Raw genomic sequence first — 72,089 nt, forward strand, 5'->3', positions numbered from 1 at the left:
TTCTAAGTTAGATCCCTGATACCCCCCAAAAAATTGATGCAGAAATAAATACACAGAAGCTCTTAAAAATTGTATCTCCAAAGCCAGCACCCAAAAAATTCTCAATATACAGTAAAGTGTAAATATAACCAATAATGCCAAAGAGTTTCATGTAATTAATACACCAGGCAGATTGAGCAGGAAAAAATAAAGTAATCAAAAACAGTAAATTAATACAATGACACAAATGAGTCAATATCTTTCAGTAATAACTTAAGTGGCCTCAACTCCCCAGTCAAAAGACACAGATTGGGAGACTGGGTCAAAAAGCAAACCTCAAAGTTTTGCTCCATACAAGAGACACATTTAATCCAAAAGAATCATACACTAAAAACAAATGATGGAAAACAATATTCCATGAATCAGGACTATGAAAACAAAGAGTGGTAGCAATCTAATTCCAAGATGAAGTGAACTTCAAGCCAAAACTGATCAGAAGAGGCAAAGAAAGTCACTACATATTAATTCAGGAAAAAATTCAAAAGGAACAGATAATAATTGTAAATATATTCACCAAATTCTAATACACCTACCTTCATAAAACTACCACTACTGAACATAAAAGATCAAATAAACATGAAACAATAATAATGGGGAATCTCAATACCACACTTTCACAAATAGATGCACTAGGCAAAAAATTGATGCAGAAATATCAGAGCTGAACCACACTTTCAATAAAATAGATTTAATAGATATGTTCAGAGTGTTCTGTCCTACTACAACAGAATAGACATTGTTCAGCACATAGAACATTCTTCACACTAGACCACACACTAGCACATAAAGCTTGCTTAAATAAATATAAAAGATTCAAAAGTATCCCAGGTATTCTACCATATCATAGCACACTAAAACTAGAAATCAATGGCAAAAGAAACCACAGAAATTTGAGAAACACCTGGAGATCAAACAACACACTCAACAATACTCAATGAGTCACAGAAGAAATTAATGAAAGTTCCTAGAATCAAAGTTAGTAAAACATACCACAACCTATGAGATGCAGCAAAGGCAGTCCTAAGATGTGTTTATACTGTGAATGCTCACATCAGAAAAACAGAGTGAGCCCAAACAAGTAATCATGCACCCCAAAGTCCTAGAAAAACAAGGGAATATAAACTTGTACAACCACTATGGAAATTAGTGTGGAATTTCCTTTTAAAACTAATAGAAATTCCATTTGACCTAGCTATTCCCTTCATAGGTATATTCCCCAAAGGGGTGAAAACGTTTTACTATAATGATACAAGAATACTCATATTTCTAGCAGCACAACTCCTGATAGGTAATCTTGAAAGCAGAATGTATGGCCATCAGTAGTTGAATGAAGAAACTGTAGTATTTCTAAACAGTGGAGTACTATGTTGCCCTAAAAAGGGAAATGAGAGTCTTCTTTTTGAAAAATTGATATACCTCGAGATAAAGTTAAGTGAAATAAACCAGAGAAGCAAGAGTAAATATCACAAGATTTGTCTTATATGAGAATCCAAAAGAATAAATAACTTTAAGAGAAAAACAGATAACAGGGAATGAAAAAAAAGGAATTAGATATTTTATAATAGAGAATGGGACTGAAAGATAGAGGGAGAGCGGGAGGAGAAGGGGTTATAAAAACAGTCAAAATCTGTTTTGTAAATGCACCAACTCCCCACAAAGAATGTAATCATTGGGTACCACAAACATGTAGTGATAAAAATTAAATTATACAAAGTCAAAATGGATATACTTACATACAAATATTTTAACTGTTGTGATAAAATTGTGCTGTGACAAGAAAATAAATATCTAACCAGCTAAAGAGCTTCTCACCTTTCTACAGGAGTGTTTCTGTTTAAAGTGTGCTGCTTCACGTGTAATTAACTGTGAAAGTTATTTTTGAATCCCGTGTGCATAAGATGAGTCTGCTCCTGTGCACCATCTTTGACAGAAGCCCCAGAGCATTTCAGTCTTTCTGTGCAATAATTTTATTGTTTCATGGTCTTATCTTCAACTCACCCAGGCAAATTCCTCAGGGCAAAGATGACCCAACAGACAAATAAATTGGAAGAAGGGAAATTCCCTATGGAAAGTTCATCTCTACAAGTTTCATCACAGCATTAATTATCCACATGCAGTTGCTCCAGTGTCACAGGATCTAAGGGAATAAACCTCAAGAGGGTCCCCAAGGCAGAAGCGCAGCTGCTGCTTCTTCTTCTTCTCCTTCTACTTCTCCTCCTTATTCCTCTTCCTCTTCTTCTCCTCCCTCTCCCTCCACCCCTCTCCTTTCCCTCTCCCTCTCCCTCTCTCTCTCTCTCTCTCTCTCTCTCTCTCTCTCTCTCTCTCTCTCTCTCTCTCTCTCTCTCTCTCTCTCTCTCTCCCCTTTAGGATTCTTATTAACTCCCCATGGATTGTTATCAGTTGCAACTCTGCATTAAATCCCAGGCCCTCCGAAGACAGTCTGCGTTTCCTGACCTACATCTCCACACTCTCACTGCAGGATCCTCACCTCTCCACATCTGCTTCTCCTCCATCTCAGGTAAAATGAACTGGTGGGAGTCAGAATGTAGCTCTGTGGCAGATGTGCAGTTAGTGTGGGGGAGGCTCTGGGTTCAACACACAGCACCAAAACAACAACAAAGAATGTGTGAGAGGGTGAGGTTTGGCTTGAGCATGTGCTAAAATTCCTTTCTCTTCTAGCAGATCTCACAGACTGGTGAAATAGATTTCCTCACTTCCCTGGTGAAGCTGAGTTGTTATAGATATTGGGAGGTAAAACCATAGGACCCAAAATAAAAGCGTGGGTAGACAGATTTCTTAAAATAATGACTTCAATTCCCCCCTCAACAATGTAGTTTTCAAGAGCAAGAAATTATTGGTTCTGATAATATGTATACATTTCTAAATACTACTGGATAAATACTAGTGGAAAAGGCTGTAGCCACACACACACACACACACACACACACACACACACACAAACACAAGAGGAGAGACAGAGAACAATAATCCAAGGAAAACATGGAACGTATAGCAAGTATCAAGTGATAAACTAAAGGTCACATGAAGAGATATAAAACAAGAAAAAAGAACATAAAACCTCTGTTCTTCCATATCTTACATGGTGATGATGAGTAGTTTGATCAAAATTAATGTTTGAACCAATTTTTGAGTGTCTGATAGAGTCGTGGTGTACTGTATTTCTGTTATCTTGGTGTCCTCCATGTTGAAGGAAGATGAGACAAAGTAGGGAAAATCAGGGCTGGTAAACCTCGTGTTGCCAGCTGTTGTACAGATTCTCCCTAAGTGATTAATGTGCATGAGAGCCTAGCTGGCTCTGACTCACAGGGTAACAGCAGAGTCAGAGGTGACAGGGAGGCAGAGGCGGGAGCTCCTTCTGCCCTGAGCTGCCCTTGGGACACCTGCAGGCCCAGCCTCTGCATCCTGTCCCTCCTGCAGGAGGCTGAGGACAGAGGTGTTTTCATCCCTGGCCCAAGGTGTCTGGGTCCCGCGTCTGCAGAGCCTGGGCTCAGAGACACCGACTCAGTATAAACACTGTGCTGTAGCCCTAGACCAGACGCACACCGCAGCCACACCACCCCAGCAGCACCCACCCCTCTCCACACAGGGCCGCTTCTCATGTGTGCATCAAACTAACCCATATGCTGTGCCGCTGGCCACACTTTTTCCAAATGCTTGCAAACTATTTGTGTAGTACTCTCTTCTAGATTTCCCCAAGGTGATCACCAAATTTAATTAATATATAATCCTGGGATTTGCTTTCTCTTCTTTTGCTACTTTGCATAACATTCACCAGTCTGATCTGTGAAAGATTTTTCTGATCTGTAAGTATTTTCCTGGACTGCAATCATTAAAAATGTGTCATTGGGCCACAGATTTCACTCAGTGGAACCACTGCACTGTGGCAGGAGGCTCCTCTTCACACACTGAGACGGGAGCTGTGATCTGAAGATCACTGTGCCCAGGGACGCGAGAGCTAATGGGGAATGTGCACACACTGGTGAGGGGCACTTGTCCTCTGTGTGCTGCTCAGCACTGCATACCCTCTGCAGTCTCAGTGCTCTGGGTCCCATCTGGGGACCCTGATTCTTTCAGATGGGAAGAAGGTGACCCTGAGCAGGGTGGGGATGGAAGGGTCCCCTCACAATCAAAAGTCAGGACCTGGGGTGTCTGAGGCTGAGACACAGGCTGGACTTCGGAGTGAAGTCTCCATGTGTAACTGGAAGGGGCCTAAGGGGGAAGGGGATGAAAAAAGAATTGAGATGTGTTACTTACTTGCACCAACTCCCATGTTGCCTGTAGTCACTCACCATGCACTGCAGACGTGTACTTATAAAAGAAGTAGGACATCTGAAACAGAAATGGAATCATAGAGCTTAAACATTCATGGACTACAAAAATTACATGATACTGTTATTTTTTAAAATGCGGAAGGATACAAAAGTATGACAAGAGACTAGGATGTGATGAAAGGGAAGTGAAATCATCAGAGGACACAGAGGCACTGGAATCCTGACTTGATGAGGGACCTGTCAGTCCCCACTAACCCTAACCCTAACCCCGCCCCACCGCAACAATGTCTTCCGGCTCGCAGTGAGCAAGCGCAGCAGCCTGGATGGGAAGTTTCAGCATCGGGAAACAGAAGAAAAACTAATTGGGGAAGAAACAGCATGAAGAGTGGAAGAATGGTCCCAAAAGGAGTAGAAGAAGAAGGGGAGAAAAGGAAGGATGAAATTGAGCGAGAAGTTCTCCGAAGGGTGGAGGAAGCCGAAGGCATCATGGAAAAGCAGTTTCTGGAAGAACTCCAGCGACAGACAAGCTGAGCTCGCAGCACAGAAAGCTAGAGTGGAGGAAGAACGTGCAAAACGTGAGGAGCTAGGGAAAAGACTAGAGAAAGTAACAGAAAAATTGCAGAAACACAAGTCAAATGGGCTGTAGAACAGTTGAGAATTGTTTAAGAACAAAGAAAGACTCAGGAGGAAAGGATGAAACTACAGCAAGAACAGCAATGGCAGGATTAAACAGCAAGCTCTGAACTTTTTACAAAGAAAAGTGGAAGAACTTTGTATGGTAGCTTCATGTTGAAGTGTTTCTTTTGTTTTATTTATTTATTTATTTTCTATTTGGAAAATCTGGAAAGTTAGCTTGTTCTAACAGGGGCTATGCTCTGCAATCCCTTTTATCCCCCCCCCCACTTCCATTGTCAAATCCTTATCAGATCATTGCTATCTTCTAAAGAAAGTGATACATTTTTCATCTGTTTGGATTCTGTACTGTGGTCTGCAAAAGAGATCACTGGGAAACTATGGATGGTCTGTTAAGGTTTTTACTGATCCGCTCCACTGACTTCAGAGTTTTACTCTGTGTAACTTCACAATGCTGGTTCTGCTGCCTTTTTTATATATTTATAAAAAATTAAAAGTTGGTCATTGTACTGGAGAATTCCCGGGTTTTTACTGACCTGTGTGATGTGTTGTTAGCCAGTGTCCTTTGGCGCTGCTCTTGATGATCCCGATACCGGTAAGGTGATGCCCGGTCAGCTCAGATGACACTGCGTACACGGTTCAGTGTTGTCTCTGTTCAGCTTTTGTTTCATTGACGAAATCAAACCAGCAGTCTCTGTTGTGTAAATAAATGGTTTTGCTGAATAAATTAAAGTCTTAAATTTAAAAAAAGAATGAACCAGCAAACTTGAGAATAGGACAATGGAAATTGTCAAGTCTGAAGGATGAGAGAAAAAGGATTGGAGCACAGAGGACAGATACAAAGACCAATGGGATCCAATGAACCAGCCCAACACAGAGCTGTGGGAGACCAGAGAAAGCAATGGCGAGGTTGGGAAAAGGTAGAGGTTTCTAGCAACATTGGTAGGAAATTAAGGTGGTACTGCTACCAGAAAATGCATTCAGTAGTCAACAAATTAATTAAAATATCTAGTCCAGCATTCCGTTTCCAGGGTGCACTCAAGAGAACAGAGAGAAAATTCTCATAGAGGAATTTGCTCAAGTATATGCATAGAACATTATGAATAACAGCCAAAGCCAGAAGTACCCATGGTGAGCTACCAAAGAAGTGTAAGCCTAACCATAATGCAATGAAAATGGACATCAATGGCAAAGGAAACCACTAACATTCCATAAACACAAGGAAATTAAATAACATCCTCCTGAACAATCAATAGGTCACAGAAGAAATTAAATAGCATCTACAATTAAATGACAATGCCAGCACAACATACCACAACTTATGGAACAAAATGAAAGCAGTCCAAAGAGGGAAATTTATAGCAGTGAACTCTCACATCAGGAAAACAGAGCATCCTCAAATAAGCAACCTAATGTTGAACCTCAAACTTATAAAAAAAAAAACAAGAACAAGTCAACCCCAAAGCTCACATGAAATTATACAGATTAGAGCAGAAGTTAATGCAATTGGGACTAAGAAAACAATACAAAGAATCAATGAATCAAAGAGTTGGTTCTTTGAAAGATTAAGAAAAATTGATAACACTTATCCAACATTATCAAAATAAGGAAAGAAAAAACTCAAATCTATGCAATTAGGAATGAAAAGGGTAAAATCACAACAGATTCTGTGGAAATCCAGATCATCACCACCTGCTTTGAAAACTTGTACTCTAATAAAATGGAAAACACAGAAGTAGAGAGGCTCCTAAATACATATGAATTACCAAAGCTGAACCAAGAATATATAAACATTCTAAATGAACAGTATCAGTCAGCAAAATTGAAAATGTAATTAAAAATTACCAACAAAATCAGCCCAGATCCTAGTGGATGCACGGCTGAATTCTACAAGAAATTTAGAGAAGATCTAATGTCACTACTCTTCAAACTCGTTAATGAAATTGAAAGTGAAGGAATACTCCCAAAGTCATTCCTGGGAGCAACTATTACCCTGATACAAAAACCAGAGATGGATCCAGCCAAAAAAGAGAAGTACAAGCCAATCTCCCTAATGAACATAGGCACCTAAATCCTCAATCAGACACTGGCAAACAAATGCAACAAATCATCAAGAAGATCATACACTGTGACCAAGTAGGATTCAACCCAGGGATACCGGGATGATTCATCACATACAAATCAATAAATGTAATATATCAACAGAGCCAAGGACAAAAATCACATAACCATCTCAATGGATGTAGAAAAAGCATTTAACAAAGTTCAAAAACAATTTATGGTAAAAACCCTTCAGAAAATTGAAATAGATTTTTACCTCCATCTGATAAAAGTCATCTATGACTAGCCAATAACCAACAAAATACTAAATGGTCAAAAATTGAAAGCTTTCACTGTAAAATCAAGAACAAGACAAGGACATCCACTATGACTACTCGTATTCAACATAGTTTGGGAAACATTAGCCAGAGCACTTAGAGAAAAAAAAAAAAGAAAGCAATTAACTGGATAGAGATAGGAAAGGAAGCAGTTAAATTATCATTATTTGCAGATGACATGATTTTCTACATAGAAGACCCCAGAAAGCTCTACTAAAAAGCTTCTGGATTTAACAGCCAAATTCAATAGCATAGCTAGATACAAAGTCAGCACAAAAAAAATCAGTAACATTCCTGTACACAAATAATAAATTCACTGTGAAAAAAATTAAGGAAAGAACACCTTTCACAATGGCATTCCCCCAAAATAAAATACTTAGGAATCAATCTAACAAAGGAAATAATTGACCTATACCTTGAAGATTACAGTACTCTGAAAAAGGAGATCAAAGAGAATATCAGAAGATGGAAAGATATACCCTGCTCTTGGGTAGGAGGAACCAACATAGTGAAAATAGCTATACTCCCAAAATTGTTATACAGATTTAATGCAATCCCAATCAAAATACCATTAGCATACCTCATAGAACTAGAGAAAACATTCCTAAACTTCATTTGGAACCAGAGGAAACATAGAATAGCAAAAACAATTCTGGGCAACAAAGGTAAGGCAGGGAACCTCATAATTCCCGACTTAAAACATACTACAAAGTTACTGTGATAAATGATTGACATACTGGTCATGCCAGGAATGCAAATTAAAACAACCCTGAGATTACATCTCACTCCAAGCAGAATGGCTTCTATCAAGAATTCATCCAACAACAAATGTTAGTGGGGCTGTAGGGAGAAAGGAACTCTTCTCACTGTTGGTGGGAGTGCAGACTTGAGCAACCACTGTGGAAATCAGTGTGGACATTCTTCAAAAAATTAAAATTGCAGGTTCCATTTGACCCAGCTATTCCCCTGATGAGTATCTTCCTGAAATAATTAAAAGTATTGTACCACAACCATATATACGGACCTATGTTTATAGGAACACAGGTTATAATAGCTAAATCTTGAAAACAACCCAAGTCTCCATCAACCGATGCATGGATTCAAAATGATGTCTTTTTTCCTACAATGGAGTACTACTCAGCCATAAAGAAAGATAAACTGGAGACATTTATAATTAAATGTATGCAACTTGAGACTACACTCTTATGTGAAATAAATCAGATATTTGTCTAAATATCACATTGTCTCTCTGGTGTGAGAAATTGAAAGGGTAAATAAGAACCAAAATGTATGATAGATAATATAAATTAAGAAACTGTTCAAAAGAAAAGGGAAAAGTGAAGGAGGGAGGGAAGAAAAATGAAGAGAAAAGAAATAATGAACAAAGAATAAAATGGAAACAACATTTCTGTAATTAAAGAGGGGAGGGGGTTGAAGGGAGGGCAGGGCACTGGGAGAAAATGAGGAATCAAGATATATCATCTACAGGTACAAATTCCCTTTGATGAATGTGACTGCTACATATATTTAAATTGTACCAATATAATTAATGTTTAAGAAAAAAATGTTTAGACAAAATGTAGTATATACATGCAATGGGTTTACCTTTGAGAACAGGAAATTCTGACATGCTGCCACATGGTTGAATCCAGAAAAGATTGTAAAAGTGACATAAGTCAATTTCAATAGTACAAACAATGTCAGATTCTATTTCTCTGAGATATTTGAGTAGTTAAATATGTAGAGACAAGAAGTGGACTCGTGGTTGCCATGGTCTGTGTGCATGGAAAAATAGGTAGACATTGCTCAGAAGGTCCAGTCTGAGTTTGATAGACAAAAATATTCTAGGGATCAGTGGAGGTTATGTTGGATAAGAATATGAGTGCACATAATACCACTGAATGTTGGACTTCAATATGGATAAAATAGTGAATTTTATGCTGCATCTATCTTACCATGTAAAAAGTATGAGAAAATTGGAAGACATTGCCTAAAATAACTCCACATAATGATTTCTTCCTTTGAAAACACATCCAGAGCACTATGTAGCTGCACTAGCACTGCCAGCCTCTACCCCATCCTTCCCTAAGTGGACAGCCAGGAAGAAGAGCAAGAGGGGGCAGCACACTCCTGCAGAGCTGCCAAGTGCATAGCACTCCATGGCCTTTCTCTGGGGAGCTAGAGCAGTGTGGTTACTGAACCTGTTGGAAGACAGAAAGAATGGCAGGAGAGACTAGCTGGGGAGTGGGTCCATTCTTCAGCCATCACTCTGGGACTAAGTAACTGTGAAAATCAGCTGAAAGGAGGAAGGCTTACTGTGGCTCCCGGTACCACAGATTTCAGTCCACAGTCAGTTATTCCATTGCCATTGGGCCTGAGGTCAGAGGATCAAGTGGAAGGGTGAGGCAGAGGACAGCTGTGTTCCTCATGGTAGCACAGGGCTGACAGAGCCAGACAGGAAGGGCAGGGATGAGATACAGCACAGGGCATGCCCCACAGCCCACTACCTCTAACTGGGCCCTGGCTCCAACCCTCTTTCACCTCCTAGTGATGCCATCAGACTACCCTCAGGATTAACCCACTGGTGAAATGAGAATATTCGTGATCAAACTGCCTGGAACCCCACCTCTGAACACATGAGCCAGCTGCATTCATTCTAGGCCTGAGGCACAGCAAACTACTCCTGGCCCTCACATCCATATCTTTATGCAAAACACTCTTTGTCCAACTCCAGGAGTCCTCTGAATTTAACAGTTCCAGCACTGCTCCAACTCCAAGTCAGAGTATATTACTACATGTACAAACTTGCCAAAATGAAATCCATTTGCCAGTATAACCAGTATGTGCTGATTTTTAAAAAAGGTGAAAAAAATTTCAACTCCAGAGTCTTCCCTGGGGCTCAAGGCAATCCTTAGCTGGGAGCTCCTTTGAAAGCAAAAAAGCAGGTTCCATACCTCCAACATACAACAGTGCAACAGGCATAGGGTAAACCTTCCCATTCCAAAAGCAATGGGCAGGAAAATAGCGAGGAGGAACCCAAACCCAGCATGGCAAATATTAAATCCCAAAGCTGCAGGCCAGCACCCAGGAAAACCTGTGGCAGGATGTGCATGCCAATAGTCTGGGGCAGCCCCAACCCTTGACCTTGCCAGTTGCACCCTCATGGCCTCTCTCTCCTCTCCTCACAGCTTTCCTCCCAGGATGTTTGATGCTCCTGGCATCTGTAAATCCCTGGGACTCCCTCACTGCAGCTTTGGCTTCCCTCACAGTCTCATGCATCAGGCTCTCTGGGGGCCCCTTTGGGGAGTGGCACCCTGCCACACAGTGTCTGGCTCCCAGGCCTCCCATTTAAATGCTGCTAGAAGCCTCCCTGACCCACACCTTCAATTCTTGTACCTGCAAAGCAAGCACTGTGTTGATGAAACCAAGGTCTTACACCAGCATGAGCAGTAGCTAGGGCCCCTTGGACAATGGCTGCTGTGGCCTCTGAGTGCCTGGATGGCTGAGCATGGAGAAGTAAATCTGAGGGAACCAATGCTCTAGGCAGATCTGCTCAAGGACAGCACTCAGGGGTTCTCTTCCCAAATGAGAGATTTATGCTATACATACTTGACCTTATGCAGGTGGGGTCATGCTGAATCTCTGCAGCAACCATAGCTTACTTGAGCCCAAGCTTTTGAATTCCTTCTCTTCTCCTCTCTGCTCTTGATTCTCATTGTTAACCTGGCTGAAAGCATGGAGCAGTGCTCATGTCATAGCCTGCTATGACATGTGTGCTATTCTCCATGAAATTTCCTGTGTTGGACTAATTAGTCTGTGACCCTTAAATTCAGCCTTTCACAATGTCGCATAGCATGGACAAAATTCAGACAAGTGCTTTGTCAACCTGTAACATGAAAGGACTCTGGACCAATTGCCAAGACAATACACTTTTCTTTCTAAAACCTCATCAACACAGACTTTAGTGTCTGCATTCTAGGAGCCTATCAGCCTCCTGAGATCACACTAGAATCATTCTCTCTAGGACACCTCCATCCCTATTTCAAAGTCAAGGGATAGGTAATAATTATAGAGCAGCAGTGTGATATTTGAGGACATGTCCTAATACTCACGGGAATCATTCCAGCAACAAAAGGAAAGACATAATAATTAGGCATAGGATTACAGAAATAAGAAAGTAAAGTTCAACTTCATCTTCATCCTTATCTTTTCCTTCCAGCCATATATTAGAAACAGATGCCATGGAAATCAATGCAAGTTTTCCTAACACTTTTATCCTTCTGGGATTCTCTGAGTTTCCATGGTTGGAGAGGCCTCTCTTTGCAGTGGTCCTGGTCTGCTACCTCCTCACCCTGGTGGGGAACAGCTCCATCATCCTCCTCTCCCTGCTGGACCCCAGACTCCAGATGCCCATGTACTTCTTCCTGGACAACCTCTCTCTACTGGACCTCTGTATCACCTGCACCGTTCTGCCTCAGCTGCTGGTCAACCTTTGGGGACCAGATAAGGCAATTGCTGCCTGGGGATGTATCACACAGGTCTATCTTTTCAGCTGGACAGGGTGCACTGAATGTATCCTGCTGACCATGATGGCCGTTGATCGCTATGTGGCCATCTGCCGGCCCCTCCAGTACACTCTCATCATGCGTCCCTGGGTTTGTGCACAGATGGCAGCCGCCTCCTGGTTGAGTGCCCTGGCTACTTCTCTGCTCCATGCCACACTCACAATCCAGCTCCCCCTCTGTGGGCAGCACACCCTGGACCACTTCTTCTGTGAGATACCTGTGCTCATCAAGCTGGCCTGTGGGGACACCACAGCTAATGAGCTGGCCCTGGCTTTAGGAGCCATCCCATTTGTAATGGTGGCTCCCCTGCTGGTGCTCATCTCCTACATCTTCATTTCCAGGGCTGTACTGAAACTGCCTTCAGCTGAAGGAAGACACAAGGCACTCAGCACCTGCAGTTCCCACTTGCTGGTGGTCACCATGTTCTTTGGTCCTTCCATCTACATGTACCTCCAGCCCCCAGCCAAGAGCACACAGGCCAAGTTCATGTCCTTCTTCTACTGCATCATCACCCCAGTGCTCAACCCACTCATCTACACCCTGAGAAACAAGGATGTGGAAACAGCTTGGAAGAGGATCCTGCAATCCCTGGGCCAGGTGAAGTCTTGGAAAGTCAGAAGATCCCTGCCTGTATCCTGAGCAACTACATGCACACATCCATGAATACTGGCATATTCTGTCTGCTTTTCCAAACAAGTATCTATAACTTCAAAGAAAAGGATTCCCTTCTCCAAAAATTAATTAATCTAATAACTTGAGAAAAATTTTGGTAAGAAACTTGTCCTCTGAAATCATCAATAGAGTAATTGTGCTTTTTCTCAATCTGCCCTACATTTTGTATGAAATAGACACAGTAGGCAGCATGGTCCATTCATCTGTAGAGATACCTGCACATTATTGGTGATTTCCACACTATTCTCAAATAGCCAAGTTGTGGAATAAAACTAAGTACCTATCAATGAATGAAGCCAAATTAAAATGTAGTATGTGTATGAAAAGGAATATTATTTTGTCCCACAAAAACAAATTCTTCCATCTGATAGCATGTATAGGATTGAAGAATATTGTAGTAAATGAAATAAGTTAAACACAGAAAGATAAAAATTACCTGTTCTCATTTCTACATGGAGTATAAACAATTAACTCTTTAAAACTAGGTTGCTATTTGGGAAGATGAAGATATAATCATTAGAGAGTAATGTCCATGGCACACCATGTTTTTGGTTTAATACATTTTTATAAAAATCTGAACTTGAATGATAGGTAAATTGAATTTCATAAAAATTGTCCCAACTAACTACATGAGCAGCTCCAGTCCTCATTTGCAAATGAAGCAGGCTTATCAAATATATTTTTCATTTGAAAGAACCTCTGTACTTTTTAATCAAATGTCTTAACCATGCATTCCTATGACATCTCTCTCATGTTTGGATGGTAATAATAAGGCTGATATTAACAAAGAGGTGAGGAGCAAAGGGGAGGTGGTGGCTGCAGTTGATGGATGTGGAAGCATGAGAGGGACGCATCCTGGGTTTCAGCATGTTCATCTCTGCAGGGACCAGGCCATGCCCCCTACAGTATCTCACTCCTAAGCCCTCTGCACTTTCAGTGCTGTTTGCCACACATGATGCCTTTTCCTAGTCTCCTGCCTTTTTCTAGTCTCCTGCCTTTTCCAGGGGAGTTTTTGCCACACAGCAATGCTCTTTAGTATAGTTGCTGCTAAAGAAAGCACAGCAGTGCTCTTTAGTAATAGTCACAGTAGGAAAAGGCTTGTTTATTGTGAAGTGGAATTGAGTTTGTAAAACATGAGTAGAGCAGAGAAACTTGCTGGCAACTGATCCCCATGTTCTCAGGCAGATCTACTTCAAAAACACACTGGTTCATTTTACTGGCAGCAGAACTTCCAGTAGCAGCCACAGGAAACAGACTGCTGGCTCCAGCTAGGTCCCTGAGAAGGTGAGTTTGGCACCAATCCAAGCCATCAGACCCACTACAAGGACAGTGGGCAGAGCAGCAAGATGCTCCAGCACACTGACTACAGGATGTGATCCACTCTGCAAGGCCGGCTCTTCACTGGTAACTGCCAAGATGTCAACAAGCACGCAAATTTGTTCCTGTGTGACTTTGACAATTTCAGGAAGATCAAGCCAAAGGACTCTAAACAAGCAGAAAGGGAGGAGAAACCAGTCCTTAGTCTGTTGCTGCTGTGAGGGGAGAACCTGGTCTTGATGACAGTAGAAGGGCCTCTTCCCAAAGGTACTGGCATTGTCTGAGTACCCTTGCTGGAGCTACTGTGGCCCAGGAATCAGTAGAGCTGGTGGTAGAGGCATCCTGGCTAGGGTTCCCATACCACAGAATCCTTCAGGATTTGCTGGGCCAGTCCATGGGGGGGGTGGGCCATCCCAACAGGTGATGACCCCACAAAGAAGAGGCACTGTGCCTTTCACAAGGATGTAGTGACCGTCTTTGTCTCTCTTAATTAGTTTTGGTTTGAAATCTACTTTGTCTGCAAATAAGATTGCTACACCTGCGTTTTTCTGGGTTCCTGTCAAGTGGAGAACTGTTTTCCATCCTTTTACTTTCAGTCTATGAATTTCTTTTGAGTTAAGTGTGTTTCTTGTATACAGCATATTGCTGGATTTTGCTTCTTAATCCATTCTGTCAGTCTATTTCTTTTGATTGGTGAATTGAGGCCATAAACATTGATAGTTATATTTGAGAGATATTGACTCATCTTTGTCATGATGTTTTTCTGTCGTTGGCTCTTTTATTTCTTATTTTCCCCCTTTCACTTTAGTGTCTGACCTTGTGTGGTGCCTTCTCTCTGCTGGGCCTCATGGAGTTGTGACCTTCATTGTCTTTTTCTAGGATATTGCTTAAAATTGTTTGGAGTGCTGGTTTGGTGCTCACGAAGTTTCTCAGGTGTTCTTCATCATGAAAGTATCCAATTTCCCAATCGATTTTGAAAGATAATTTTGCCGGATATAGCAGTCTAGGTTGGAAGTTACTTTCTTTTAGGGCTTGAAATACTTCACTCCCGTCTATCCTTGATTTCAGTGTTTGTGTTGAGAAATCTGCCATGATTCTGATGGACTTTCCTTTGTAGGTGATTTGTTTCTTTTCTCTAACTGCCTGTAGAATCTTGTTCTTCTGTTGGGTTTCTGGGATCTTGATTTTACATGTCTAGGTATAGATTTTTTGGGTCATGGCTGGTTGGAGTTCTATATGCCTCACTTATCTGTATGTCCAATTCTCTACCTCTGTCTGGGAAGTTTTCTGCTATTACTTCTGTGAACAGTTTTTTTTATGTCAGTTGTACTTTCTCCTGTTTATTCATGGACTCTTATGTGTCTTATGTTATTCTTCTTTGCATCATCTAGCAGCTGTTGGATTGATTTCTCATGGTCCCTTGCTAACTTCAAAAAATGTCTGTTTTCATGGTCCTTCACCACAATCCTGTCTTCTATATCTGATATTCTGTCTTCAGATTCTCTTAGTCTGATATGGTTTTTCTATAAAATGGAGTACTACTCTGCCATAAAGAATGAGGAACTAGAGACCTTTATAGCTAAGTGGGTGCACATTGAGGCCATACTCTTAAGTGAAATAAATAGGACACACATGTGTAAATACCGAATAGTTTCTCTAGTGTGAGAAATTGAAAGTGTAAATAAGGATGAAAATGATTAAAATGAATAATTGATAATTTGAAATAAGAAAAGGTGCAAGCATTAGGGGATGGTGGGAGGGGAAGGGGAAAGGGAAGAAGGGAAAGGAAATGTTATGAGAGAGAAAAACAATGGAATCAAACTCTGTGTAAATATGGAAGGGTGGAGGGGGTAAAGGGTGCACAGATAATGGGAGAAAAAATAAAAATTAAGATACATCATGTTCTGGTACAAATACCCAATGATAAATGTATTTTATACCTAAAATGTAAATATGTATATATAAATTTTAAAAAAGAAGAGGCACTGTGGCAGCTGTGGCAGCTGCTGCCACAGCTAGAATTATAGGGGGTCAACCTAACACCCAACTGGTTATGGGTGTTCTCTTCCACCTATGGGCCAATGGGCACCCCCTCCAGCCATGAGGGGCCCTCCTTCTGGCATGCAGCCAACAATGGATCCTCCAATAAGGGTCCTTCCTGGACTAGGGGCTCCTATGGGCATGCCACCTCCAGGAATGCAGAACTTTTCTGCATGTAAGGCCTTTGTCCTTGGCCACAGAATTATGGAAGTAGCATCACAGGAGCATGGGCCCATATGCAAGACACATTCTGTCATATAAAGCAATGTGGATAGAACTTGTCCTAGTTACCTTATTGCTGAGGCAAAATACCTGAGACCCAAAGATAAAGGAGGAAAACTAGCTTGCAGTTTGTAGAGGTTTTAGTCCATAATCAGCTGGCTAAAGGCAGAGTGGTTTTGCAGAGGAGAAACAGTTCATGGTGGCCAGAAGGTAGCAAGCAAGCAAGAGGAAAAACAAGCCTCTTTCTCTCCCTTATGCTGTATCCAGGCTACCAGGATTAGGGCAGTGCCAAACCAATTATTATTCAGTAATCATACACCTTTAATCCTGGTGTCACATACTCTAGATCCAGCCACCTCTGGAAAAAGCCCCACTTATGACTGCATTAGGTTTTGAGGGGATGCATAGACCCAAACCATAACAGAACTGAAAATCCTACTAGAGGACATAAACCAGACATATAAAGGTACACAAGATTCAACACGTAATAGGAATCTAACAAAGCTGAGCTCAAAGTACTGGTGAGCAGAATAGTGGTTCCTGGAGGGGGAGACCAAGATGAAGAAGAGGAAAAATTGCTCAAAAGACACAAACTCACAGCCCACAGGAGAAAAAAATGCTGTGTCACACAACACAGATGTGGACTACAGTTAACACTATTGTATAATACATTCAAAATAGCTAAAGAGAAGGTGCAGAGGTTCTCTGCCTGTGAAAAGCCACCAGGCCTAGTTGTACACTCCTATAATCCCAAAAATTGGGTGGCTGAAGCAGGAGGATCATTGTGAATTGAAGGCCAGCCTGGGCAACACAGTGAGGCCAAGGCCAGCCCAAACTACACAGTGAGACTTTGTTTCAAAGAAGTTAAAACCAAAGAGTAAAGACTGTGGTAAATGTTCGCTCTGATCAAGGACCTAAGGATCCTATGTTAACCAACACCCAAGTTACAAATGTAATGTATAATATGGTATGTCATAAAGAAGTACAGCTACACTTGTTAATAAAAACATTTCAATAAGAATTGTGGTCTATATGATGTTTAAAATATGGGGCTGAGGTTTTTGTGTCTTAATTATAAGTAATATAAGTAATATACAACAGAGTAAAAACATAATTGCATTTGTAATACTTCTGGAGGCAGGCTTCCATTCCCTCCTAAAAATGATCAAGGGATTTTAATGTTTTAGGGATACAGTGTAATTGCAATATCATAAAAACTTAATCCTAAACGTAAGAAAGTCCAGACTCACCCCACCTCTGAGCAAGGAGTGACCAGACTGGTGAGGAACTCAGGGTGTGGAGCTGGGGCTGCAGCCCTGCCCCCACCCTGCCTCCAATCAATGAGTGGAGCCGTGCAGGTGCCTGCAGCACCACCCCAGCCCAGCTTCTGGGAGCCTGTGACATCCATGAGGAGGAATTCTGTGAAGACAGTGAGGTTGTCCATGTCTGCCCACCTGCCGTGGCCTCTATAGAGTCAGAGGTCAAAGTGAGCAGAGGATGCTACAAGAAGAATGCAGAGCACCAATTAGACCTACAGAGTGGATTCTAATCAGGAACTCAGGAGACAATAAATGGATAATATGAAGTGTCTTGAAATCTAGTGAATGTACATATTTCTGTTTAGATTTTCTATCCCCTAACTGTAGCTATTCTTTTAGTTTCTATATTCATAAGGTGAGAGAATTAAGCTATGCAGTATTTAAAATGAAATCAAGTTCCAGCAATCATTTATTTTTACAGTTCTTTCAAAATGACTTTTCTAATTTTACTTGGACACCACAAATATTTTTCCCATTTACTTCAGTTTTGTGTGGCGATTCCACACCTAGTCTATGAGAGCTTCTCTGTCAGTCCTTGGGTTTGGAAATCCCTCGTCTTCTCTTTATTCTGTAGGTCCTAGCTTGGAGAATGACTGTAGAGTGGCCCTTCTGTGGCTGATGCTCGCCTCAGTTTCCCTAACAGAGCTAATGCATGAACCTGTGCATCTAATCCATTCCTCTGAGAATGACTTTGATCCAAAGGACACCAGGCCGGCCACCCTGCCCCATTCTCTCACTTCAGATGCTCTCCCAGACCTGTGTGTGAGCCCCTTCTTTCTCTTTCTGCACTGTCATCTATGCAAGGAGTGATTTTATTCTGGATGTAAAAATTCTACTTTACTATAGGCAGTATATTTCCTATTTTATTCTGTTACCTCCTTGTCTGCATATTTTATCAAAAACCCTGTTTGAAATACTCCTCCTAGATGCAACCTTCTGCTACACATGAATTCTTATGTTTAATGAGGTGACAGCTTTCTTTGGAGACTGCCTCTCTGCTTGATTTCAGACCTTTTCTAAAATCTCTGTATTCTAAAATTATTTTAACCTTAATTTATTTCCCTCTGTATGTTTTTGCTTACTAATTTTCTTTTCAGCATTTAAATTAGTCATACCAAGAGATCTAGTGTTTGTATTATTTTATTTTCATTGTTAGAGAATTGAATTATTATAATATTGAAAGTATTTTCTTTGGCATTTGTAGTACTTTGTAGATAATCACTTTGCCATTGCAAAAACATTTACCATTTTTCTGCCTTTCATGTGTATAATACTGATGATTTGCTTACAGTGGTGCATTCATATGGTGTTTTAGTGTTTTACAAAAATGTTTTTTGAAATTATTTTATCTGGTAATTCTTTGACTTGGATGTGATTTCTTCTCTTAGCCATATTTGTAATAAAATACAATCGATGATGATAGAATCTCATTATCTAAAGCAAATTAATTGATGAAGCTGCTACTGCTGACATGGTGTGGACCACAGATGCAAATCACTCTACAGCAATTTTATTTCCTTGGTCAAAATGCCAGATAGGGGTCATCAAATCTCCTAACCTCATTCTCCTTCTCTTATTACATGTCCTTCCTCTCAGTGCAAATTCTCAAGTTTCCCTGAGCTGAATTCTCTTTACATTTCTGGTCTGCACAGTACATCCTGATCACACGCAGGAGAGGAAATTCAGGTTGCTCCCTCTTTTCATTTTCTCGGCAATGTGTTGAAATTATTTGGCCACAACTTTAAAATGTGAACAACAGAGTGAGTGTGACAGTTCATTCCCCATTATTAAATGGGTGAATTATCATAACTTATCTAAAGAAGCAGCATTATCATTTTAATAAAGCATGAATTCCAGTTGTCATCAAATGGAGCATAACAATGACTACACTAGAACTCACAACCTTTTTTCTTTTGCTAATTTAAAGACTATGTTGCTTGTGTTCAATGTTAAGAGATGTATGGGATCCTTGCTCCTGCTTCTTTCTTCAATGAATATGTGCAAGCTCACTTCTCAGTGAGACTCCCAATGTGGACCATGCCAGCAGCCCTGCTTCTGAAATACTTATGGGTCTTAGAATCTTCACCAAGGACACATGGGGGTCACACTTCTGATGAGCTCTGGACACCTGGTGATCCCATGTTTCCTCCAGCCTGTAGTTGGCGAGCATTCATGGCTACACTACTGAGCCTAGTTTATGCACATGACAATTAATAAAGAGGAAGCATTCAGATATGATTTGTGTGTCATTGGAGATCCAGTGAATTTTCCAGTTCAAAAATTAAAATAAAATTAATTTATTTACATTATAGTAAATCCCTAAAACATTGGAATTGCAGTCCATGTGCTATGACTGGAAGAGGGAAGTCACTCTGTAGGTTAAAGTTTTCCAAAGAACCAATATATGATATTACAGAATCATGCATAACTCATTCCAAGAGCTAGAAAAATTAAAATCAGAGTGTGATAAATTCATTCACAGGGCTTCAATGCCCTATGTTTAATTATTCTTTAAGAAATCATAAGTTGTTTTGTGTCACAGTGAAATAAATTAAGGATATCAGAATTAAATGAGTGTATGATGAATCTCCTCACCCCCCCAATCCTATATCAATGCAAAGCAGTTTTTTTTTGTTGTTCGTCCAAACTCATTGACTCCCCTGGCCAGAAGGTTTCTCCTCAGAAGCAGATGATTCCTGCACAGCTCTCCCAAACTCATGGACCCAGGATCCTCTCCTCTATTGTCACAGAGCTTCTATGTACTCAGCTTTTGTTTGTACATGGAAAGATACTCCATACCTAGGGCTTTGTAATGAATAGCTTCTTCAGAAAGCTTAGGTGAACACCATATATGTCATGTGTCTTGATCTACTTTTTCCTTAATGTATCAAAATACTTTACTTTTTTTTTACTTTACTTTTTTTTAAAATGCATTTCTTAGCAAACAGTTTTGAAGGTCCAAGGGAATGGCACAGGCATTCAGTTCTGGTCAGCAACTAATGGAAGAAATTATTACATGCAGAAGGAGACACACACACACACACACACACACACATACAGAGAGGGAGGGAGGGAGGCAGGGAGGGAGGGAGAGAGAGAGAGAGAAGAGAGTGGAGTGGTGAAGGTGGGGGTGGGTTCTGATCTCGGCAGTTTGGTCTTTTGAAGGAACCTGCTCTTTTACTAAACAGATCATTGCTGTGAGAAATATACTAATCTTTTTGAGGATTTTACTCCATAATTCTCTTACCTCTCCATAGGCTGCACTTAAAGGTTCTATTATCTCTTGTTATTCCAACATTAGGGAACCTGCCTCCAGGATATGAACTTCTTGAATATAGCATCTTATCTGTCAAAAGTCTTATCATATTAAATGTTCTCTTATTTATCTTTTAACAGAGTTCATTGATAAATCAAGTGTAGTATTTGATCTTTTAGAATTGGACATTTATGTTCACACTTTCAGACTGCCAGTTTTAACTTAGCACTAGGCAAAAATCTACCTTGAGGATTTTTAAATTAACATGCCAGAAATTGAATAAGAAAACAAAATAAATGTTTATGGAACATTTAGACAATTTCATAATCCTGATCTTGTGGTTTTTAGTAGCATTGAAGTCTATCTTATGCTTAATAAAGGAGCCTCAGACATGTATATAACTAATGCTTTCCTAATGGTGGAAACCAATGGTGTAACCATCCCACAGGAAGCTCTCTACTGTGGATCTCCAGGATATATTTGAAATATGAAGGATTTAATGATCCACCATACATGTGGGAAAGTTCATATTGCAATAAGTGGAAAGAGATTCGATTTGTCCTATTTTCACTCTATAACTAATTGAAATTAAACATTAGTCTATAACACTTAATTTGCACTAAAGCATGAAGAAGAATTTGGCCTCAGACATAAACCCATCTAAATGAGCATCTTAATTCAAAATACTCCTAAGCTGGCTTTGGATAAATATAAATGAATGCATAACAAGAAATCTATCTCAATAATTGGATAGTACAGCCTAACAACCTATTGCAGACCCTACTGTTGCCCAGAAAACTCCAATTCTCTTGCTCAATTTGTTTCAAATAACAGGATTTTTTTGCACTATTGGGCAAACAGGGCAGAATGAAGTGGTGGTGAACACCTCCTGCTGTAGTTGGATAAATACATGTGGTATGGTGGAATCTCTGCTGAAAGAAATCAACACCTTAGCTACTTTTGTCAACAATACAAATCCTTGTTTTGGCTCATTTAGGGTGTATTTCCATTTGCTTGGTTGATTCATGATGCTCTTTATGAATATGCTGAATCACCTAATTATGACCTTCACCCTAAGTATTCTAATTGTCTGCTTTGTCTGCTGTGTCACCCTAGGGTATTGCATGCTCATACACAGCCATCTGTTGCATGTCAGGTGGTCTCATATGTTTATAATAAAGATGAAAATAATAATATGAAGAATTATCCAACTAATTCGACATTATCAATTGTAAACTAGGACAAAATAAATAAATTATAATGGGGATAGAAAGTGGCACCAATGCTCACACACTTGGACAATCTTTCCAAAGTGAGAAACTGAGTTTAAATGTGAACTTGAGTTGGATGAGAGCCACCTGTGTGATTTGTTAATCTCACTTCTGTGATTCTGGCTCGGTCTTAGACATGTGCCCTTACAATTCATATATGGTCCCTGGTTCCTTCCTCTCTGAAGCTATTTCCCAGCTATGTATTCTGGCTTTGTCACAGTCATTTGCTATGATGTTCCTTCCTTAAAACAAGCTGAGCAAGTAATGAATCCTCTAAAACCAAGAGCCAAAATAAACCTCTATTATTTTAAATTATGGATGTCATATGTTTTGTCCCAGAGATAGGACTTAACAGGAAATAGTGACTGTGAGTGGAGTCATTTCTGTGACTATGCCTGACCATAAAGTTTAGAATTGGATTGATGGAGTTTAGAAAGATTTGAAGATGTAGGCTAGGGAAGCCCTAGAATGCTGTAAGCAGAGCTTGATAGTGATTCTTATCAAAGTTCAGAGGATCAGAATGTTGGTGAGAATGTGGACAGTAAAGACCAGTCTTAGGTGGTTTCACTGGGAATGAGGATAATATGAGGAAGTAGACTAGAGGACATGAATATTTCACACTGTCATGTTCTTATAAACTTGCATGTTTGCTGGATGATACTTGGGAGCAGCAGTCACCGTATTTTGGGAAGACCTCATACAGACACTCTGGAAAGGGGAGTTCAGAACTGCTTCAGAAAGTGGGAGAATAATGGCATTAGAGTGTTAGAAGCGCAGAGGATTTTGAAAGTAATTGATGGTGATGTGATTTTATTATAGTTAATCTTAAAAATTTTTAATTCTCATTGTATGTTTTGATCATACCTTGTCTATAGGATAATTTCTTCATCTATCATGTAGTGTTGGATGTTTGTTACTTCTCCAACTTTTGTCTACTATGAATAAAATTGCTAGAAAACAGTACTTTACAAATTTTTTGTGTTGATGTATATTACTTTTTCCTCTTTAAAATGGAATTGTTCACTTGAAATAGAACTCCTGTGTTACAAGATCATGCTACACTTAACCATGTGAGGAACCACCACAGTTCTACAGTGTCTGCAAATTTTCATTACCATGATAAGGTGAGGAAGGTTCCAATTTCTGCATGTCTTTCCTACCACATGTTATCATCTCCATAGAGATAGGCATTTCTCAGGGTGTGGAGAGTTACCTCATTCTGGCTCTAACATAAACTTTCAGATTGAGAAATCATTTGAAGCATATTTTATACACTTTTAGACATTTATAAATCTTCCTTTGAAAATATGTACTTTTATCTTCATCTACTTTTAATTGGATGCTTTGATTTTCATCATTGAATTATAGAAAGTTTTATATATTCTAATTTTCAGTTTCTTGTCAGTCATTTATTTTGCCAATATTTTCTCCCATTATGTGGATAGCATTTTCAGCTTTTTTAATTTTTAGAATTTTTTAAATTGAAGTTAAATGTCCTAAAATAAAATCTCCCATGTGGAAGTGTAGAGCTCATGAGTGATATGTACATTCACATTGGAAAGTCTTCTCCAGAATTCTCTTTGTCTTGGAAAACTGAAAGTTTATACCTATTTAACAATGTTCTTTTCCTGGCTTTGTCAACCTTCTTTCAACCACCATTCTACTGTCTCTTTTAATTTGACTGTGAAAGATTATTCATATGAGTGGAATTGTATTTTACTTGTTCTTTTCTACTTGTTTAAAGGAGGTGGACATCCCTCATGTAGCAAACCACCCCATTCCTTCCTTTTCCCCCTGACCAAAATTATTCCATAAATAATTTTCTTCTACATCTTTGTTTTCACATCCTTGAGTTGCAAACATAAGACCTAGAGTTTTTCCACTTTGCACTGTTTTCTTGAGACTTTCTCATGCTGATGGATTTCAGTAAAGCAGTCCCCCTGAGCCTCTTGGAGTATAAGCTGAACTTTAACACTGAGTAATCTTTCATCCTCTATGCTACCATGGTCATACACTGCAACAAATAGTGCCTCATGTGAGGAAAAACTGTGAGATAGAAAATGTGAGTATGAAATAGCAAGGCAACCTACTGCTGTTCATCAGCATAGAAAACTGACACCACACACACTGAAAAGGAAGAAGGAAATCCAACTCTTCATCTTAATCTTACTGAGGGGACATATATGAACAAGGAATACTCTGGCAAGTCTACAGTGAGGCCTAAGGCTAAACTTTTCATACACAGGTCTTTTAACTGTCCAATTGCTAAGTGACTGTGGACAGGTTTTCTGTTTTTCTTTTTGGTCTTTTACATCTGTTTCCTCTGCTTTGCCTATATAATGGATCAAAGTTTATCTAAAGAGAAAAAACAATTTAAGCAGCATTTACAATTCCTCTCAGCAATCTAAATGTAAATTTTCTGAAACTCAACTTATTGAATTCGTAATTGTTATCTATTATCCATGTCCTTGTCCTTTGGAGGGAAGTTTAGAGGTGGAGGATTGCAAACACATGGGACAAAAATTAAGCTATCTTTTAGGTCCTGTAAAAGTTGTGCATCATTGTGCATGGCACCTCTACAAGATCACTATTTGCTCTATTCAAACAAAGAAAGCCTCATTTACAAAGCTTCCTCCTTTTCCCTAAGCTAACTTTGAAAGCCACCTTTCACCTCCAACCACCTAGGGGACCAAAAGAGGTGGCCAAAGGGGGGTACTCTAAGTTACAATACTGTATGCCAATTGGACCTGTTTTTCCTTTAAAAAAAAATGGTAAAGACAAAAGTCAAGCCAGTAAATTATGCAAAATTAGTGTAAATTCGTCAGGAAAAAGGAAGCTTCATCATTATTTTTATAAAGGCTCAAGGACACCATGATCAGTATATCTGAGTGTGCACACTAACTTAAATGCATCTGTGTTGTGTGGGTTTGTCCGTCTGTCTGTTCAATCTAATAACTGGTTTCAACACCTGAAGCTGCTTTGTTTGAGCTCAACAATTATTCATTTTTTGACTCTTGAAATTTCCATGGGAAATTGTTTATGTAAGATTTAAGACAAGATCTTATTCAAATTCTTGTGGGTCATATAGTTAACAATGGGCAAACTAGATCAATTAATATAGGTAAAATGTCCTTAAGGTTAATGGAATGTTTTCACTCAAATTAGCCTATCAAACTCATATTAAAATTGGTTTTATAAATATAATCTGTATTTATTTTCTGTATGCAATAATTTAAGTTTTCTCAAGGATATTCAAGACATAAACATGAAAATGAATCCCAATTTGTACAATACAAAAGTGACTTTTATGAATTTAAAATAACCTACAGCTTGTCAACTCCATCATGCCTATTGGTATGTATGGGCAGAACTCTTGTAAGAGTATAAATTAAAGTCTCACTTTTGCTGCTCCTGGAGGCCAACTTGGATCTGAACAAATAAGTTTATTTTTCCCAATATTTTTACTTGCATGGACTGGGAACTGGGAAATTCTTTTCTCAAGATTCTCCCACATTTTGGGGAGGCCCACTGTACCTAGAGATTCTGTCTCCACACACAAATTGTAGATCACCAAGAGTGTTGTTCTAAAGAGCACAAAAATGATGCAGGGAGAAATAATACTGACACCTGAAGTGATTAGACAATGTAGTACAGAGCCAAAGTAGAAAATTGAGCTATAAGTAATGCTTCTTGGTGGTCTGAACATTTTTGAAAGTCAAATATGTATCTGAGTTGTCCTATTTGGAGGTTACATACACAGAGGAACAACTCAATTTTAAAGGGTATGATGAGAAACTCAAGAGTGCAAGTCAATTGAAAATAAAAAAATAAAATTAGGAAAACAAATATAGGGAGGAAAAAAAATTCGTCCTGGTATATTGCTCCAGATGGTCTCCTGGACATAAATATCATTTCCTAAATGTGCTAGATCCCATTGTTTCAAATCTTAGCTAATTGATGAATTCAATCTTGGATTCCAATTTGAGTTAGCATTTTTATTTAACCGACATTGTTACAATATTTCTTGTGCATTGAAAACTCTTAGACTACAATTACAGTTTAATTAGCTCTTTTGATGTTTAAATGAATATAAGAAAATTATTCAAGGTTGCTTGGATATTTTTTACATTCAGCCAAATTTAAAATACAATCTGAGACCAAAAATGGAGGGGGAGGGAACAACACTTTAAATTTTTTTAAATTCTTTTATTGGTACATTTTAGATACACAATACATTTACATTTCTCATTGGAAACTTGTACCTTTACATAATGGATCTTGGTTCTTATTTTTTCCCCATTATCAGCCCTCCCTTCACCCCCTCCACCCTTCCCTATTTACAAAGACTTTGTTTCCATTTATTCCATTTCTCATAATTTTTTCTTTCCCTTCTTTCCCTTCCTTTCCCCTGCCCCTCCCACTACCCCTACACTTTTAGACCTTTTCCTCTTATTTCACATTATCAATTATTCATTCTAACCATTAGGACATTTTAGGCATACAATATAATGGCATTCATCATTGGAAATTTGCACCTTTACATAAACTCTCTTAGTTCTTATTCTTCCCCATTCCCCTCCCCTCCCTTCAACCACTCCATCCCTCCCTATTTACAAGGACTTTGTTTCCATTTCTCCATTTTTAAACATTAATTCCATTCCCTTCTTTCTTTTCTCCTACCACTCCAAATTCCATTTTGCCTTTGCCCCTTTCATTCCTGTTTCACATTATCTATAATACCTTTTAGTCCTTATTTACTTTCAGTTTCTCACACTAGAGAAACTATTCAGTATTTACACATGTGTGTCCTATTTATTCCACTTCAGAGTATCACCTCAATGTGCATCCATTTAGCTACAAATGTCTCTAATTTCTCATTTTTATGGCTGAGTAGTACTCCATTTTATAAAAGAAAGACATTTTCTTTATCCACTCTTTAGTTGATTGGCATTTGGTCTGTTCCTAAGTTTTAGCTATTTCAAATTGTGCTGCTATGAACATGGGTGCACATATATCTCTGTGGTATGATTCTTTTAATTCTTTGGGGAAGAAACCCAGCAGGGGAATATCGAATGGGACTTTCAGTTCTAGTTCATTGAGGTATCTCCATACTAATTTCCACAGTGATCGCACCAGCCAACACTCCCACGAGCAGTGGAGCAGGGTTTCTCTTTCCCTACAGCCCTGCCAGCATTTGTTGCTGGCTGATTTCTTGAGAGCAGCCATTCTTTCTGGAGTGAGGTAGAATCTCAGCATTGTTTTCATTTGCATCTCTCAAATGACCACTGATGTTGAACATTTTTTCAGATATTTATTTGCTATTTCTACTTCTTTGTCTGAGAAATGTCTGTTCATTTCAAATGCCCCTTTTCAGATTGGATCTTTAAATTTGGGAGGTCTGACTTTTTTAAGTTCTTTATAGATTGGAGAGAGCAGGCCTTTGTCTGAGGAACAGCAGGTGAAGATTTTTTCCCACATTGTGGGTTTTCTCTTCACACATCTGGTGGTTTCTCTTGCTGTGCAGAAGCTTTGAATAAGAAGAGATCCCATTTGTTGATTGTTGTAGTTCATGGGCAACTGAGGTTTTGTTCATGAAATCTTTTCCTACACCAATGTATTCAAGAATTCTACCTAACCTCTGTTCTAGATGCTTGAGCATTTCTATTTTAATATTTGGAACTTTAATCCATTTAGAGTTTAGTTTAGTGCATGGTGAGAGATATAGGTCTAGTTTTAATCTTTGGCAAGTTGAAGCCCAATTTTTCCAGCACCATTTATTAAAGAGGCTATTTTTCCTCCAGTGAGGGTGTTTGGCTCCTTTGTTGAAGATGAGATGGCTGAGTGTGTCTGGCGTTGTTTCTGCACCTTCTACTCTGTTCCACTGGTCCTTGGGTCTGTTTCTTTGCCAATACCATGCTGTTTTTATCACAGTATCTTTGTAGTAGAGTTGCAGGTTGGGGATTGTGATACCCCCTGCCATGTCTCTGTTACCTAGAATTGCTTTTGCTATTCTGGGTTTCTTCTTGTTCCAAGTGAATTTTTGGATTGTTTTCTCAAGGTCTGTGAAGTATGCTGCTGGGATCTCAATTGGAATTGCATTGAATCTATATAGCAGTTTTGGAAGTATGGCCATTTTCACTATAATGATCCTTCCTACCCAGGAGCAGGGGATATCTGTCCATTTTGTGATATCATCTTCAATCTCCCTTTTCAAAGTGCTATAGTTTTCAGAGAAGAGGTCTTTGATTTCTTTCATTAGGTTGATTCCTAGGTATTTCAGGTTTTTTGATGCTATTGTGAAAGGAATTATTTATTGAGTCTGTTGTTCATGAAGAGGAAAGCTATTGATTTCTGTGTGTTGACCTTGTATCCAGCTACTTGACTGAATTTGGTTATTAAGTCTAGAAGACTTTTGGTGGAGTTCTTGGGGTCTTCTATGTAGAGTATCATGTCATCTGCAAATAATGACAATTTGACTTCTTCATTTCCTATCTTTGTTCCTTTTATTTCTTTCTCTTGTCTAATTGCTATGGCTAATGTTTCCAAAACTATTTTGAACAGGAGTGGTGATACTGGACATCCTTGTCTTGTTCCTGATTTTAGTGTGAAGGATTGCATTTTTGACCATTTAGTATGATATTGGCTGTTTGTTTTTCATAGATGGCTTTTATCAGATTGAGGTAGAGACCATCTATTCTGATTTTTCGTAGGGTTTTTATCATAAATGCATGTTGGATTTTGTCAAATGCTTTTTCTACATCTATTGAGATAATCATATGGTTTTTGTCCTTGGCTCTATTGATATTGTATATTAAATTGATTGATTTGTATATGTTGTACCATCCCTGCATCCCTGGGATGAATCCCACTTGGTCAAGTTGTATGATCTTCTTGATGATCTTCTGCATTCTATTTGCTATTATCTTATTAAGGATTTTTGCATCTATGTTCATTAGTGAGATTGGCCTATAGTTCTTTTTTTCAGTTGGGTTTTTCTCTGCTTTGGGGATCAAGGTGATGCTTGCTTCCAGGAAAGAATTTCGGTGTATCACTTCCCTTTCAATTTCATTGAAGAGTTTAAACAGTAGTGGCAGTGCAGCAGTTCCTCTCTAAATGTCTTGTATAATTCAGCAGTGATGCCATCAGGGCCTGGGCTTTTCTTACTTGATAAGTTTTTATTACAATTTTTATTTCATTGGTTGATATTGGGTTGTTTAGAAATTTTAGGTCTTCTTTGTTCAACTTTGGTAATTCATATGTATCTAGAAACCTGTCCATTTCTTCTGTGTTTTCCATCTTACTGATGTATGGGTTCTCGAAGTAGGTATTGATGATCCTCTGTATTTCTGCTGGGTCTGTTGTAATTTCACCCTTTTTATTCCTAATTGCATGGATTTGGGCCTTGTCTTTCCTTTTTCTGATAAGGTTGGCTAAGGTTTTGTCAATTTTGTTTATTCTTTCAAAGAACCAACTCTTGCCTTCATTAATTTTTTGTATCTTTCTCTCAGTCTCCATTGAATTGATTTCTGCCCTGATCTTGATAATTTCCTCCCTTGTATGAGCTTTGGAGTTGTCCTGGTCTTCTTTTTCTAGAAGCTTGAGGTTCAGCATCAGGTTGTTTAATTGGACTTGTTCTGTTTTACTAATATGTGTATTCACTGCTATGAATTTCCCTCATAAAACTGCCTTCATTGTGTCCCATAGATTCCAATATATTGTATTATTATTGTCATTTAATTCAAGAAACTGTCTGATTTCTTCTTTAATTTTGTCTGTGACCCACTGGTTATTCAGAAGTTTGTTGCTCAATTTCCACATGTTTATGAATTTTTTTCCAGTTTCTTTTGCCATTGATCTCCAATTTCTTACCAATTTTAGTATATGTGCTGCTGAAGCGAGCACTGATCTCCAATTTCATCACACTGTGCTCTGATAATATACAAGGGATAACTTCAATTCCTTTGCACTTGCTTAAACATGTTTTATGCATGAGTATGTGGTCTATTTTGGAGAACAGCCTATGTGCAGCTGAGAAGAATGTGTATTCTGATGTTATGAGGTGGAACACTCTGTCAATATCTGTTAAGTTCATTTGTTCTAGATTTCAATTGATTTCTAATATTTAATTACTGATTTTTTGTCTATTTGATCTATCTATTTGTAACAGTGGGGTGTTGAGATCCCCCACCACTATTGTGTTAGTGCATATATGACTTTTCATGTCCATTAGTATTTGTTTTATATAGTTGGGTGCACTAGTGTTTGGTGCATATATATATATATATATATATATATATATATATGATTGTCTTCTCTTCCTTTTGGATTGTTCCCTTTACAAGGATGTAGTGTTCTCCTTTTTTCTCTTAATGACTGTTGTTTTGAAATCCACTTGATCTGCAAAAAGGATAGCTACTCCTGCTTTTTTTCAGGTTCCTGTCACATGGAGTATTGTTTTCCACCCTTTAACTTTCAGTCTATGAGGTTGTACCACTCATTTAGTAATTTCTGAAGAATTTGTATTCATAATCATTCTGTTGTCCACATTTTTAATTGTGAGCTCAATAATTTCAAAATACTACTGAGAAAATCAAGATTTAGATGAAACAATTCTTGGATTTCCTCTGCTCCACTGGATCACAATGACTATGATGGGGGGCTGGGGATTTAGCTCAGTGGTTCTACCCCTGGCCTCACAAACACAAGGACCCAAGTTCAATCCCTGGTACAAAAATAAAACCAAAAAAATGACTGTGAAGAATAGAAATGAATTTAGCATTTATTATGTGTTAGAAGAAAAGATGGAGAATGGAAGGGAGAATTTTGTGGCACATATCTGTTATTTTGATAAAGGAAACCAGAAATAATTATGTGTGGTTTTCAGGAGTAACCTACTAGATCTTAATAGTATCAACTTGATCAGTTAGTACTGATTTTGAGTGTAAGTTTCTGTGCTCAAAAGATTTTCTCCTCATTTAGAGAAGTGAAACAAAAGTAAGCATGTTATTCAAATAAATCAATTCATATAAAGTATTCTGTAATAACTGAAAAAGCCATATGAATGTGTGACTAAGCAAATAATTACTATGCATGGAAACGAAAGAAAATTATAAATGCTTCTGTAATTTCAAATTATTTATATAGCATTAAAATATATAGATGTTAATAGTTTATGTATCATATTTCAATTTTGTTTCTCAACTATGAAAATAAAATAATACTGAGATTAAGTCTCTACATAGCTAATTTTAGTACTGAAAAGATAACCTCTAAATATTTACTTATGATTTGGAATGCTTCAAAACAATCATAAATAAGTAAATTAAATTTACAATACTGATTATAGAATGAGATTTTAGTAAAACTTTGAAAGCAAGTAGAGGGAAGTTCAGGAGAAAAACTTGGCACCTAAATACATATTAGAATCCATGCATAGCAGAAAGTTGCATTTTGGAGGCATACTTCAAGAAGTTTCTTTGTTTGCTTGTTCTAAGTTAAAACACGCAGACAAGAAAGCACATGAAGTGAACAGTCTACACATCACCAACAGGAAAAGAGAATTTCTATGACCTGAATCCTATGTCATAAATGATGCAAAGAGGGAAAGAAAGTGCTCACACACACACACCTCTTGAAAGCACCTGAAGGGGGGACTGGTGTCATGTGACCAGGTTGGTGTTATTCTCAGACTATGCATGTAGAACCTATCAGGAGATCTATCAGGAGTTTCACAAACAAAAGAGAAATATGTATGTTCCTTTGATTTCAGGATACTTTATTTTATCCATTTATTCTATCCTGATTTCCTGATTAGGAGCCATGCTGTAGTTTTAATGGATGCTCAACAATGTGCTTGTAGCATCATCAGTCCACTTTTATCTCTGACTCTGCAGAGACCATGGCAGGTGGGGAGACATGGACAACCTCACCGTCTTCACAGAATTCCTCCTCATGGATGTCACAGGCACCTGGGAGCTCCAGGTTCTGCAAGGTGTGTTGTTCTTAGGGATTTTTCTGGGAGCAATAATGGGGAATCTTGTGACTGTTGCTATCATCATGATAGACACACATCTGCACCCCCCCATGTACTATTTTATAAGCAGTGTGGCCCTCCTGGACCTTGGGAGCATCAGAGTTGTTGTTCCTGGAGCAGTAATGAATTCCATGACAGGCAGAAAAACAATATCCCTGGCAGAGTGTGCTGCACAGATTTTCCTCTATGTCCTTTTTGCAGCTGTGGAATTTGCCCTCCTGGTGGTCATGTCCTATGACCACTACATGGCCATGTGCCACCCTCTGCACTACGGGCTCATCATCACCCCGAGTCTGTGCTCCCCAGCTGCAGCTGGCTCCTGGGGCTCTGGTCTGCTCTACTCTGCTATCCACACAGGTATTCTGTTCAGGCTTCCCTTCACCAAGAACAATGTGATCCAGCAATATTTCTGTGATGTACCTCAAATTCTGAGGATTTCATCTTCAGATGTCCAGTTTTCAGAATTTGTAATCATTGCTCTAAGCATTTGTCTCGTGTTACTATGTTTTTCCTTTATCTTTATGTCATACACTAACATATTTTCAACTGTACTTAAGATGCATTCTTTGGAAGCTTGAAACAAAGTCATATCCACCTGTACCCCACAGCTAGCCATTCTCCTATTGTTGATCATTTCAGGGGCAATAGCTTACTTAGGTCCCAGTGCAAATGAACCATCCCTTAAGAATCTGCTCACTGCTATTTTCTATAGCATGGTGCCACCATTTGCGAACCCCATCATCTACTGTCTATGGAACAGAGAGATCAATGCTGCTCTGCAAAGAACGTTCAACAGATTGTCTGAGTTCTCAGTCAAGGATTTTTTGACTGAAACATGAATATTAACATACAGCTGAAAGTGATTTAATTTACTTATGTTCTTACATTACAATCTAAACATGTGAATTATGTATTTTAGTTGTTTTATATATTTTCTTATCTGTACTTTTTATGATGAAATAAAAATTTACATATTATTTTCCATCTGGGTATTTCATATATGTTGTATATTCTATATCCATTTCTGAAACACTAGATGTCTGGCCCACATATGTTTTGAATATATTTGGGATCACTTTCAGCTGACAACAAAGTCAGGCACCATAGGAGCAGGGCATGCAATACCTGTTCCAAATTACCAGACACCTGTGCGGCTGAGAGAACCTAGGTGCTGGATCTGACCAACCTCAGGAAGTCCACTGAGTGGCCCTGTGAGAAGACCCTGATGTCTGCACTGTACTCTTTGCATTTGGTCTTCCACTCAGGCTGGGATAAATGACAAGGGGATTAGACGGGGGACAACTTAGGCCTGAGAACACAATGGGGTGATCAACACTGAGAACCTTGCCAGCCCCTTCTGGTTCATCTTCTAAAATGCTTTTGATAGATTAAAGGTAATCTAGGACACAAACAAACTGGGCTACAAAATACTATAGTTTAGAATCTTTTGGGTTCTGGATGAAAAGATGCATCATGTTGATCCTCTCAAACTTTGGCTGTAATGAAGAACAAGAATCAGAGTGTAACACAGAGACAGATGGAAAAATGAATGCTATTGGGATTTACCTGGAGAGCAGCAGATGATGCTTCCATGTCAGTTAAATTTTTCTCAAGTAACCTGTATTAATGGATTCTCTCATAATGGTAAGCATTTTATTTTTCTGACTCTGAAGATCTGAATCTGCACCCTAGTGATTAAAATACATAATATTTTTGTGTCTCAGAACCAAATTGAGCTCCAAATTCTGCACCTGTTTCATGTAGAAGCCTTTCTGGGAAAAACTCAGCATTGAGGCTCTGGTGCCCATTTATCCCCCATCCAGCATGGGAACAACAGGTCCAGCAGGCTCCCTGCACTTCCATACTTATTCCTCCTGGCAGAAGCAAGTGGTGTTTGGCACCATGGACCTCCTGTCATCCAGATCATGTCCTGGTGAAGGTCTGGATGTGGCTCACCTTCCTCTGATCCTTAAGATACCTCAAATTTCAGTGTTTAACCACTGAACAGGCTACATCCATTCTTCTCTAACTTTTTCTAGGTATAGGTGACAATCACAACTGTATGCAAGGTACAAATTAGTGTGATTTCTGCATTTGTAGAAATATTTGCTCCAACCAAGCTAACATAGGCACATTTCTTTTCAAAATATGTCTGTACCTAGCTCATTTGCCTAGCTGTTCTCAAGGTAAAAATCAATCTCTAATTTGTATTTATATGTCACTCTTACAAAGATAGTGTGTTAACAATTATGAATCTTCGAATGTTTAAACATAAATTTATTTTGTCCTAATAATTTCAATTTAAATTTGTGTTCAGATTTTCTGTCCAGGTATATTTTCCTCCAGAATTTTGAATGAACAAGTAGATTGACTTTTATTTTCTAGAGTTAAATTATAAAATTGGGTCACTCCTGTTCTTTTTGTCCTTCTATCTAGATAGTATTATTTTTCTTAGTGGCTTCATAAAATTTCATGTTACTATTTGTTTTTGTGCATTATGAATTAATGTATCATCATAAGTTAGAGTATTTCAACCATGAAACAAGTATTTTCTTACGGGAAACTTTTTATTTCTAGAATTTTTTTCTTTTAATAATTTCATTTATTAATTAATTCAATTATTCATTGACAAATAACAATCGTATCTAATTATGTGATGCAGTGTGATTACTTATGTTTTACAAAACATAATGCTTAAATGTGACAATTTAAGAACTCTATCATTTGATATTTTTACCAGTTTGGGGGATGTAACACTCAGGATCTACTTTTTTTAGCACATGAATAATATGCAATACATTGCTATTAGAGTCAACATTCTGGGCAACTGATCACTCTTATGACTTGTATCTAGATGTCCCCCCACAGCCTCATGCACTCATAGGTGCAGCTTTCCTGAGATGGCTGGATCTAGGGTGTGTGATTAAATTGTTATGCTGGGATTATGAGTGTGTGAACACTAATTGGGCCACTGATATGTTAAGCATGGTTCTGGGTGTGGATAATGGGAAGCCCACCCTGGTTGGGGTGGCACCATCCAAAAGCCTGGAAGGAATAAATGGGAGAGACTTCTGCCTTGCTGCTTCCTGCCTTCTGCCTGCCATGGACTGTATCTCCTCTGCAGTGCCCCTCTGCCATGCCATTCTGCCTTGAAGTCAGCCAACTATGGATTAAAACCTCTACAAACTGTGAGCTAAAAGAACTTTTCCTTTTAATTGTGGGTGTTGGGTATTTTGTCTCAGCAATGAGCAAAGTAGTTAAGAAAATCACTTCAGCTTATTCTTTCTGTTTAATGGAAATGTATACACTTGGCTAATATTTTCTATCTCCCCATCTAATCCCGTCTACTAATCTGGTAACAGTAATTTTTCTTTGTAGGTCTGTGAAGTCAGCGTTGTGAGAATCACACATAAGTGAATCATGGCATGTTTGTCTTCCTGTGCCCCCCCATTTCACATAGCAGAGTGTCCTCCAGGTGCGGCCATACTTGTGCACATGAAAGAAATTTCTCCATTTTAGCGTGGAAGAGTGTTCCATCCAGTGTAAATGGCACATTTTTTACACTCACCACCTCTGTTACTCTCCTTAGTACAGTTTTATTGGTACACTGTAGATGTGTATAATGATCACATTCATCATCATAGGGAATTTTTTCCTGCACATGATATATCTTGATTCTTCTTTTTTCCCCCATCCCTTCCCCTCTCTTCAACCAGTCTTTCCCTCCTTATTTACAAAACCTTTGTTTCCAATTTTTCCTTCTATTGTCTTTTTTCTTTCCCCTTCTTTCATTTCCCTTCCCCCTCCCTTGTTCCCCTCCTCAGAATAGCTATTATACATTTCAGTCTTTATTTACCCTTTTGGTTTTTCACAGCAGAGAAATATTGCAATATTTAAACATGTATGTCCACTTTTTTTCACTTAGGAGTATGGTCTCAAGGTACATCCATTACTCAAAAATGTGTCAATTTTATCTTTCTTATGGCAGAGTAGTAGTCCCTTATATTAAAAAAACACATCTTCTTCATCCATTCATCCAATGATGGGCATCTTGGCTGTTTCCATGATTTAGCTATAACAAATTCTGCAACTTTAAACATGGCTGTGTATATATCATTATGCTATGTTGCTTTTAATTCTTTTGGGAAGATACCAAGGAGAGGAATAGCTGTGTCAAATAGAAATTTGTACTAAGGGAGGAGAGTACTCTGAGGGGATTAATGAGAATATGTATTTTACTGCTATAATCACTTTTGTAATACCAACATTCATCATGTTTTGATCCCACCTCATAGACCTCATAGTAAGTGCTGGTGAAGATTCGGGGAAAATGAACACTTGTACCTTGTTGTTGAGAGTATCAGTAGGTTTACAAACTATGAAACATATCTCAGAGATTCCATATAAAATAAATAAAGAACTCTTTTAGGATTCTGAAGTTCCACTAAGCATATAGTTAAAGGAAGGAAATGAGGGTCTTCGATTGCTATCTGCACTCATCCACTACAGTATCATTCAGAGCATCCAAGACAGGTGACAATTTCAGTGTCCAAATGAACATAGCAATAGAATGTGACTCACAGACACTGCAATATTATTTGGAGTAAACCCCCCAAGCAATCCTACTTGTGTAACAGCCCAGGTGGACCTTGGAAGCCTTGTGCTCAGTGAAAGAAGCTGAGAACAGACAGGCGATTGCTGCATGATCCGACATGTCCGAGGGCCTGACACAGTGGAAGTCACATGGAAGATGGAGAAGAGCAATGAAGAGAGGTGGAGGGAAGGGGAGGTGGAGATGCCAGCAGGAGGTGCACAAGTCCCCTCACTCAGGACGAGTGCGTCCTGGTGATGAGGGTGGGAGGGTGTGGGTGTCATAACCTAAGTGTAATGTGTGCTTGAGGCCTGCAAAGTGAGTAGACGGAGACTTCTCACTTCACCTATCAGCAAAGTGCTAGCTCTCTGTGGTCATGGACAAAGAAAGGAGCAAAAATGCCCTAGTCACAGACATCATGATTTTCTTTGTTTTCCTTGCTTTAATTAATTCTGTATTTTATTGGGACATTTTGAAATGCATAATGATTGCATTTCCCATGGGGATTTGGTGCATGTCCACAACCCATCTTCATCTCTTTTGTCCCATTCCCTCCCATACCTTCACACTCCCTTCAACTTTTGGTCCCTTTCCCATTTGAAAAAGCTCTAATTACATCTTTGTTCAGTTCTCTCTTTTCACAAATCCTTTTGCCCTTTCTTCTCTTCCACTCCATCTCTTCTTCTTTCATTTGAAAAAGTTATCCCTACTTCTTAGTAGCAATCCTTTATTTTCCTCTTTATTTATATTTTGGGTTTCTCATATAAGAGAAACCATGTGATATGTAAAGTTTTGTGTCTGATTTAGTTCCCCTACCATTATTCCAATAAGTAATGAAAAATGGTCAACATCGCTGGGCATTAGAGAAATGCAAATTAAAACAATGCTGAGATTCCATCTTACTCCAGAAAGAATGCCTACAGTCAAGAAATCAAATAATTACAAATGCTGGTGAGTCCCGAGATAAAGGAACCTTTCTACATTGAAGGTGGGAATGTAAACTAGCACAACCACTATGGAAATCAGTGTGGAGAGTCCTAAAAAAACTAAAACTAGAAATTCTATTACAATTTTCAATTGATAAAATATTATGAATCTACATCCAGAGGAAAACTGCTTGAAACATCAAGCAGACAATTCTATAACCAAAAACACAGAATATTATATCAAAATTGAAAAATCTATTGTATATCTATGTACAGCAAGGAAAACTGACAAGGCAAAATAAAAACTAGTCAGACATTTAATAATAACACCAAAGAAAAACATAATACTTAAATCCCTAAGTGCAGCGTGTACATTACTTTTTTGCTGCATAGCACAAAAGGCTGATAAAGGGTATTAAATGATGAAGTGAATGCATGGGCCACACTGATGGGCTGCAGGGGAAAACACTATAAAAAGGCCATTGCTCATTACATGGATCTACACATGCAGCACAATTTCACAGGAACACCATGGGGTCATGCAAATCTGCACAAAGTAACCATCGCACCTGTACATACACTGTAATGAGACCAGTAAGAGACCAAGTAATTTTTTAGAAGAAAGAGTTTGGATTAATCATTCTATTTAATTTGAAGACAATATGAACTGCAATGAATAAGAGCTTAGTATTAATATTTTAAATTCTAGAAATATAAAGCCATAGATCTTGACAGTCTAGAAAGAATAACTGTTACAAAAAATGCAGCATGGAGGGGTTGAAGAGAGGACAGAGGAATGGGGAAAAAATAAGAACCAAGTGAGATTATGTAAAGGTGCAAATTTCCAATGATGAATGTAACTGTATTATATACCTAAAATGTACCAATAAAATTAATGAAAACAATAAATGCAGCAGGTGACCTGAGTCATGGAGCAGTACTGCATTATGGAAAGAAGGGTCGTCTTCTCTCCAGGCACTTTGTGCTTTACAATGAAGCAGCCAGCTCAGGACATGCTCTTCCTCAGGTGTCCAGGACTTCCATCTCTGTACTCTGACATCTGTTGAGTTATTGCCCTAACCACACACTCCATGGTAAAAGGAAAATTCAAAGTGTGATTCACTTCTACTACTATTAAAAAGAATGTAGAAATTAACCACCTTCTCTATCAGTGATCACACACTGGAATATACACATATCACATATGTGTATCTCATTCATCTGAACCTATTGTCTTGTTCCAACTGGATGAATCGTAGATTGGAAATTGTAACCAGCAGACTGAAAGGCATATTCATTGATGTTATTTGGATGAGTGCTATCCCCATACAGCTAACTCCATCATAAAAATACATAAAACAAGAAAATGAATAATAGTGATAAATACAAATACTAAACAAAAATTCAGTGGTAAAACTATTGCAATGTGTCTAATAAGGCAGATGTTTTTCAAATATTTCAGCCTGAGTATCAATATATGTAGTTTGAAAATATTTAATTTAAAACAGATAAAACATATATATTTGGACAATGTAGTAAGACTAGTGAGAGAGCAAGTAACTTCTGAAGAGATTGGATAAATCATTCTATCTAATTTGAAGACAAATTAAAAGTACAATGTATAACAGCTTAGCATTAATATTTTAAATTCTATGAGCCAGATGTTATTTATAACATGTTGCATATACACACAGAGAGAAGTCAGAATATACACAGTGTCTAAGAGCAATCATTATTTTTATGAAAGTTATTTCAGATACAAAGTAATGTGCCCAGAATTCCCTTGCATTTGATGGTGGCCTGGTAACACTTTCATAGCTACAGCACCCAGGGCCCTGGACTTGCCCTCAGAAGCCTTCTCCAGGGCCTCCCCGTGCTGACCCGTCCTGCTCCTGGTGCGGCTGGTGCAGCTGCAGCCTGAGTGTGCTATGCAGTGCTCACATGCGTGTGTCCCGGAGCGCAGGTGTGAGCAGCGTGGTCACCAGGGTGGACAGAGAGGCGGAGGAGTCCTGGAGGTGGAGCCGGAGGAGACCTTCATCTACCCTGGCCGGGGTGTCCTGAGCAGACCCTGCAAGCCAGGCCTGCCGCCCAAAGCTCTGGTCTTCTGTGGGGATCTTTGCTCCAGTCCACCAGGGTGTTCGGACCCAAGGCCACAGAGACCCAGGCCGAACTGCTGTAGCCCCAGCCTCCCAGAGAAAGGGTCTGAGCAGCCCTGTCCTGTGTAAAGTGCCCCGGTCGGTGTGCGGTTACAGGAGCGGGAACCTGGTGGGCAGACCGTGGCCCTCTGACCCCCTGGGCGAGGAGGAGCTGGGAGCCAGGCGCTCTCTGTGCTGGGTCCAGGCCTGGGAGCAGGAGGACACTGAGGAGAACTGAGCACGGGTGGGTGCTGCGCTGTTCAGGTCTGCAGGTTCAGAGGGGAGAGAAGCAAGGCCCTGAGTGTGGGAGGGCGCCAGTGCTGAAAAGGTCTCAAAGTCAAGGCATTGGGATCTCCAGTCACACGAATTTCAAATGAATTCCAGAGGAAGAGATGAGGATTTGGGACATGTGAAATATATAGGCATATTTGCATATTTTACAATGGGGTATCAATATTTTTCCAAGCCCTAAATAATTAAAGTCATATATAAAAATATAGATTAAATTCTGTTTCTTGAACTACAAAGACTGTAACATAAAACCCAAAGACAGACTGAAAAATGCCAAAGTAGTAAACATGAATTTTTTCCTTTTGAGCCACTGAAAAGTGAACCCAGGCCCTCCAGCCCTGGTCCCACCCAGGAACTCTGTTGACTAGAAACACATGGCCCACCTGAGCACGTGCTTGTGGCTGAAATGTTCCCAAAGGCGAGATGTGTTGGGAAATTGAGCTGTTGCTCTTTCTACAGTAACATAAAGTTGAGCAGGGATGTGATTGCAGGGTGAACTGTGAGATTTATTTATCTCTCTCCTATTTTTTATGTTCATGTTTCAAGTTTTCCATTTTACTTTCAAAAATTAGAAAAATTGAAATAATGTAGCTCTCTCATTTGGCCTTATATTCCCTAGCCATATTGCAAGTGTTTGGACTCTCTCTCTCCCTCCTCCCCTCCCTCTATTTATCATCTATCAGCAAAGATTATTTGTATATTTAATCAATATATCAATGTACACTTGTCTATTGAGTTATAGGTACAATGGGTTTGTTTTTCCACACACTTTGAATTTAAACTATTCTCATGTTGGTTCTTCATGTGAATGACACATAGTCTTCACAAAATGAAAATATGCCATCATGATTAAAATTCAGGTAGTTTGTTGTTCTTCCATGAAAATGTTTTATAAAAAACTTTAATGGTATAGCCATATGTTGGAAGACTGATTACTATAATCACAGCAAAGTTAGCATAACACCAATTAAATATTACTCATTTATTTATTTACTTATTTATTTATTTTGGTTTTTGGAGAAGGGTCTCATTGCATAGCTCAAGTTGGCTTTGAACTCACTATGTAGCACAGGCTGGCCTCAAACTCATGGCCATCCTTCTGCCTCAGCCTCTGAAGTGCTGAGTTTACAGGGATGCCCCACCATGCCTGCATCACTAGACTTACTTCCCCATGAAATTACTACAAAATATCTTCATTTTACCTTAACCTAGATCATTATAACCAACAAAAATGTCACACCTGTGATTTAGAATGATGGTTAAACTTACATGAAATTTATTGGTCAGTGGTCCCTCATTTGGATTTCTGAGCAAGAGAAGCATATTCCATGTGGAATTCTTCTTATGATATTTCCTTAGGGAGGTAGGCATAATATAAACTGTAGGTTAAAAACTGACACGAGTTTCAAGTATAAGTGATGAGTTTGCTTTTATTGACTGCTACAATCCATTGGCTGCATGGTGTTCTGTTCTTCTTGCTGAAAACTTTTCTTGGTAATGTGATCTCCCATTATTCAAAGTAATATAGTCTTGATTTTGATAGTAAATAAAACAATTTTAATTTTCTTTGGTTTTAATATCAATTTATGACACTTTTGCTCATGTGGTTAGTGCTATTTTTGAAGTAGCATTAACCTGAAGTAACTTTTTTGAAAAGAAAAATAGTACTTTTAGGATCAACTATAGGCAAGAGTGCAAATCATAACTGATAAGTGTGCTGGAATTCTGGGCCATTTCCAATAAAAATTGATGTTAGACACACATTCCTTGTCCTCATTCTCACTGCATATCTGAGTACTTATAATTAGCACTGATTCCAGTAACCACACCAGTCATGTGGGGAGAGGACATTTCACAGGAACTTTTCTGAACACCTAGTCAATGAACTACTCCACTGGCCTTTCAGATTAAAGAGCCAGGCTATAGAAATTCTTCCTAAATAACACATTATTGATGAGATATCCCTTTTATTTTACTAATTAGACCAGAAATAAATAAGATATAGATGAATTTGTATAAGAGATTGCTCACATAAATGTAAGTCCCTTCACCATATTAAAAATTCTTCTTTCTATTGATCAGGGGAATAAGTTTTATTGAGCAAGATTAATCAATTGCAAAATTTAGGTAAAATATGTTACAATTTTTGATGTCTACCTGGTGATTCTGTAATGAGATACAACATATTAGGCATATTAATTAGATTATTACTTTCATATAATTTTTGATTTTAAAAAGTCAAATTTTAAAATATGAGCAAAAATTAAAATAAATATTTGTTATATAAATTAATATTTAATACTTAAGAAATTACTTTTTGTAATATTTATCCATTTCTGCTCTTGTTTTCAAAGTAGTTATATGCTGAGATGTAGACAAAAATTTAATAATTCTCTATAATCATGAACATTGAAAACATAACAACTGACATGACAATTGCTTTTTGTTCAAATAATTGTCAGTAATTAAACTTTCTTAAAAACTGGATGGTACACAAGCACTTTGTCATTATTACTGCCATTTCTTCTCATATTTCATGATTTGAAGAGATTGTCCAGAAAAGTTGATTTTCTCCAAATTATGGCACAAAACTGGTATTGCTTAAGGAGATAAAAGTAACCCCCACCTGCCCCATACTTTTGGCAATTTTCAATTACATCTTAGAAGCAAAAAAATGAAAGCAGAAAGGAACTTCATGTCATTGGTGAAAATAAATCATCTATCATATATATCATTTACATCTTCACTGTGCAAACAAAGCATTGTATGAATTCGCCAGAGCATATTAGAAGGAGTCTATAAAATGTACCTTTTCATTTTATTTTCAAGACAACTTTTATTTATGAATTCACTGTCACATACATGGAATTTGAAAATAAATTTACTAAGCTACAGAACAATTTCCAGAGTATTGATGTTCAGAATTTCAATGAATTTCTTAAACATTGTGATTATGTGGACTGCTATGGCAAATCTAATGTTCAGATTTCAATAATATAATTTTGAACTTACAATGTCATTCTACTCATGTCTTTTCAGTACATAGTTTGAACAGATAACCTACCATTTATACAATCCTTTGGCCCATTATTCATTTATGAGTTATTATTTGTATAACTCCTAGTATTTTTTAAAGTTATGTATAAAGAGTATACCCATGTATATAATTTATAACCATAATTTATATGATACTTGAATATTTGATATATAGCATGAAACATGTCTAAGATACAACCCAATACATCATAGACAGGTTCTGCTTCCAAAGATGTTAGTATTGCAAGAGATTATAAAAGTTACTCAGTGAAGTAACATGAGACACAAGAAGCAAGTCCCCACAAGGATGTGAGAAAGCCACCATCAGCTCTCCCTGAGGGTTCAACCACAAACAATGTGGAAAGCTAAAAACCATAGTAAAGGAGATGAATTTTCAGGGATTCCTATAGTAATCACAGGGCACCCTCCCCATGAACATCAGAGAGTAACTATTTCAAGAAATACTGTGAGTACAGTGGTTCAGATTACTGAGATTTCTAAATAAAATTGGAGCTGTTTTCCAAGAATTACTCAGAAGCACATTGGTTGGCTCCCTAACCTGTGTTCCCTGATTTCTTCCCTTCAGAAAGACACCCGTGGAGAGGAGATGGACAACTACAGAGTCACCACAGTGACTCAGCTCATCCTCATCGGGCTCTCTGACCTCCCTGAGGTGCGCTACCCTCTCTTTGTCGCCTTTGCCAGCATCTACCAGGTCACCTTGGTGGGAAATGGGGCCATCCTCTTGGCCATCTGGACTGAGGCAAAGCTGCACACGCCCATGTACTTCTTCCTGGCAAACTTGTCCCTCTTAGACATATTCTGCCCATCAACAACTGCCCCTAACATTCTGCACAACCTCTTGACTGAGGACCACAGCATTTCCTTTGTTGGGTGTGCTCTGCAGCTGTATGTCCTGGTGGCCCTAGTTGGAGTTGAAGTCTTCCTGCTGGCTGTCATGGCTTATGACCGGTATGTGGCCATCTGCTTCCCCCTTCGCTACTCTGTCATCATAACCAAGGCTCGCTGTGCTCAGCTGGTCTCTGGGACCTGGGCAGCCGGGTTCCTCAATTCCACCATCCACACAATGTCCACTTTCAGCCTGTCCTTCTGCAAGTCCAACATGGTCAACCAGTACTATTGTGATATCCCACCACTGGTGGCCCTGTCTTGCTCATCCACTTATGTGACTGAAATGCTTGTTTTAGTGGTAGGGGGTATCAGTGGATTCATTTCCTTCCTGACCACCTTGATCTCCTATGTGTACATCATCTCCACCATCCTGAAGATCCAGTCTGCAGAAGGGAAGCGCAAAGCCTTCTCCACGTGTGCCTTCTACCTCCTGGTGGTCTGTCTGTTCTATGGCACAGCCATCTTCACCTACATCCGGCCCTACTCCAGCAGACACTCCCTTGCCAGGGACAGACTCATCTCCATGCTCTATGGGGTCATCACCCTGATGCTCATCCCAGTCATCTACAACCTGAGGAACATGGAGGTGAAATGGCACTCATGAGGGCTCTGTGTGGTAGCATGTGCTCACAGTAAGTGCAATATCACAACAGAATTACTTAGTACTCTGTTTAGAACTAGTTATTAGGAAGAATTCTTAGGGGAAAAAATTCTCCCAACACTGAATAAGTGCCAGGTGATGTTAGAAATGTATATCCACAAGTAGATATTATTCTAGTTAGACTTAAGTATGTATCTCTAAATCTATGTTTATTTTTTTCTTTGTATCTCTCCTACAGAATTTTTCTGTGGTTTGTTGAGTTTTTGTTTTGACATGCTTTTGTAGGGGCAGGGGCTGTAGACAAGAGAGTAAGGGACACATTTTGTCTTCTAGCCATTCTTGAGTAGAAGGAGATAAAGGCAAACTTTACTAGAGAAATTCCTCTGAGAAGCAGGGCAATATATATATATATATATATATATATATAATTTCCTATAGTGTCCTCATATATTCCACTTTATAGTCATGATATTCATGTCAGACTTACAGAGTACAACAGACATCCACACACCCTCTTTCTAACTCTAAGCTAACCATGAATGAGGAACTCTCTTGTGAAGAGATGAACCACCTGAAACATAAAGTCCTGAAATGTAGGTCAAGGACAAGTGAAGCAGCATACAGAAAGAATCTGCACATAGACCAGGAAAACAAATGACTTAGACAGAGTTGCCTGCAAGCTGATGGAGGTATTCAAAGGTCCAGGTGGGGAAGGGTCTGACCCTGCCCCATACAGAGAGCCCAGAATGAAGGCCACAGGCCCTCCACCTTCCTGGAGCTCCCTACCTGATTCTTCCTCATCATGGTAGCTATCTATCTCCTCCCCCTCCTTCTTTTTCCTTTTTACAATTAAAGTGTTTTCCTTCCCTTTAACTTTGTCTCTCTAATTTTTTGTTGGGGCTGAGTTTACAATTCCAGTCGCCTGCTTGAACAAAAGAGCAACATTTTGAATTCTAATATTTTATTGTGTCCTCCTTTAATACTGCTGTGAAATATAAGGAATTTACATTTTCATTCTGAAGGACTGATGATTTCAGTTTGTGAAATGAATTGAAAATAGATTAACAAAGAAAAATATAAAAGTTTTATTACCTGCCTAAACACAGGAGACATGTTCACATAGCATGAGACTCCAGAGAGCCAGAGAGCTGAGGCTTGCCCAGAAGTGGACAGAGAGAGGGATGTGGGCTTCTGGTGGATGGCAGAGGTCAGGAGGGGTGGGTGAGTAGAAGACTTGCCCAGTCAGCAAGAAGGGTCTTGTTACCCAGCTAACACCCACCAGGTAACAGCAGCTTGCAGCAATCTGTGTCTTGCCCGTGTTGAACCCATTTCCTCTTCCTGGTAAAAGACCTTCCCTAAGAAGGAAATGGATATGAGCAATGGAAGCTTTGTGAGGTTCCCTGGTGTGGGTTGTTCACTATGTAAATTGCCCATTGACGTGTAAACTCATTTTCCAAAAGAGACAGAGTAGGCCCAGTTGCCCCACCAGAGCTAGAGATGAGGCCGTAAGTCAGCCATGTGTTAAACCTGGTCCTAAATACAGTGCCAGTCTCCAGGTATCCAAAAGTCTTCTCTAACATCGCTCTGACACTTTTTCAATCAATTACTGTTGGATGTACTGTTGATGAAATACCAGAATTCTAAGTGAGATTCACTTCTATTGCTGTGAAGAGGAACGTAGAAATGGACCACTTTCCTTTGTTATGATAACGCACAGGAGAACATACACATCACACCTGCTAGTATCTCATTAACCTGAAATGCATTTTCTTGTTCCAGCTGGATACGTGTAGAGTGGAGACTGTAACCAAAAGACTGGACAACATGCTTTTTGGTGACATTTAGATGAGGAGTGTTCTCTGCACCCTGTGAATCCCATCACAAATATAAATAAGTGAAAGAAGAGAGTAAATATTAGTGATAAATTAATGATGACAAAATAAATAATAATCCAGAACTAAAATAGTTTTGAATGCTTTAGAAACCAGCCTACAAGGTTATCCACAACCAGGAAACCGAGGAGAACAAAATACTAAAGGCATAAAGATAATTTGGAAGAGGAGGTGCAGGTGACTCTTGGATCTAGTGGACAAAGAGCACCAAACTGATAACATTCCTCACTTTTATTAGATTCTCACAAAGAAGAAGCAACCAAGCATGTGATCCAGGGCTCAGAGAAAGTTCATCAGACCCTCATAATTTGTGAACTATATCCGAATGTGTATTTTCTTTTTATCAGACTTCAGCTACAGTTGTTTCTGTCCTTGAAACTGGTTGATGCTGGCATGGGAGCGAACAGCCTGAGGTGCGGGATGCCTTGCTATGCTCACTTTGGGCATCCTAAGGAAAGTTCAGGCTAGGCTCTGGTCTCACCCTCAGGTTCCCACAGAATGTGTGCCAGGCGATCTTCAAACATTTGGCCCTGGTTATCAATACATACAGTTTAAAATATTTCATTTTTAAACAGTTTTTATGACTACACACACACACACACACACACACACACACACATATACAATTAGAACTCAGAATATATACAGGGTCTAAGAGTAATCATTACTTTTATGAAAGCTAATTCAAATGAAAAGGAATGTGCCAGAATTGTCTTGCATTTGATGTGGCCTGATAACACTTTCACAAGTTCAATACTCCAATTTTGGAACTTCTCTTAGGAGCCCTCTCCAGGGGCCTCTCTGTGCTGACCCCTCCTGCTCCTGGTGGGGCTGGTACAGATGCAGTCTGAGTGTGCTGTGCAGTGTTCACATGCATGTGTCCCCAAGGGCAGGTGTGGGCAGCATGGTCACCAGTGTGGAGGTTAGAGTCTATGGAGCCTTGGAGGTGGAGCCAGCAGGACCTGGAGGCATTGAAGGCAAATGCAACCCCATCTCTTCATTCTGTTGCAGTTTGGGGGTTTGTCCGAACCACATTAAAATACTGCCCTCCACTGGTATAGGATGAGGAAGGGGAATGTTAATTTAATTTTACATCCACATACTGGCTGGGATTCTTCATTTATTCCATACCAACACAAAAAAAACCTATCATTTCTTAAAACATAATTGATGTATGAAAACTGAAGACCTGTTAGTGAATTTGTTATGCTCTGATTCAGGTTTTTTAGACTGAAGTATGGGTCATGAATGACTCTCTAACAACATCTATTTTTCCTCTGAGAAATAGCAGTTCACAGAGAGATGGGGTCTTCTCCTCATACCACACTGACTAGCCAATGCCAACATTCTATTATTTACTATAACAAGTAATTTCCTGTAATAATAACATGTGAATTTGGGATATAATTGACTATCCAGTAATGTATGAAACTTTTTTCAGTGTTTCCATTTTTAATATACTACCACACACATAATTGAGTTCTTCTAAATTGTATTGGAAATTCAATTAGTTGCACTGGTGTGGCTATGAATCCTGGGCAATTAGAGGCTGAGCTCCTTGGAGGCTGGGATCACTTGGCCACCAGGACTCATTAGAAGGTGACCCCCATGTGCCCTTGGGAAAGACTCAGCAGGTTCACAGGTGTTTCAGAAGCAGAGTTGCATGCATGGTCCACACTGGGTGTCTCACTGAGAACTGAGTCTGGATTTACTCACTGCAGAAAGAAGCAGAAGCAAGGATCCCGTTAAATCTCTAAACATTGTGTAGACACAAAATTTACGTTAGTGAACTTAGACTCATTACTTCACTGCCCAGGTAATTTTTTTAATTAATTAAGTTTATTGGTACATTTTAGGTATATATAAGGATCGCATCCATCATAGGGATTTTGTATTCGTGCATAAGTCTTGATTCTTCTTTTCTCCCCTTTCCTTACCATCCCTCAACCCCTCTTCCTCTCCTCATTTACAATAGCTTTATTTCATTTTTCCTTCTTTTCTCTTTTTTTCCTCCCTCCTTTCCCAGTTCCCTTTCCCATTTGAAGTTTCTTCCTATTTCACAATGTCTATCTTACATTTTAGTCCTTGTTTACACTTTCATAGCTCAAGTAATTTTGTAGATATTAATATATGTATTTCTATTAACATTGCTAATGAACACATGGCATACAAACACCTGTGGAATGCTTTAAAATCTTAAACCCATGTAATTGTCTGAAGCCCATATGATGTATGTGTGCTTCCAGAATAGACACATTGTTCTAGATTTTAATTTGTTTCAGGTAATTAGTTCCTAGATGCTCTCTGAAGATCTGTGTTTTACATACTGTGTGGGTCAGGACAGAAGGCAGATATCACAGTAATTGCAAATCACCTTGGAAGTAAATAGCAGGCCCAGGAATTAAATAGTTCTTTGAGCTTGATTTAAAATACCAACTAAGATGTCTACAAGGAGATAAAATGGGCATTCCACACAAACCAAATCACATAGGGAAATATAGTCTGTAAGTTAGCAGAACAAAAGATGTGAGTTATATAGTATTGTTATTATGGGAAGTTTATGATCATAGCTAAATTTTATAAGATATTAAATGTAATGCTGATCCTTGCTTACACTGTTATATATGACACATTTAATAATATATGGAAAATTAGCAGTTGCAGTCATGCTGTTGTCTACATTTTAAATTGTAAGACAAATAATTTCAAAATAGGAGTGGAAAGAAGATGGGAAAGAAAGAAAAGTCCATGGATTTCCTCTACTGCACTGGATCCTGATGCTGGTGAAAAATATAAATGTAAGATAAATTCAGCAATTATTACACAGAATAAGAGATGAAGGTAAGAAGCAGATTTTTTATGCGCCATCTCTGCTATTTTGATAGAGGAAATTTAAAATAGGCATGATGTGGTTTGCATCAGTGACCTACAAAATGTCAGTAGTACCAGTTTAAATAGTCACTACTGATGCTAATAGCAATATTCTATGCTCAAAGGATTTTCTCTTCATTTAGCAAAGCAAGACTAAGAGAAGAAACCACATGTATTCAAAGGATGATCAGAGAAATCCATTCAAATAAAATGTATTTTAAAAAACTGGAGACCCAAATGAATGTATGAAATCATCATTACTATCCACATAAAAGGCAGAAACATTGTCAATGTTTGTGTAACTGTAAATTAATTACATATAAAATGTTAACAAATATGTAGATGCTAATATTTTCTACATTATATCAATTTTGTTTTTCACCAATAAAATTTAAAACTACTTAGGTAGGTTTTGATGTAACTAAATTTAGTACTGAAAAATGATCTCTGAGCAGATTGTTTATGATTTTTAATGCTTTAACATGAGCACAGGTAAATAAATTCCAATAATGATTGTAGAAGAAGGAGATTTTAGCACAAGCCATGAAAGCAAATGGAGCACAGGTCTGCGGAGAGCATCGGCTCCCATCACAGATTACACTGCATGCCTAGTAGAAGGTGCATGTGGAGGACTTCAAGCAGTTATTTTTGTTCATTTGCTTTGAGACAAAATACACTGCCAAGCAGGTACAAGAAGGGATTTGGCCATAAACAGCCAGTAGGAAAATGGGATTTTTGCTCCCATGTGAAATAACATCTCGCACAGATGATGGTGAAAGGGAGGAAGGGTTCACACACAGGTCCGGAAGAGCTCTTAAAGTGGGGGGTGGAGTGGATGACCGGCCTGGTGTCCTTCAGATCAAAGTCATTGTCTATGGTAGCCCAGGTCCATGCATTAGATCTGTTAGGGAAAACTGAGCAGAGCGTCAGCCACAGAAGGACCACATCACAGCCCAGGAACTAGAGAGTGAGGAGCACATGGGGGATTCCCAAACCAAACTGAGCGCCATTACAGAAGCTCTCAGAGACAATGTCCCAGAGAGCCACAGAAACCTGAAGCAAAGTCCAAGAGTCAATGTGCCTGAGAGGAGGAGGAGGAGGAGGAGGAGCCACGCTGGACAAACTCAGAGGAAAATCATCTGAAACACAGGTAACTGGAAGAACCGAGGGCCACACTTCCTGATGCCCAGATCAGTCTGAAGTAAGAGACCAGTAGATCAAATCAAACACAGCCCTGGACATGATAAAACAGTGCACCAGCCCACTGGGCTGCCAGGGAATCCCCACACTGGGAAGTGCCCCGGAAATTGATGGTCTGAAAAGAAGCAGCTCACTCAAGCCACACAGGCTGGATTTGGGAGAAGCCTCTGGTCCCTTTAGCCTCCTCCTCACAAAGGGCACTGCTGCTGTCTCTGGAAAACACAGAGGCAGGGCTTCCAGTCCATGCCCTTGCTTTTGTTACTTTTTCAGTCATTTCCTTCAATGTTGGGACCTCAGCGCCGCTGAAAAATGTGATTTGTGACCAGCAACTCAAGAGGAAGACACAGAAGCATGTGGGATTTTAGCAAGGGCAATTCACCCCATGGAGAGGAGGTCCCAGGTCCAGCAGTGCAGCTCCCACCAAGTGAGTCAGGACAGGATAGAAAAGTGCCAGCTGGGGTGAAACAGGAGGCTGTGCAAAGACCATGTGACCCAGTGCAGCAAAATGTGCTTGGCACAGAGAGCAGCCCTGGGCACCACAGCAGTGGGAGAAGGCTTGGGTGGGCCAGAGAGGGACACCCAAAGCTGCTGGCTTAGACCAGCCCAGCTCCCACAGATCAAACTCTACCAGACCAGGTGGGGAGGCTCAGCCTGGTTCTGAGACACTACCTGCCTTGGACACTGCCAGAGGACTGTGGACTCCGGAGGAATTTTACTTTGTCCTTTTAATTATATTTCTTCCTTGGTTGGTTTTGTTTCCTCATTCTTTGTTTTGTTTGTTTTTTAGTTTCTATGGTTATGTTTACCTTGTTCTGCACATCCTCTTTCTTTGCTCAACTCTCTCTCTGGAGTTGACTATATTTCCTTGTGAGTGTAAATCCTTTCTTGTCTTTCTGGTTCACTCTGATTTTCTTTTGCTTTATCCTTCACACTTTCTTTCCTGGCCTCTTCTCCAGTTTCCCAAGCCTTGGCTGATCATCTGCTGTCCTCTAGTCTTGGCTCTACTACATCTCTCTTCATCTCACTCCCTGTGTTGCCCTCTATCCCTCTTAAACTTCCCCCCCAGTGGGTAAACTCACCACACTAAGAGGAAACTCATTGCATTCAAGCTCCTGATTTATGCTGGGGTGTTACATAACTGTACATCTTGCTACTGTGATTAAAGTTACCAAGTTAATAGTTAACAAAGTTTTTCAGTTTCTAGGTTGTGCTTGACGGTACCAATATTGCTAATTGTGTACTACATTTGCCAGGATGTCCTACCTGATGTAGTGGGTTTTTCTCTCCTGTATCACAACACTGAGATTGTCTGGTGCCATAACCACCACTGTATCCCAGTATCTAAGGACTGGGTGTGAAGCCAAATAAATAGCAACTTCTGATCCTTAATAAATTGGTAAGGTGGGAGCTTAGCACAGACACAAGAATCATAAGTGCCCAAATGACCTCTCTGAGAAATAGACATTTCCTAGAGAAGGCTTGATACTAGTGATAAAGCTATCTGCCATAAGAAATTCACAAGCATGAACAAAGAAAACCAAATTTTAAAAAATGTTAAAACTGATGTGAAGGAGAAAATAATTAGGTGTCCAGGTAGATCTAGAAAACACACTCTTAAAAGTAGCCAATAAATGAAAGATTATGGGAAGTGATTGCACTTTAAATACTGTAATGCTTTATTCTGTCATCCTATGAATGTAAAAAATAAAAGGATATGAGCATTTGGGGGGAAAAGCAAAATAGAAATATGTATGTTCAATATACCTTATTTTATCCTTAACTATACTCTGATGTTCCTGGGTAGAAACCACTCTGTAGTTTTACCAGTTGCTTTGCATTCAGCTTGGAGCAGAATCCTCTGTTCACTTTAACCTCTGACTCTGCAGAGACCACAGCAGATGGACATGGACAACCTCACCGTCTTCACAGAATTCCTCCTCATGGGTGTCACAGGCTCCTGGGAGCTCCAGGTTCTGCAAGGTGTGCTGTTCTTAGTGATTTATCTGGGAGCACTAACAGGGAATCTTGTGACTGTCACTGTCATCATGACAGATGCACGCCTGCACTCTCCCATGTACTTTTTTATTAGCAATGTGGCCCTTCTAGACCTCGTCAGCATCTCAGTTATTGTTCCCAGAGCTGTAGTGAATTCCATGACAGGCAGTAAGACCATATCCCTGGCAGAGTGTGCTGCACAGATTTTCCTGTTCACAATATGTGGAGCAGTGGAGATTGCCCTCCTGGTGGTCATGTCCTATGACCGCTACATGGCCATTTGCCACCCTCTGCACTATGGGCTCATCATCACCCCGAGTCTGTGCTCCCAGGCCTCAGCTTGCTCCTGGGCCTCTGGTCTGGTCTACTCTGTTATCCACACAGGGGCTCTGTTCAGGTTTCCCTTCACCAAGACCAATGTGATCCAGCAATATTTCTGTGATGTACCTCAGATTCTGAGGATTTCATCTTCAGATGTCCAATACTCTGAATTTATAATGGTGGCTTTAAGTTTTTGCATTGTCTTGGTATGTTTTGCCTTCATGTTTTTTTCATATGTTAATATATTTTCAACTGTGCATAAGGCTCATTCAGTGAAAGCCCGTAACAAAGCCATGTCCACCTGTACCCCACAGCTGGCCATTCTCTTTTTGTTTCTCATTTCGGTGTCAGTGGCTGGGTTAGGTCCCATTCCAAGCAAACCATCCCTTGGGAATCTGCTGACTTCCATGTTCTACACCATGGTGCCCCCATTCTTGAACCCCATTATCTACTGTCTACGCAACAGAGAGATCAATGCTGCCCTGCGAAGAATGTTCAACAGATTCTCTGAGTTGCAGTCAAAGATTTTTATCACTAAAATTTAAATATTAGTCTATCAGATGAAGATAGTGTAATGGATATTTGATGTTCTTTTATAAGTTGAAATCTACACCTGTGAATCATCTATTTTTAGTTGCCTATACATTGTTTTGTTGTGTACAGGTTTTTTTGATGAAGTAAAAATCTACATCTTCATGTTCTTGCTTGTCTTGTTGTATATGTCATACATTTTATTCTTCATTCCTAAAACTGGAAGTTTGGTTCACATTGCAAAAATATTTTGAAAATATTTGGAATGATTTTGAGCTAGAAACTAAACAGGCACTGTAAGGATCAGGGTATGCTTTTTATGTTCCACCTTAACAGACACCTGTGCTATTGAGAGAACCTCAGGTGCTGGATCTGACCAACCTGGAGAAGCGCACTGAGTGGTCCTGTGAGAAGACCCTGCTGTCTGCACTGTGCTCTCTGCACCCACTCTTCAACTCAGGCTGTGATGGGTCACACTGTGATTAAAAGGGGACAATTAAGGACTAAAGACATAGTGGGGCTTTGGAATCTGAGACCCTCAACCCCCTTTTGCTGCATCTGCTAAAACCCTTTTGCTCAGTCAATACAAAATCAAGACACACGAATAAATGACCTTCCGAAAAACTACCTTGGAAGTGTTTTGTTTCTGTGTGTAATCCAGATGAAAACAAGCAGGCCAACCTTGATCCATGAAAACTTGGTGAGCAATGAGGAAAAGGAATCAGATGCCCTGTGTGGTGCACCTTTTTCATCCAATAGCACACAAAATAGCACATAAAAATGACTTCACTCCAAATGAGAAATGTTTTGTTTCTCTGACTTCCAATAGCTGAATCTGCAAACTGGTGGCTGAAATACATATTGGCTATATTGTGTTTGAGAACTTAGTCCCAAATACTCCTCTTGTTTCATCTAGAAGCCCTGTCTGGGAAAACATCAGCATGGAGGCACCGGTGCCCACTGAGCCCCAGTCCAGCCCTAGAACAACAGGTGTATCAGTCTCCCTGCATTTCAGTACTTATTGCTCTTGGCAGAAGTAAGTGGTGTTTGGCCCCATGGACCTCCTGTCCACCAGTGCTCATGTCCTAGTGAAGGTCTGGACACGGGCTCACCCTCTTCTGATGCATGAGATACCTCAACTTCAATGTTTTATCACTGAGGAGGTATATCTCCTAAAAGTTAAAATTTGTGTGACTGTAAGACACAGAACTTGATATGATCCCTGTAACTGTTTTGAAATATTTGCTCCAATCAAGGCAATTAACATATCCACATTTTTAACAAAATATATCTGCATCCAAGTCATTTTTGAATCTGTTTTAAGGTAAAAATACTGTAATTTAAATTTAGATATCATTTACAAGGGTGGGATGTTAACATTTCTGAAAACTTTTGAATGAATTTCTTTTGCTCTATCTCTACATCTATCTAAATTGATACATAGACTTCCTCCACATACTTTCATCCACATATTGGAATGAATAAGTAACTTGATTTCTAATTTTCAGGGTTAATCTATAAAATTATTTCAACCTAGTTCCTGATTTTATCTTTCTGTCTGATTCTATATTGATTTTTCTGCTTGTGCATTTCCAATGAATCTACCATTATGAGTTAGACATTTTCAGTAACGAAGTGAGGGCTTCTTTCCTTGGAATATTTTTACTTTTACAGTTTTTCCTTTGGAAACTATATTTATTCATTCATTGAAAAATAATAATTGCAAGTATTTGTGGGACACAGCATGATATGTTTACAAAATGCAATGTTTCAAAGAACCTAATTAACTAATCTATCCCCAGTACACTTACCACTTCTGGGTGTGAAACATTGAAAATATATTTTTATCAGCAGGTGAAAAATATTTCATGCATTGCTGTTATAGTTACTATTCGGTGCAACTGCTCTGTAAAGCTTGACCTTTCTGTTTAATTAAAATTTTGTGCATTTTGACCTATATTTACCCACTACCCATCAAACATCCCCTGCCAGGATCTGATAACATTCACTTTACTCTATAGATCTGAATTCAACATTGTTAGGTTCCACATGTAATTTAGATCATGGGTATTTGTCTTTCTGTGCCTCCCTTACAGCAGAATGTTGTCCAGATGCAGCTATATTGGTGCAAATAAAACTACTTTCCCCATTTTTAAGACTCCATAATATTCCACTGTGTGCATATGCCACAGTTTCTTCATCATCTTATCTGATGAAGGAACTTAAGTTGCTGCTGTATGTTAGCTATGTGAACAATACTGCATTGAAGGGGAGAGAGCAGGCATTCCTTCAGTAGATTGATTTCAGGTCCTTGGGTTCATACCCAGGCATGGAATTCCTCTATCCTATGGTAACCCTGAGTTTTGGAGAAACTTCCATGTTGTTCTTGTGTGCAAATCCACCAAAGGGGACCAAATGGTGAATTTACCCTACATTCTCTCAAACACAGTCACAATTTATCTTTTAGGCAATAGGCACCGGAACGATTGTGAGGTAATGTCTCCTTGTAGTTTGCATTTCCATTCCTGATGACTAATGAGGATGATCAGTTTTTCATGCATCTGTTGATTAATTTGTGTCTTCTTTTGAGAAATGTCAATGTAAGTATTTTGCCTATTCTTTTCTTGGGTTATTACTTTGCTTCATATTGAGTAGTTTCAGTTCTTTATATAGTTTAGGTATCAGTCACATGTCACTACATGGCTTGCAAATATTTTCTCCCAACATGTTAATTGTCTTATTCTCTATTAAATTTTTTCTTTCCTATGAAAGACTTTTAGATTAATGCAATCTCATATGAAATGCATTTTGTTTGTTTTATTTGCTTTTGTTGTCTGTACTTGCACAGTCATACCTAGGAGATTTCTGCCCATTTCAACATTGGGCAAAAGTTATGCTATAGTTTCTTCTAGGACTTACACAGCACAAAATCTTAAATAAAGTTCTTAACTTGATTTTTGTATATGGGATGAGATAAGGGTCCTGTCTCATTCTTCTCTGTGTGAATATAAACTTTCCCTATATCATTTCTTGAAGAAATTTTGCTTTCTGTTGGTCACTTTGTCAAAGATCAACCCATTTTAAGTGAGGATCATCAAAAAATGATGGCATGTCCTCATCCACCTTATTCACAGAATCTGGCATGGAGTGAGCTTTGGGTCTCCCCCAAAGTACAAAGCACTGCAAAAGAGAAATGTTTTCATGTGGATTCTAGATTTCAAGGCTGGAACAACATAGCAACTAAAGACACCCACAAAAGTCTATTTCCAGAACCCCTGCAAAATGTTACAAGAACAATGGGATAAGTGCGTATATGTGGAGGGAAGCACTTTGAAAAAGATTTAGGGCAATTTGTCATTTATTCCATTTTTGTGTAATTTAAATACTCATTGCCCTTATGATCACACCTCCTAGTGTTTGACAATATTTCAAGAAGTGTGAACTCTTGTACATGGTTGTTGAGAATGTCAGCAAGTATAAAAAATATGTGAAACAAGAGAACTTCATCAAAAATTAATATAGAATTCATTTAGGGTTAGGCAACCCTGCTGTGGGGTATATATTTAAAGAGAGGAAAGGAGGATCTTGAAATGGTATCTGCATGCCTATGGTCACTACAGCACCATCCCTAACGTCAGACAGAGCTGAATTACCTCAGTGTCCAATGGCACAGGAATGGATTGATAAAATGTGGTTCGCACACATTGGACTGATATTTGTTCTAAAAAAAGAAATCCTTCTACATACAAGAAGTTGGATGAACACTGGTCATCTTATGTTCGGTAAAAGAAGAGGATACAGAGAGGCAGTTACATACTGCATGACCCCACTCCTCTGAGAGACCTGAAGTGGTGGAGTCCTGCAGAGAAGCACAGTGGTGATGAACTGCAGCTGCAGGGAAGAAGAGGTGGAGATGCACGTGACCACTCTGCAAGATGAGTACTTTCTGGTGACCTAAACTGCAACAGTATGAGTATAAGTAATCACATTTTTACATGTGCTTGAGGCCTGCAAAAAAAGAGAGCAGAGTGAAAATGTTCCCACTACCAAAATAAATAAATTAATAAAGTGGTAGGTATCTGTGATGATGGATAAAGAATGAAGTAAAAATGCCCAATTCAAGAAATCATGATTTTTAATTGAGAAATTGCTACAAATCTGCAGCAGAAAGAAAATGACTTAAAATTAATAAACAATATGATCAAGGGCACAGAATAAAACATCAAAATGTAAAAATGTATCATATTTCTATATATCAGCAAAGAAAATCTTGAGAGGAAAACTAAAAACAGGTAATACCTTCAATAATAACTACAAATTAAATGTAACAAATAAACTCTTAAATACAATATATACTTTATTTATTTCCCATGTAACATAAAAATCTGATAAAAGATATTAAATATCTAAGTGGGAACACATACCATACTGAGTGTGCAAGTGATAACACAATAAAGTTTCTCTTTCATAGAATGCCAATACTGTATATTCAGCATAATTTTATGCAGAACACCAGGGCCATCCTGTACATCTATACAAATGGTCCAGGAAACTCAAATGCACAATATAATGTGCTTAATAACAAACCAATAAAGTTTTAGAAGGTTCATTTTGTATGAATCATTCCTTTTATAGAATTTTAATTAGATTAAGTGGATTTAATATTAATGAAAGTTCCAATGCTTAATATTGCTTATCATTAGTATTTTTAAATCTCGTGACATAAATCCATTCTTTTGGTTATCTAGGGATTATTGTTAGAAATAAAATAGCACACTTACAGAATCAGGTGGCAATGCTGGCTTACTGAGAAAGATGAGTCCTGATCCTACACCCAGCCTTATGGCTCAATGGTCCACTACAGAGGTTTTTCTTCTCCAGATCCTCAGACTTTCCTCCTACATTGCTCTGCACTTTTCCATCTTTGCCCATGAACATGCAGGTGGTGGCACAAGCACACTGAAAAGTCTGATCCACTCCTGTTATGATGAAAAGGAAGGCACAAAACAACCCCTTCCATTTTTATGAAGACACACCAGAGTAACAACATCTGCTATTTCACTGATCTGACTGCACTGCCATGTCCTGCTGGATAATGCCAGGCTGGTAATTGTAGCAACAGACTGAAAGCCATGTTTGATGGTGCCACTTAGATGATGAGCACTTTCTGCATGCTACTAATCCCATCAAAGATAAATAAGAAAAAGGAAAGAATAAATGTTAGTGATAAATTAAAAATCACAAAAAATGAGTAAACATAGAGATACAAAAGAGTGGAATGTGTTCTGTAAGATGGATGGTTTTCAAATAGTTCAGTCTGACATTCAACACATACTGTTTAAAAATTCATTTTATGTACATGTATCAAATCCCTGAGATGAATGTTATTATATGTGGCAAACCCATACTAATAAAAATAAAAATTAAACAATATTTTAAAGAGTTATATATGTGGATATTCTATATAGAGAGAATAACAGCCTATGTGCAGCATCTAATAGTAATCGCTGCTTTTTTGAAAGCTGTTTTATATAAAATGCATTAGACCCAGAATTACACCCTTGCATCTGATGAGTGTCTGGTTACATGGTCACATATACAGTAACTGGAGAGGTTTTTAGATTTAGTCTTTATTACTGCATGTCTGCAGTACATAATGGTCACATTCATTGTGGCCAATTTGCACATGCACAAAACACATCTAAGTCCTTTTTTCTTCTTTTGTCCCTCTTCCCTCTCCACCCCTTCCCTGTCCATGTGCACCAGCTCTACTGGGCCTGCCCTCAGGAGCCTTCTCCAGGGCCTCCCCGTGCTGACCCCTCCTGCTCCTGGTGGGGCTGGTGCAGCTGCAGGCTGAGTGTGCTATGCAGTGCTCACACGCATGTGTCCCAGAGGGCAGGTGTGGGCAACGTGGTCACCAGGGTGGACAGAGATGTGGTGGAGCCCTGGGTGTGGAGCTGGAGGAAACGTTCAGCTACCCTGGCCGGGCTGTCCTGAGCAGATCCTGTGAGCCAGGCCTGCCACCCAAAGCTTCAGTCTTCTCCTTCGGGCCTCCTTGCCAGCGTCCACTGTGGTGTCTTGACCTCAAGGCCACAGAGAGCCAGGCCAAACTGCTGTAGCCCCAGCCTCCCAGAGAAAGGGTCTGAGCAGCCCTGTCCTGTGTAAAGAGCCTCAGTCGGTGTGTGGTTACAGGAGCGGGAGCCGGGTGGGCAGACCGCGGGCCTCTGAACCCCTGGGCAGGGAGGAGCTGGGAGCCAGGTGCTCTCTGTGCTGGGTCCAGGCCTGGGAGCAGGAGGACACTGAGGAGAACTGAGCACGGGTGGGTGCTGCACTGGTCAGGTCTGCAGGTTCAGAGGGGAGAGAAGCAAGGCCCTGAGTGTGGGAGAGCGCGGGTTCTGAGAGAAAGTTTGAAGTAAAGGTATTGGGATCTTCAAAACACAGTTTAACTGAATTCCAAGAAAAGAAAAAGAGGAGGATTTGAGAGGAAATACGTAATGCATACTTAATATTTTAACGGAGTATCAATATCCTTTCTCCTAAGCCCTAACCAGTTAAAATCATGCATCGAGGATAAAGTCTATTTTACAAAGTAGAAGGAGTAAAATATAAAACCGACAGTGAGATTATGAAATTCAGGTTTATCAATCAAGGACAGTTTTCCTGTTGTGCTGCTCAGTTTGAACTCAGGTCCTCATGGTGCTGAGCAGTGCTGCACATCTGAGCCCAGGGCTCTTTATCAAACAAAAATAAGCACACAAAGCTCACATAGCCACAGTCTCATCACTCAGACAGACTAAAATGCTCCCAAACAGAAGTGCTGAGAAGCTGAGCTGCTGTTGCTCTTTCTGCTGCTGTATGAGCAGGGCCGTGCATGTGAGGGAGAAGGGTGAGATACATCCATCTCTGTGTCAGGTTCCGTTCCTGCTTGAACTTGTCCATTTTGTGTTGAAACACCATGGGCCTGTACACACAATGGAACAGCACTGTGACTGTAGGGGACAGCACCAAAGATGACGGGGAACCCTCTGGGGAGGAGCTCCGGTGGCACGGAGCCTTCAGCTTGGGTATGGAGAGAGAAAGCGCCGCTCCACACCCACTTTCTCAGTTCCTTAAGTACAGAGTTCAGACAAAGGTGACTTGGTGCCAAAGCCCTGTGTGGCTGGAAGGGGCCATTCTCAGGTGTGGCTGGGGTTTCGGAGCTATGAGCCCCTCATGTGTGGATGGTTGTTGGGTACCCTCTGGATGGCCTCCCTGCCCAGAGGCACACAGCCAAGGCCACTTGAATACACACATTCCAGAGGACTCTTTTCTAACTTAATCCTTGTGAGGCAACTAGTCTGCTAAAAGAGGGATAAGTCTGAGTCGTTTGTAGGAAAATGAATGCCCCTTGGAAGCCGAATGTTAAGTGGAATAATTCAGATACACAACCTTAAACACTGGTACACAAGCTTAAATACCCATGTGGTAATTCAAAGTGTAAACAAAGAGCAAACAAGAGGCATGAGCAAACAGGAAGATAGATCTTTGGCAAACAGGAAGAGGACCAAGAGAAGGAGTGAAAGGGCACAGGCAGGAGGAGGGCTGAGAAAAAGACCTGGGGTGTGCCAGGCACATGTTCTAACCCACACAAGGAAAGCAGGCATATGTATTACCAACCTGTACTAACAGGTTAAAAAATGTAAACAGGAGGGCCGGGGATTTAGCTCAGTGGTTCCCCCGCCTGCCTCGAAAGCAGAAGGTCCCGAGTCCAATCCCTGGTACAAAAAAAAATGTAAACAGGATAGCTCTGACATATATTCCTTCTCCTTGATGCTGTGACCACAAATGTGTAGCTAGCTATCAACAAAGATTATTTTATCATTTAAGCAATTTATTAATAGAAGCTCAGTTATAGGAGGCAGATTCAATGGGTTTGCTTTTCCACCCACTCTCAGTCTAAACTGTTCTCAGTTTGGTTCTTCAGGTGGATGACACATAGCTGCACAAACTAAAAGTATGCAGTCAAGGATGAAACTGTGTTAAGGTTTCTCAATCTGCCATGGAAATGCTTGTCTATAAAAAGTTGATGATATAGCTCTATGTTCAAAGACTGATTACTGTGATTACAGAAAATTTAGCATATATAAACTTATCCTTTACCTTTTCTGGTCATGCATTTACTAAAACATCTATCTTTACCCTTCCTGTAAGCCATTATAGGAAACAAAAATGTCACTCCTGTGATTCAGCACTATATCTGAACTTACATTATATTTATATTCATATTTATTCCCATTAATATGTCGGAAGTAATTGGGGTTTTCGAAAAGAGGAATATTCCCCCTAGACGCCTCACTATAATGATTCCTTAGAGAAAGCGGGTCTGATATAAATGATAGACTCACCCCTAACATGGGTCCTAAATGTAAGTGATAAGTTTACTTTTGTTGACTGCTCCCATCTTTTGGCCTGATCATTCTGTGTTCTTCTTGCTGAATAGTTTTCTTGGTAAAATAATCTGTCTTATTCATAGTGATATGTTCTTGATATTGAAATATTAAATATAACATAACTTTAATTTTGTTCAGGTTTAAGGGCCATGTATGATATTTTTGGTTAGTTGGCTATTGTTATTTTCTTTATATTGCAAAAACTTAAAGTAACTATTTACTAAACAGAAAAACACTGTATAATACAATTAGCACTGATGATATGCAAATGAGTAAATTATAAATAGTATGAAAGTTTTATTTCTGGACAATTTCCAGGGGAAAGAAAACGTTAGACATTCATCCCTTATGCTGGCTCTCATTACATTTGAGTGCTTAGAATTCCTCATTTTTACCAAATAGTCACAAAAATCATGTGCAAAGATTACATTTCATAAGACCTTCTCTGAATCCCCAGTAAATGAACTACTGCTCCTTCAGAGTAATGAGAAATGCTGTAAAACTTTCCTTATAAAAATTATTGACAAAATGTCATTTTTATTTATGTAATTAAATTAGATTATATATGATATAGTATTTTGTAATAGGAGTAGTTTGTTGATATAAGTTCCCTTACCATATGAACAGATTCTTCATTTTACAGATAAAGATAATAAATAAAGTGGGACAAATATGATCAATTAAGTGCAAAATTTAGGAGAAATATGATACAATATTTGATTGATTATTAACATTTGATTGTTGATTATCCAAATTAGGAAAAAAACACATTATACTTATTATAATGTTATTAGATATAATGTCTGATTTAAAACATCAGGTTTATAAGAATAAGTAAAGAGAAAAATGAAAAGTATTTGCAAATTAATATTAAGACATTACTTGTAATATTTACATGTATTTACTACTGTGTTTTCTAACTAATAATATGCAGAGATGCAGACAAAAAGTTAATAGGTCTGTTTAATCATGAACATTTAAAAACCTAAGAACTGACATTACAATTGCTATTTGCTTGAATCGTTTCACTGATTGAATATTCTGCATCACCTGCATGACCTAGAAGCATTTTGAAATTACCATAATTTGCTTTCCTATATTTCATGATTTGAAAAAATTGTCAATAAAAGATTATTTTCTCCTCAGTATGGCACAAAGCAAGTGCTGCTGTAGGAAATAAATATAACATATCCTTGGGACTGTGGCAATTCTTTTATATCTTAAAAGAAAAAAATGGTAGTGGAAAGCAAAGCCATATCCTCTGTATTAATAAATCATTATGTGTCATTTCTATTAACTTTTAATTGAAAAAAGAAAACACTGCAAGTTTTCTCCAAGCAGAATGTACTAGAAGGGGTGCATGGAAAGTAAATTTTCACTTTATTTTCTAAGTTTTATCTATGAATTTACTATAACATATATGTGATATTAAAGAGAAATTGTTTTTAAAGTGATGGAAAAATTCCTCAGGGTACTTGTGCACAGACTTTCAGTCAGATTATTAAACACTGTGGTTGTGTGGATGGCTATGGTACATGCTAATGTTTTCACTCAGTAATATGATGTTGAGCTTGCAAAGGATTCCCCTGCTGTGTCTTCCCAGTAGAGATGCTCTGAAAAGGTAAGCACCATGTACACAACCCTCAGCCAGTACTTACTTAGGTTTTCCCATTTGTCCAATTCCTAGTTATTAAAACATTATTATAAAAATACACATATAATCTATAATAAAAATCAGTAAAATATACAAATATATGATATATAACAAATGTATAAAATATACAACCCAACAATATTCAATTGAGTGTTTCTGCTTCAAATATTGTAGAAATGGTGTAGTATAGAAAAGTTCAGTCATTGAGATAAGATAAGAAATGATTGGTTCTGGTGCCTGCTTCACAAGCACAAGGTCCCAAGTTCTATCCCTGGTACCAAAAAAAAAAGATAAGAAATGATGAAGCAAGATCACATACTGTATTTCACTGAATTATAAAATCCCTGAAAATGTGGAAGATTCAAAGTGATGGCAAAGGAGAGGAACTGTCAGGAGTCTAAAGAGTACTCACAGGGCTTCCTCCTGATGAAGATGCAAGGATAAATTTGTCAAGAAATATCATGAATATAGTACTTCAAAAACCTGAAATCTCTCACTAAATTAAAACTGAGGTAATGCATCACTAATCACACATCAACTGTTTTCTAAGAGTTTCTCAGCACTAAGCTCTTTGGTTGCAACCTTCACCTGTGTTCCCTGATTTCTTCCCTCCAGAGAGACACCCGTGGAGAGGAGATGGACAACTGCAATGTCACCACAGTGACTCAGTTCATCCTCATCGGGCTCTCTGACCTCCCTGAGGTGCGCTACCCTCTCTTTGTGGCCTTTGCCAGCATCTACCAGGTCACCTTGGTGGGAAATGGGGCCATCCTCTTGGCCATCTGGACTGAGGCAAAGCTGCACACGCCCATGTACTTCTTCCTGGCAAACTTGTCCCTCTTAGACATATTCTGCCCATCAACAACTGTCCCTAACATTCTGCACAACCTCTTGACTGAGGACCACAGCATTTCCTTTGTTGGGTGTGCTCTGCAGCTGTATGTCCTGGTGGCCCTAGTTGGAGTTGAAGTCTTCCTGCTGGCTGTCATGGCTTATGACCGGTATGTGGCCATCTGCTTCCCCCTTCGCTACTCTGTCATCATAACCAAGGCTCGCTGTGCTCAGCTGGTCTCTGGGACCTGGGCAGCCGGGTTCCTCAATTCCACCATCCACACAATGTCCACTTTCAGCCTGTCCTTCTGCAAGTCCAACATGGTCAACCAGTACTATTGTGATATCCCACCACTGGTGGCCCTGTCTTGCTCATCCACTTATGTGACTGAAATGCTTGTTTTAGTGGTAGGGGGTATCAGTGGATTCATTTCCTTCCTGACCACCTTGATCTCCTATGTGTACATCATCTCCACCATCCTGAAGATCCAGTCTGCAGAAGGGAAGCGCAAAGCCTTCTCCACGTGTGCCTTCTACCTCCTGGTGGTCTGTCTGTTCTATGGCACAGCCATCTTCACCTACATCCGGCCCTACTCCAGCAGACACTCCCTTGCCAGGGACAGACTCATCTCCATGCTCTATGGGGTCATCACCCTGATGCTCATCCCAGTCATCTACAGCCTGAGGACCATGGAGGTGAAAGGGCACTCATGAGGACTCTGTGTGGTAGCATGTGCTCACAGTAAGTGCAATATCACAACAGAATTACTTAGTACTCTGTTTAGAACTAGTTATTAGGAAGAATTCTTAGGGGAAAAAAGTTCTCCCAACACTGAATAAGTGCCAGGTGATGTTAGAAATGTATATCCACAAGTAGATATTATTCTAGTTAGACTTAAGTATGTATCTCTAAATCTATGTTTATTTTTTTCTTTGTATGTCTCCTACAGAATTTTTCTGTGGTTTGTTGAGTTTTTGTTTTGACTTGCTTTTGTAGGGGCAGGGGCTGTAGACAAGAGAGTAAGGGACACATTTTGTCTTCTAGCCATTCTTGAGTAGAAGGAGATAAAGGCAAACTTTACTAGAGAAATTCCTCTGAGAAGCAGGGCAATATATTATATATATATATATATATATATATATATATATATATATATATATATAATTTCCTATAGTGTCCTCATATATTCCACTTTACAGTCATGACATTCATGTCAGACTTACAGAGTACAACAGACATCCACACACCCTCTTTCTAACTCTAAGCTAACCATGAATGAGGAACGCTCTTGTGAAGAGATGAACCACCTGAAACATAAAGTCCTGAAATGTAGGTCAAGGACAAGTGAAGCAGCATACAGAAAGAATCTGCACATAGACCAGGAGAACAAATGACTTAGACAGAGTTGCCTGCAAGCTGATGCAGGTATTCAAAGGTCCAGGTGGGGAAGGGTCTGACCCTGCCCCATACAGAGAGCCCAGAATGAAGGCCACAGGCCCTCCACCTTCCTGGAGCTCCCTACCTGATTCTTCCTCATCATGGTAGCTATCTATCTCCTCCCCCTCCTTCTTTTTCCTTTTTACAATTAAAGTGTTTTCCTTCCCTTTAACTTTGTCTCTCTAATTTTTTGTTGGGGCTGAGTTTACAATTCCAGTCGCCTGCTTGAACAAAAGAGCAACATTTTGAATTCTAATATTTTATTGTGTCCTCCTTTAATACTGCTGTGAAATATAAGGAATTTACATTTTCATTCTGAAGGACTGATGATTTCAGTTTGTGAAATGAATTGAAAATAGATTAACAAAGAAAAATATAAAAGTTTTATTACCTGCCTAAACACAGGAGACATGTTCACACAGCATGAGACTCCAGAGAGCCAGAGAGCTGAGGCTTGCCCAGAAGTGGACAGAGAGAGGGATGTGGGCTTCTGGTGGATGGCAGAGGTCAGGAGGGGTGGGTGAGTAGAAGACTTGCCCAGTCAGCAAGAAGGGTCTTGTTACCCAGGTAACACCCACCAGGTAACAGCAGCTTGCAGCAATCTGTGTCTTGCCCGTGTTGAACCCATTTCCTCTTCCTGGTAAAAGACCTTCCCTAAGAAGGAAATGGATATGAGCAATGGAAGCTTTGTGAGGTTCCCTGGTGTGGGTTGTTCACTATGTAAATTGCCCATTGACGTGTAAACTCATTTTCCAAAAGAGACAGAGTAGGCCCAGTTGCCCCACCAGAGCTAGAGATGAGGCCGTAAGTCAGCCATGTGTTAAACCTGGTCCTAAATACAGTGCCAGTCTCCAGGTATCCAAAAGTCTTCTCTAACATCGCTCTGACACTTTTTCAATCAATTGCTGTTGAATGTACTGTTGATGAAATACCAGAATTCTAAGTGAGATTCACTTCTATTGCTGTGAAGAGGAACGTAGAAATGGACCACTTTCCTTTGTTATGATAACGCACAGGAGAACATACACATCACACCTGCTAGTATCTCATTAACCTGAAATGCATTTTCTTGTTCCAGCTGGATACATGTAGAGTGGAGACTGTAACCAAAAGACTGGACAACATGCTTTTTGGTGACATTTAGATGAGGAGTGTTCTCTGCACCCTGTGAATCCCATCACAAATATAAATAAGTGAAAGAAGAGAGTAAATATTAGTGATAAATTAATGATGACAAAATAAATAATAATCCAGAACTAAAATAGTTTTGAATGCTTTAGAAACCAGCCTACAAGGATATCCGCAACCAGGAAACCAAGGAGAGTAAAATACTAAAGGCACAGAGAAAATTTGGAAGAGGAGGTGCAGGTGACTCTTGGCTCTAGTGGACAAAGAGCCCCAAACTGATAACATTCCTCACTTTTATTAGATTCTCACAAAGAAGAAGCAACCAAGCATGTGATCCAGTGCTCAGGGAAAGTTCATCAGACTCTCATAATTTGTGAACTATATCCAAATGTGTATTTTCTTTTTATCAGACTTCATTGTTTCAGTCCTTGAAACTGGTTGATGCTGGCATGGGAGGGAACAACCTGAGGTGGAGGATGCCTTTCTATGACCCCATTGGGCACCTCAAGGAAAGTTCCGCCCAGGCTTTGGTCTCCCACCCAGTTTCCCATAGAATGTGTGCCAGGCGATCTTCAAACATTTGGCCCTGGTTATCAATACATACAGTTCAAATTATTTCATTTTTAAACAGTATTTATGACTACACACACACACACAATTAGAACTCAGAATATATACAGGGTCTAAGCATAATCATTACTTTTATGAAAGCTAATTCAAGTGAAAAGGAATGTGCCAGAATTGTCTTGCATTTGATGGTGGGCTGACAACACTTTCACAAGTTCAGTACTCCAATTTTGGAACTTCTCTTAGGAGCCCTCTCCAGGGGCCTCTCTGTGCTGACCCCTCCTGCTCCTGGTGGGGCTGGTACAGATGCAGTCTGAGTGTGCTGTGCAGTGTTCACATGCGTGTGTCCCCAAGGGCAGGTGTGGGCAGCATGGTTACCAGTGTGGAGGTTAGAGTCTATGGAGCCTTGGAGGTGGAGCCAGCAGGAACTGGAGGCATTGAAGGAAAATGCAACCCCATCTCTTCATTCTGTTGCAGTTTGGGGGTTTGTCTGAACCACGTTAAAAATACTGCCCTCCACTGCTATAGGATGAGGAAGGGGAATGTTACTTTAATTTTACATCCACATACTGGCTGGGATTCTTCATTTATTCCATACCAACACAAAAAACCTATCATTTCTTAAAACATAATTGATGTATGAAAACTGAAGACCTGCTAGTGAATTTGTTATGCTCTGATTCAGCTTTTTAGACTGAAGTATGGGTCATGAATGACTCTCTAACAACATCTATTTTTCCTCTGAGAAATAGCAGTTCACAGAGAGATGGGGTCTTCTCATACCACACTGACTAGCCAATGCCAACATTCTATTATTTACTATAACAAGTAATTTCCTGTAATAATAACATGTGAATTTGGGATATAATTGACTATCCAGTAATGTATGAAACTTTTTTCAGTGTTTCCATTTTTAATATACTACCACACACATAATTGAATTCTTCTAAATTGTATTGAAAATTCTATTAGTTGCACTGGTGTGGCTATGAATCCTGGGCAATTAGAGGCTGAGCTCCTTGGAGGCTGGGATCACTTGGCCACCAGGACTCATTAGAAGGTGACCCCCATGTGCCCTTGGTAAAGACTCGGCAGGCTCACAGGTATTTCAGAGGCTGGGTTGCATGCATGGTCCACACTGGGTGTCTCACTGAGAACTGAGTCTGGATTTACTCACTGAAGAAAGAAGCAGAAGCAAGGATCCCACTGAATCTCTAAACATTGTGTAGACACAAAATTCATGTTAGTGAACTTAGACTCATTACTTCACTGCTCAGGTAATTATTTTTAATTAATTAAGTTTATTGGTACATTTTAGGTATATACAAAGATCGCATCCATCATAGGGATTTTGTATTCGTGCATATGTCTTGATTCTTCTTTTCTCCCCTTTCCTTACCATCCCTTCAACCCCCTTCCTCTCCTCATTTACAATAGCTTTATTTCATTTTTCCTTCTTTTCTCTTTTTTTCCTCCCTCCTTTCCCAGTTCCCTTTCCCATTTGAAGTTTCTTCCTATTTCACAATGTCTATCTTACATTTTAGTCCTTGTTTACACTTTCATAGCTCAAGTAATTTTGTAGATATTAATATATGTATTTCTATTAACATTGCTAATGAACACATGGCATACAAACACCTGTGGAATGCTTTAAAATCTTAAACCCATGTAACTATCTGAAGCACATATGATGTATGTGTGCTTCCAGAATAGACACATTGTTCTAGATTTTAATTTGTTTCAGGTAATTAGTTCCTAGATGCTCTCTGAAGATCTGTGTTTTACATACTGTGTGGGTCAGGACAGAAGGCAGATATCACAGTAATTGCAAATCACCTTGGAAGTAAATAGCGGGCCCAGGAATTAAATAGTTCTTTGAGCTTGATTTAAAATACCAACTAAGAAGTCTACAAGGAGATAAAATGGGCATTTCACACAAACCAAATCACATAGGGAAATATAGTCTGTAAGTTAGCAGAACAAAAGATGTGAGTTATATAGTATTGTTATTATGGGAAGTTTATGATCATAGCTAAATTTTATAAGATATTAAATGTAATGCTGATCCTTGCTTACACTGTTATATATGACACATTTAATAATATATGGAAAATTAGCAGTTGCAGTCATGCTGTTGTCTACATTTTAAATTGTAAGACAAATAATTTCAAAATAGGAGTGGAAAGAAGATGGGAAAGAAAGAAAAATCCATGGATGTCCTCTACTGCACTGGATCCTGATGCTGGTGAAAAATATAAATGTAAGATAAATTCAGCAATTATTACACAGAATAAGAGATGAAGGTAAGAAGCAGATTTTTTTATGCGCCATCTCTGCTATTTTGATAGAGGAAATTTAAAATAGGCATGATGTGGTTTGCATCAGTGACCTACAAAATGTCAGTAGTACCAGTTTAAATAGTCACTACTGATGCTAATAGCAATATTCTATGCTCAAAGGATTTTCTCTTCATTTAGCAAAGCAAGACTAAGAGAAGAAACCACATGTATTCAAAGGATGATCAGAGAAATCCATTCAAATAAAATGTATTTTAAAAAACTGGAGACCCAAATGAATGTATGAAATCATCATTACTATCCACATAAAAGGCAGAAACATTGTCAATGTTTGTGTAACTGTAAATTAATTACATATAAAATGTTAACAAATATGTAGATGCTAATATTTTCTACATTATATCAATGCTGTTTTTCACCAATAAAATTTAAAACTACTTAGGTAGGTTTTGATGTAACTAAATTTAGTACTGAAAAATGATCTCTGAGCAGATTGTTTATGATTTTTAATGCTTTAACATGAGCACAGGTAAATAAATTCCAATAATGATTGTAGAAGAAGGAGATTTTAGCACAAGCCATGAAAGCAAATGGAGCACAGGTCTGCGGAGAGCATCGGCTCCCATCACAGATTACACTGCATGCCTAGTAGAAGGTGCATGTGGAGGACTTCAAGCAGTTATTTTTGTTCATTTGCTTTGAGACAAAATACACTGCCAAGCAGGTACAAGAAGGGATTTGGCCATAAACAGCCAGTAGGAAAATGGGATTTTTGCTCCCATGCGAAATAACATCTCGCACAGATGATGGTGAAAGGGAGGAAGGGTTCACACACAGGTCCGGAAGAGCTCTTAAAGTGGGGGGTGGAGTGGATGACCGGCCTGGTGTCCTTCAGATCAAAGTCATTGTCCATGGCAGCCCAGGTCCATGCATTAGATTTGTTAGGGAAAACTGAGCAGAGCGTCAGCCACAGAAGGACCACATCACAGCCCAGGACCTAGAGAGTGAGGAGCACATGGGGGATTCCCAAACCAAACTGAGCACCATTACAGAAGCTCTCAGAGACAATGTCCCAGAGAGCCACAGAAACCTGAAGCAAAGTCCAAGAGTCAATGTGCCTGAGAGGAGGAGGAGGAGGAGGAGGAGGAGCCACGCTGGACAAACTCAGAGGAAAATCAACTGAAACACAGGTAACTGGAAGAACCGAGGGCCACACTTCCTGATGCCCAGATCAGTCTGAAGTAAGAGACCAGTAGATCAAATCAAACACAGCCCTGGACATGATAAAACAGTGCACCAGCCCACTGGGCTGCCAGGGAATCCCCACACTGGGAAGTGCCCCGGAAATTGATGGTCTGAAAAGAAGCAGCTCACTCAAGCCACACAGGCTGGATTTGGGAGAAGCCTCTGGTCCCTTTAGCCTCCTCCTCACAAAGGGCACTGCTGCTGTCTCTGGAAAACACAGAGGCAGGGCTTCCAGTCCATGCCCTTGCTTTTGTTACTTTTTCAGTCATTTCCTTCAATGTTGGGACCTCAGCGCCGCTGAAAAATGTGATTTGTGACCAGCAACTCAAGAGGAAGACACAGAAGCATGTGGGATTTTAGCAAGGGCAATTCACCCCATGGAGAGGAGGTCCCAGGTCCAGCAGTGCAGCTCCCACCAAGTGAGTCAGGACAGGATAGAAAAGTGCCAGCTGGGGTGAAACAGGAGGCTGTGCAAAGACCATGTGACCCAGTGCAGCAAAATGTGCTTGGCACAGAGAGCAGCCCTGGGCACCACAGCAGTGGGAGAAGGCTTGGGTGGGCCAGAGAGGGACACCCAAAGCTGCTGGCTTAGACCAGCCCAGCTCCCACAGATCAAACTCTACCAGACCAGGTGGGGAGGCTCAGCCTGGTTCTGGGACACTACCTGCCTTGGACACTGCCAGAGGACTGTGGACTCCGGAGGAATTTTACTTTGTCCTTTTAATTATATTTCTTCCTTGGTTGGTTTTGTTTCCTCATTCTTTGTTTTGTTTGTTTGTTTTTTAGTTTCTATGGTTATGTTTACCTTGTTCTGCACATCCTCTTTCTTTGCTCAACTCTCTCTCTGGAGTTGACTATATTTCCTTGTGAGTGTAAATCCTTTCTTGTCTTTCTGGTTCACTCTGATTTTCTTTTGCTTTATCCTTCACACTTTCTTTCCTGGCCTCTTCTCCAGTTTCCCAAACCTTGGCTGATCATCTGCTGTCCTCTAGTCTTGGCTCTACTACATCTCTCTTCATCTCACTCCCTGTGTTGCCCTCTATCCCTCTTAAACTTCCCCCCCCCCTAGTGGGTAAACTCACCACACTAAGAGGAAACTCATTGCATTCAAGCTCCTGATTTATGCTGGATTGTGTTACATAACCATACATCTTGCTACTG

General features: G+C 39.4%; 3 protein-coding genes and 2 pseudogenes across 3 annotated transcripts; all 5 read left to right on the forward strand.

The window, feature by feature from the left end:
- Positions 1 to 11,583: 11,583 nt before the first annotated feature.
- On the forward strand, positions 11,584 to 12,546 carry LOC101715416 (olfactory receptor 2G3-like). Its single transcript, XM_087181054.1, has one exon. It carries the CDS (start codon positions 11,584 to 11,586, stop codon positions 12,544 to 12,546), a length of 963 nt encoding a protein of 320 aa, XP_087037180.1.
- Positions 12,547 to 13,916: 1,370 nt separating this feature from the next.
- On the forward strand, positions 13,917 to 32,876 carry LOC106009149 (small nuclear ribonucleoprotein-associated protein B-like; annotated as a pseudogene).
- A 10,747-nt stretch (positions 32,877 to 43,623) lies between these two features.
- LOC147826517 (olfactory receptor 5V1-like) lies at positions 43,624 to 44,564 on the forward strand (annotated as a pseudogene).
- Positions 44,565 to 52,396: 7,832 nt separating this feature from the next.
- LOC147826518 (olfactory receptor 14I1-like) lies at positions 52,397 to 53,825 on the forward strand. The gene is made up of 2 exons (XM_087181055.1): positions 52,397 to 53,014; positions 53,676 to 53,825. The coding sequence occupies exons 1-2, from the start codon at positions 52,397 to 52,399 to the stop codon at positions 53,823 to 53,825; spliced, it is 768 nt and encodes a 255-aa protein (XP_087037181.1).
- A 10,233-nt stretch (positions 53,826 to 64,058) lies between these two features.
- On the forward strand, positions 64,059 to 64,967 carry LOC147826519 (olfactory receptor 5V1-like). Its single transcript, XM_087181056.1, has one exon. The coding sequence runs from the start codon at positions 64,059 to 64,061 to the stop codon at positions 64,965 to 64,967; it is 909 nt and encodes a 302-aa protein (XP_087037182.1).
- The last annotated feature ends 7,122 nt before the right edge of the window (positions 64,968 to 72,089 follow it).

The sequence above is a fragment of the Heterocephalus glaber genome, unplaced genomic scaffold, assembly GCF_053883595.1.
Source record: "Heterocephalus glaber isolate CG9 unplaced genomic scaffold, H.glaber_assembly_v1.0 deba00001466, whole genome shotgun sequence".
NCBI classification, from domain to species: Eukaryota; Metazoa; Chordata; class Mammalia; order Rodentia; family Bathyergidae; genus Heterocephalus; species Heterocephalus glaber.

Coding starts and splice junctions, on each gene's coding strand:
- LOC101715416 (XM_087181054.1), top strand. CDS start 11,584: ATGGAAATCAATGCAAGTTTTCCTAACACTTTTATCCTTCTGGGATTC.
- LOC147826518 (XM_087181055.1), top strand. CDS start 52,397: ATGGACAACCTCACCGTCTTCACAGAATTCCTCCTCATGGGTGTCACA. Junction 53,015..53,675: donor TAAGTTTTTGCATTGTCTTG/GTATGTTTTGCC, acceptor CCACCTTAACAG/ACACCTGTGCTATTGAGAGA.
- LOC147826519 (XM_087181056.1), top strand. CDS start 64,059: ATGGACAACTGCAATGTCACCACAGTGACTCAGTTCATCCTCATCGGG.